Source organism: Benincasa hispida, chromosome 6 (assembly GCF_009727055.1).
Source record: "Benincasa hispida cultivar B227 chromosome 6, ASM972705v1, whole genome shotgun sequence".
Taxonomy (NCBI): Eukaryota; Viridiplantae; Streptophyta; class Magnoliopsida; order Cucurbitales; family Cucurbitaceae; genus Benincasa; species Benincasa hispida.
In genome coordinates, this window is record NC_052354.1 from 32,516,509 (window position 1) to 32,588,597 (window position 72,089).

Consider the following 72,089-nt stretch of genomic DNA (forward strand, 5'->3'; position numbering starts at 1 on the left):
CTATCAGACTAGTTATGCAATATACAACAAATTACCAGCATGCTTTTAACAATTAAACTACAAGAGAACGAATACATACCAGTTGAAGAACTCTTCTTCACCAAAATCTCGCTATCGTCCATGGAAGCCTATCTCGCTCGCGCTGAGAACGTCCAAGCAATCGTCTATCAAAAACCCATTCGTTTACCCATGAACAGACTCCTCACGAACACGACAGTAGGGAGGACACCCCCACTTAGAACCCTCAATATTCTCGGTGTGAGAATTCAAGAGGTGTGGGCTCTGTTGGATTTGGTAGAGGGAAGGAGGAAGAGAAGATCGTACACCACGACCAAGCAAGTGGGAGAAGGCAGGTATCTATCGTATAGATGATGCTTGATCGTTTAGGTAGAGGTAAATGATCGTTTAGTAAAAGAGTCGCGATCGTATAGACAATTGTTTAGTAAACGCTCGAGAGCGTGATTTAGGAAAAAAAACTAGACGATCGTTTAGCAAATCCTATGCGATCGTTTAGAAGAACGCACACGTGTATACGATCATTTAGAAACTTTAAGCTATTATGTAGGCTCTTGGTTTACTATGCGATAGGCAGTATACACCAAAACATGAGTGAATTTCTGATCTCTTGCAAACATGAAAATGATTTTTATTTTATTCTTCAGTTACGAAAACTGAATGCAACCTCCCACTATCACACGGTTACGGAGAAAATGTCAACACAATTATCCTATAATTGTCCAAAAATAAATAATATATATAATTATATTATATTCATTAACCTATGCTTTAATATCACATCAAATGCAACATATGAACCATAGTCTTTTCTTCTCCCTTAGATATAAATCACATTTATATCATTTTCCTCCAAATGTATCTCATACATAATGTCAATCATATCATATATAATTAACCAGTTTAATCATATCATATATAATCAAACCCTCTCTTGTCAATTTGAACACTTCACACTGACTCAAAAACTGATTCTCGACTTGAATCCATTGAGTTACCAAGGAGACCTTATAGACCTATGGCTCGAAGCTTCAACAGTACGTGAATAGTTGACTAAACTATTTAGCCACGAGATCCACCATCCGTTAACTGCCAGGCATTTCACTAAAGATCAACAGCTGCAATCTTCTCACCACAGATATATTTCTGTGTCCATCGAATATAACCAATCAATAGTACGATAACCCTTCACAGATGCTCGTAAGTACAACTGGGTCAATTTATCGTTTTGCCCTTGTAGTTACATCTAACTCTTTAAGTATCATCGATCCTTCTAATGAACAATACAACATAGTCCTACTATGTGTGGACACCTCTTAGGCCATGAGAATGTGTGTAGCGCCACGTCGTTCAAGCCCCGGAATCAGTCCTTAAGGGAGCAATCTATCTACTTACCCCTGTTTCGGGGAATGTGTGAACTTCATCTTATGTAGCTGAGTTCCTAGCTCCCAAATTAGACGAATCCCCAATGTGGTAGGTTTGAGTCGGTGATCTGGCCACTCACATCCATGCAAATCAAAGGACCACTCTTAAAGGTAGGAGTTTCCAACTTACTCAGGATTGAGGTCATGTTACCTATGGTCATCCTAGTGAAGTGAAGTCTCTGTCATGAACGACGTTATATAATGAGACTATAACACTTCATGGTTCAATCTTATACAAACTCCTTTGTATAGGACGCCTCCACTCGCATGTCTCCACATGAATGATCAGGATCAGACCATCTATAGCAAGTCACAACACTTGTAACTATTCTACAAAGCAGGTCACATCCGTAGCATTACCAGGATAAGGTTTCCCTCCTATATCCATATACTACAGACTATTTTGGTTATCACTTAAGACATTATCCACTTGTATGTCTCCATATACATGCTTAAGTTATAAACGACAATAAGGGATCTTAGTTTATGGTTTGTGGTAAAGAAAATAAAACATCCAATGTCCATAGACAAAAATGAAGAAAATATCATATATTACACATCACAAATGTTTTTTCAAAACTGTACGAGAGTTTAGGGCATCATCCCCAACAGTGACAATAACCACGAATGGAACGAATCGAAATGGATGGGATCAAAAACGGATTTGAAATAGTGGTTAGATCTAGAGATCAATCCTCACGAACTGAGACACGTACACACGAAATGGAGAATGGAGAAGGATGACGTTCGAACGAAGAAGATTTAACGCTCAAACGAATGGAAGGATCGATGCTCAAACGGACGAAAAGTTGATTGGATGCCCGAACGGAGGACATATGCTATTGATGGATCAGATGCCCAGACAGAGAACAGTCACTACTAGTAGATCGGACGCTCAGACGGAGAACCGACGAACTACGATGGCTACTAGCAGTACATGAACCATGATGTCAGACCCTAATTTTGGGCTTTGATACCAAGTTGAAATAATACTGTATTCTATATTTCTATTTGTGTACATAAGAGGTAAAATACAAAGGTGTTTACATATAGAGGAATACCCAAAGATAGATATAAGAAATCTTCAACAACCCATAAAATCAGGCGTACAAAACGTTGTTGGATTGTATGTCCTAAAACTCGCTGTTTGTAATGTTAAACATTTTTTATTATCGATAAAGATGCTATTGACTTTTGTTCAATAAAACTGTTGTTGAATATGTAAATTACACTTGTAAAGATGAAATCTAATAAACTAAAGATCCATGGCTATTATATAAATACTTGAACTTTATATGACGACATAAATATGGGTCAAGTTCAAGTAAATAGCCAAAATGATTTATAGTATATGAATAAGGTTGGGTGTCTTATTCGGGTAACACTATCGGATGTGGCCCAATCTATAGTTTTTACAATTTGTTATAAAGTGCTACAAACGAAGTGATCGTGATTTGATCATGTAGTGATATGAGGAGCGGGGACATCCTATGCAATGAGTTTGCATAAGATCGAACCATGAAATAAGTCACTCTTACATTATAACGTTGTTTACTGTTTAAGACTGACTGTTTTAAATTGATGACATAGGTGACTCGACCTTAATTGTGAGCTAACTATGAACTTCTATTTATTCGAGATTATCCTTAGATTTTCATAGGTAAGGGTTGACTCAATAGCATCGCTCAATAAGCTTCCCATTTCAAGTGTAAGACCGGGTAAATAGCTGGGGACATAGGGTGCAAGATGGAATTCAAATCTACCCAATTTAGGGATAGTGGAGAGATTGTTCTTTTAAGTAATGAATCCAGGTCTTGAACAAAGGGCCCCACCCTCTTATTGGCCCGATAAGGACTCAATTTAGTGATTGAATCACAAATCAATTGTTCTTTAGAGGATCAGTGGGACTTAAGTAGCAAGATGTAATTTCGGGGGTAAAACAATAGTTGACCTAGCCATTATTACAAACATCCTGTGAAGGATCGACTTACTGGTTATGGTTAAATCAAGTGGACAGAAATATATCTACAATGAGCAGAGTGCAACTACTAATACAGTTTAAAGAGTTTAGCTGATTAATCTCAAATCGTTGGAGCTCATGATCTGTAGGTCCGTAAGGTCCCTCTACTAGCTCATAAATCTTGGATTAGTATATTGAGTGAATTTGAAGCGTTCAAATTAAATTTGGGAATTAAATTTGAAGTGTTCAAATTTTAAATTAAGATTTGAATTTGAATTGTTCAGTTTCAAATTAGGGTTTGGATAGTTATATTCGATATAAATAACATTTAATTTATCGAAATTAAATGTAATTGGAGAGTTTAATAATATTTAAACGATGATTTAAATATTAATTACATGAATAGAATTCATGTATGAATTAGGTGTTCGATTAATTAATATTTGATATTAAAGTTATTATTTAATTAATTAAATTTATTTAATTAATTAAAATCAAATTACTTTTCAATTTTAAATTCAATATTTAGAAATTGAATTTTGTATTTGATTAATTTGTGAAATTAAATCAATTAAAATATTGAAAATCAATTTTGGTGTGGAAATTTCTAACATTTTTTAATCTTGGTGGATTTAACACAAATTAGACACACCTAGACCATTCCTTAATGTTGTTTGATGTGTCGATGAGTTAATCTCCTAGTGCTTGCATATATTTGATACATAAAAGCTTCAATTTTGGGATTAATGCCGAGGTTGCATGCTGAACTTAAAGGAGATTCTGCAGAAATTAGTTTCTGTTTTGACTACTCTTTATACACTCATTTTTCCTTACTCAATTCCCATCAATTTTGAGTTTCACCACTCAAATCCAAGTTGGAAAATAGTAGAGAAGACTCTCTTGGTGGTTCACTGTTGATTTGAAAGTAAAATTCGTGAAGAACAACTTGGATTCGGAAGAATTCTTCAAAGGTATATGTTCTGAAACCTTATTCCTTCAACATTTGTTTTTGCATGCTTTTAGAACTCAAATTAAATGTAATTAGAGTGCTTATTGATTTTGATTACTTCTGTTGTATGTTTGTACTTTCCATTAAACGTAACAACCCATAAATATTAACAATTGTGTAGATTAAATTCATTATTAGGAATTTTCAAATTGGATTGAAACTTCATATTAAGATGATGTTTCATATACAAAATTGACATGTATGAAGTTAACTTTGTAATTTTTTCAATTTGAATGAGTTATATTGATTTTGATCACGTAACAACTCAGTTAAGTTAAATCTGACAAATGTTTCAATTTGTATTTATTTGATTTTATTTTGTATTTTGAAGAGTTGGTAAGTTGCTAACCTATAAATATTAACTTGGTTCTTCATTTGTAGTATCCCATTTAAAATTAAAGAGTTCTCTCTCTCTTTCTTTTTTAATCTTTAGTTGACTTGAGAGCAAGTATCTAAGAGTTCTGTCAGATTTGAATAGTTCGAGGTTGCAGTTTTACCCGAGTTAATAGTTGTATCCTGCTAATACGATCGTGCTTGCAACCCAAAGCGAATAATTGCCTTTAGGACAACGTTTATTAGAAGTGTGCTTCGACTACCTATTGGTTTCTCCACATCATCTTGGGATTTTTAGTTATTTTCAATTCGTAAGTCTTGTTATATTATTTAGCTTACTTTTTTGTTTGAATATTATTATTGTATAACAATGTGTGTGCGGATTCTAGTTGAAGTGTAATCAGTTTGTTAGTATATTCATATATATCATTTCCTCCAACAATGTGTTCAACGTTCTTCTCTTGAGTGATGTGGCAAAAATTAATAATAATCTCTTTTCAAGGACGCTCTTTGATTTAGAAAGATGTTTTTAAGATAATGTTATTTTCCTTCTTAATTAAGGTTGTTGAGTGTGGATGAAAAACAAAGTGTTCACCGTTCATATAATTTGACTTGCAATATAGTATATGGATTTATTCTTGTTTTCCCCCTTGGAATGTGTGAATGTTCCATATACCTTCATTTTATTGTTTTGATTTTGTATAAGGAAAATTTGATGCATAGATGTGATTATAAAAATATGCCAAAAAAGTCAACTTTGTAAATATTTACTTGATTTCATAACCATTTGTATTAATTTCATGAATAATTATAATTGGTAGCATTTTTAGAAATAATAACTAAGTGTATAACATCATTTAAAAAAATTGTAAATATAGACAAATCTATCAGCGATAGACTTCTATCATCGATAGACTCTTCCTAGACTCCTACCAATAATATGGTCTATCACGGATAGATTATTTAAATTTGGTCATATTTGCAATTTTTTTTACATTATGTTATATCTGCTAATACTTTGGGTCTAATGGTTATATTTGCAACTGTCCCTTCATTTAGCAATAAAATATACAGAATTTCTAAACATAAATTAAAAATGTTACGAGTCTAGCTTAATTAACATAAAATTTGTATGAACAATTTCGAGGTATAAGATTCAATCATCTATCCCGCATATTGTAAAAAAAAAAAAAAAAAAAGAAAGAAGAAAGAAGAAAGATATAACTATCTAATAGTACTATTTAAAATTAAAAATTAACAATACAAGAACCAACATTTACATTACAAATCCTTGAACTTTTTAAGCTTATGTTAGTGTCTTATGTCTCTAACTTTTAATCTCGTGTCTAATAAGTCAAAAGTATTCAAAATCTTTGAACCTTCCATTTTTTTTTAATGGGTCATTGATTATCTATTCGACAATTGTGTAAAATTCATGTATCTATTATATATAAAATTTAAAGTCTGACGTTAGAAACTTTATGAATCCTTTTAGGAATAGTTTGAGTCCCATTTTTTAGGTTTTTTGGGTTTGAAAATTATAAGTAAAATCTCGATTTTATAGGTTTGTTTAATATTCAGGTTGGTTAAGTTTGCATTTGTTGAACCTAGGTTTGGATGGTATTAAATTTGAGTTTCTTAAGTATCTATTTGAATTATAATTTATTAGATATATGGTTTATTGAGAGTGTATTTGGTTGGTAGATTTGAAATCTATTATAATTAATAGGTATTTTATGTTAGATTTTATTTAAATTTAATCTTATCATTAATGTAGCCATCGTTTTGACCTATTGTTTTTTACAAGAAAACATTGTTTAGTCAATTGTCAAACACTACACTATATAAACATATCTATTTCTCTTCTGGACTCTTTTAGTTGCTAATTTTTCTCATTGTAGCCCATTGGGTCTTTCCAATTATTAATTTAATCATTTTATTTGAAACAAACAAGAAACAGGAAAAAAAGAAAAAAAGAAAAAAAAGACAAACTTAAGCACAATAGCAATTGAAGTAGAAAATTTGCTTGATTATTTTTGTCTTCTAATATATATAGCAAAATATATTATAATCTATAACATATATTCAATGAGTTATTTGTAAAGAGAGTAAATTGCCTGCCCATGAAGCCAAACAAGCTAATATTTATTCAATAGACACATAAAGTCATTATTTTGTCTGTGATTTTTGATGACAATGACTATGCATAATCACATTGCAAAGTATAAGAACAATACAATGAAAAATGTTAAAAGCTTGTTAAATAGACAAGATCTAACTGTTCATACGAGGCTCTCGAAATAACGTATTTCGTGGAGTTAAACTTGTATTTATGTTGATTTGTGTGAATGTGGTCCGACCTCTAATATTTGATCATCTTATTCTCTCTATGAAATCCATATGCTTGATTTGAGAAAGCAGAATGCGTTGATGTTTTTGAAGTTGAAGTCTCTAAAGAATATTTGTATCTTCAAATGATTTTAGTCTTCAAGTGAGAGTCATTCTTAGTCTTCTGTAGTTAGCTTGAGAGTGTTGGTCTTCCCGTTTTTTCAATCCGCCTGAAAATGAAGGATAGGGTTCTTATTTATAGCATTTCTATGGACTTGGATTTGGTTGGTCTATTTACCTCACTATGCTCTTTTGGGATTGGTTGACCTATGGGCCAAATTAAACATATTTTTAGGCTCAATTGAATATGAGCTCAAATATTAATACTTAATTGGATCAAATTAATTCATTCGATCCAACAGTCAAGGTAAAAACACATGACAGCATCGGGATTCGTCAACAATAATTGTAATTTCGTCTTTAATTATAAAATGACATAACAATTTATAATTGGTTCAAAATTTCTTATTAAAACTAACCATTACAAAATAAATGACTTAATTTGTTGGAAAATTATTTCAAATGATAAAACTATTGAAAATATTTATAAGATATAACAGAATTTTAGAACTATCAATGATAGACACTGATAGACTATCAGTGTTTATCAATATCGCTGATTATTAGCTTCTATCATTGATAGTTCTTAAATTTTGCTATATTTTGTAAATATTTTAGTTTATTTTTCTATATTTAAAAACAACCCTAATTTTTCTTCAATCTAAGAAATACGTAAATATAATTAAATATAAAAAATAGTTAATAAAACACAATACAAACAAAATTGAATATCAAATTTGAAAACCAAAATGAGAATCTCAATTTAAAGTGAGTAAACAGAATAACATAACTCAACTTGTTTGATCCCAATTCTTATATTACTTATGATTTCAATTTTCCTTTCTACATTGATAACATTATTATTTTTTAAATAAAATAAATTTTAGTTTAACAAGGAAAGAAAAAAAATCTCCCTCCAACTCTAAATTGTGGTTCATAAGGAAAGACAAAAACACAAGGAAATGAGATTTGCAAATTTGGAGCTCCTCTTGTCTCTATAAAAAAAAGGAAAAAAAAAAAAAATCTAAAGAACTCAACCAATCGCCTCTCTATTTCATCCCGGTTCTTGATAAACGGTTCAATCGGACCGCCGACTCTATCCCAATAGGCCAAAATCTTCCTCGTCTCACTTTCTTTGCTTCTTTCTCGAGCTGCTGTGTTCAGTTTTATCTGTTCTTTGCAAGCCCTGTTCCTTCCAGTTTTCTTGGATTTTTGCCTGCAATGGCCGTTGCAACTTCTTCTACTGTTTCAAATTTGACGCAGCGGCGGCCGTTGTTGAGTCTAAAAGACCCAAGTACTCCCAATAGGCGGGTGAACTCGGTGCAGCTCCCTTCCCGCTCTATTTGCGCCCATCTCCCTCGATTCGATGTCGAGCCTCGATTTTTCGTCCCTTTGACGAGGTGAATTTTAGTCTTTTCCACGAAGAGTTGTGTTTTCGATAGCTAGCAGTGTTGTATGTTATGTTGTTAACCTCCCATGGGGAAATTATTTATCTGGGTTTGATGTGGGTGTTTTGAGCTGTACTTTGATTGCTTTCTTCAACCTCTGGGCTGTCCATGTTTCACCTACGGAAGAATCTAATTGTTGGAATTCTGTTATTGGAAAAAATGAATAAATATTTAGAGGTTCTATTTTGACTTTGCAGCTAAGTGATGTAATCTTTGGTGGTCCTTCCCTTTCTATTGTGAGGTGGAGTTTAAAAAGTTTTTCTTTGTGGTAATTTTTTTTTTTCTCAATGCAAAGCTAAAGTTCTTTGGATAAATCTTAAATGAGCCCTTCAGGTTTCCTTCTTTACTTTGGATGAGTTAAGAGTTGGATTCTCTTTCTTCCTCTTGTTGCACTTTGTGCAATGAGATATGTAATTATGGCGTTATTTTGATTTATGCCGTGAGAGCTGTTTCTGTAAGTCCCTTCGGGTTTGAAGTGTTGAAGTGCCCCAGCAGGCTTAAAGGGATACCACTCCTCTGCATTCGTACCATTCAAGTTCCCCTGGCATTGTGGTAACCAGCCATGATGATCTCTAATCCATTGACCAACAATCTTGAATGTTTAATGCTCTCTAATCAAAGAGTGAAGGGGATGGAAAGAGAGAAAATGGGAAATTTTGTGCCTTGAATCTCTTCCAACTTGATGAAGTATTGCTTCATTGTGACATGGAGGAGGAGCCAGAAAATTTTGTAGTATTGAAGGTTGGGAAGAGCTGGGTGAGTTCTCAATGTGGTTAAAATATGGGGTGATGAGAAATGTGGTAGAATCCCTTGATGTGGAGAATGGTTTATTGTAAGAAATCTACCACTATCGTGTTGGTAAGAAATGAATCTCAGTTAGATTAGAGATTTGAATGGGAGCTTTATCATTGCATAAAGGATATTACTTAATATAGATAATTGTGTGAAGGATATGTGTGCAAGACAATTATCGTGACTTTCTTCCTTCAAAGGTGTGTTGAAGTTGGAATGAAATGCCTCTTAACAGTTTGGAATAGCTCCTTCCTATGACAGTTTGGCTATCTTAAGAAACCAAAAGATTTGCAATTGTTTCTTGGTTAGGCAGCATTGAGGTTGTATGATTAGTCCATTGCTCTAGGATCAATGGACGTTAAAAGGGATCTTTGATAGCAAGATTTTGATAAAATTAATCTAAGTTTTCAATAGTATTACATGCTATTTTAGAGCTAAATGAATGTTCAAAGGTTCACGAATTCAAGAGACATTCTTAGAACTCAAGGACACAATAGAGAAATAATAAATGAAAATTGTAGAAAATAAGAGCTAGGAAATTGAAACTCAATTGCATACCCCAATTGAGAAGTCAAAGTACAAAACTAAAAGTATAGAATTGGACCAAAGTCTTAAATATCATTTTTAGAAGGTGGCAAGCTTGATTTGCACGTTTGACAAGATCCGACATCACGAATTCCACTTAGTGCACACTTGACAACATTTCCTTCACAATTTCTGCACAGTTTTTTTTTGGTCCTCCATGCCATCTTCCAAACAAACTATATAACTTCTCCCATGCCATTTTTACTCCATTCTCTTCTAGACTCATTGCACTAACATTATACATAAATCTCGTTAAAAAGTCTTTCTCTTCTTGCGCATTAGCTAGTCTTTGAAGATGTAATGTGAAAGCCTCTTGAATCTTCTTTCCCTCGCTTCATGTGATAGCTCATACGGGTACATGCAATGGATCAATAGTTGGATTCACATCAAGAGCCATTTCTTTTTGGGATCTTTCACCGAAAAGTTTCAACATAAGCTTGACAAATGGAAGTTTTTTCCCATTTCAAAGGGGTTTTGCTTGACTTTTGTCCAATCTGTTTTGAACAGTACTGGTGTATTATTTCTCCTTGGTGAAATCTCCTTTGGGGGTTATTAAAAAGATGAAAAAGCTGGTGTGTGATTTCTTTGGGCAAAGGAGATGGCCATGGGTGCAGTAACTTGGTGAATTGGGGTAAGACTTCCCTCCCGTTGAAATATGGAGGTCTCGGCTTGGGGATTTATATCCAAAGGAATGACACCTTGTTAGTTGTTACTCAAATGGTTGTGGAGATTCACTAGAGAAGATAAGGATCTTTAAAGGCAAGTCATTGATTAGCATTCATAGCTTAGATTAGAATGGTTGGTACATCCTTCTCCCTCAGGGTAAAGCCAAAGGGAGACCCTGGTTTGATATTGGTTTCTTGTATGCTTGTCATAGGGACACTCGCATTATGATTGAAGAGTTTCTCCTCAATCTGTTTCATTGGAAGAAAGGGTTGCTTTTTATGGTTGTTGGGGTGTGTACGACCTTTTGGGTTTTGGAGAATAGTAGGATATTTAGATGGGTGGAAAAGGACCTTAGTGAGGTTCGGTCCCTCATTTTCTTTCATGTTTCTCTGTAGGCTTCTCAAAAACCTTTTGTAATTATTCTTTAGGCATTATTTTGCAAAGCTGGAGTCCCTTTTTGTAGAAAGAGTTCCATTTTTTGTGGCTTAGTTTCTTGTATGCCCTTGTATTCCTTCATTTTTTTCTCAATGAAAGTTATAGTTTCCATAAAAAAAAATTGATGTTATCTAGTTGGGCAAGGGGAAAGATGAGACTGAGTATGGGCTGTTCACTTCAAATTGGCATTTCCGAAGTTCGGTGATAGATTTCCAGACCTAAAAGCTCCTTTGATTGGTTTTATCTGGAAGAATTGTGCTTCTAAAAAGGGGGGAGTCTTTTTTTGGTCCTTAGCTCACAGAAGCTTGCAAACTTCAGAGAGAGTGTAAGAATTGGGTTATCTCCCCTTCAGCATCTTCTCTGTGTTACTTGGCTGCTGAGTCCTGTAATCACTTTTTCATTCATTTCCCTTTAGCCATGTTAGCTTGGCAATAGTTGTTAAGGGAATTCAATCTCTCCTTTTGTGTTCCAAACAGTGATCACTGGTTGGTTGAGATTCTTGGAAGCTGGAACTTCAGGAACATAGGCAAGGTTTTATGGTCCATGGCAGTCATGGTTCTTATTTGGAATCTTTTGCTTGAAAGGAATGGTTGTATTTTTGAGGATAAGTGCTCTTCTTTCAGTATTTCTTGTAACAACATTCAATTCCTTGCTTCTAAAAACAGGATTTGGAAAGCTCTCTTATGGGTATCTTTGTTGGAGGGGGTTTTCTCTTCCCCCTCATCTCTAGCTGCTTTGTTTTGGGCCTTTTTGTGCATAACATACGTCCTGATCTAACAGAAAAAAATTCAAGAAATCAAGTTTCATCGAGGAAAATGAGAGAATACAAAAGATGCAATAATAAAGGGTCTATAAAACAACAACCCAAAAAGGGAGCTTATGTTGTCAAAAAATTTGCTTTCGATGGTGTTTTAGTTCGTTCTTGTTAAGGGAGGATGATTGGTAATATCTTAAATTTATTCATTTATATTGTAATGTAACTTCTTATTATAACTATAGTTTTCTTTTGTTAATTCACCTACGGGGGCTGGTTCATCCCTTTCTTTGGTACATTTCATTTATGAATGAAATTATTCGTTTCTTCTTCATAAAGAATGTAACTTTTAAAAAAATGTTTCCTCTTAAAAAGAAAACTAACACATTGTATTTTTTATTTTTGTTTTTCTTATATTCTCTTGGTTGAAAGATTTTTTTATTTGTTTTTTTTCCTTCCTTCTCCCCCTAACAAAGTTAGTATAATTAAGTGAATACTATACTTTTGTTCTCCTCCCTATTTACCTTTTCCTTGATCTGAGCTAAGGTTTTATTCAGTGCTTATATTTATATCAGTGCATAGCTTTGTTGATTCTTTCCTCTTTGACTTGGAAGGTACTCTCGTGATGATGGTATTGGTAGATACAAGATTAGAAGAAATAAGGATAATACTCGAAGGCCATGTGCTTATAAAATGGGGGAACGTGGGAATGAAACTTTGGGGACTACTAATTGCATCTCTTGCTTTCTTAACCAAAAAAGAAGATGTCCCAGTATTAAAAGACCCACTCCTAGATTCATTCTTGACAAGTCTGCTTTTCAGTTATCCAAGAATGAGCGTGATGATAGAGTTGTAAGTGCTTACTTGTTTTGCAGATCTGCCTTTTATGTATTTCCGAAAATTTCCCTCCTCATCATTATGCTTATTTCTTTTATTTTTTTAATGAAATTCTTCTGTAAATCTACGTCTTTGTTATCTTTTCACCTTAATCGTACAATCTCATTATCCTGTTAATAGGCATTTTTAGTTAAAAAAATCATTTTTAGAGATAGTATGGAAGGGAAAGATTAGAAATACTCCCATGCAACCTTAGGAGCTTATGGAGAACACGCTGGTAGGTTAGTCACAAGATATTTGAGAGAAAGACTCAATAATATTGTTCTTCCACTAGAGTTATATATGTGGGTGGACAAGGCAATCCTAAATTGAAAAATGCGAAATTACAACAAAGGGCAAATGACTGATGAATTTGATTAACTAGGCTGTTTACAAACAACACGATGCACTAATGTATATGTGTTAATAGACCTTAAGAGTTGGAGCATGTATTTTAATGGACAAATAACTAATGAACTTTTTTTTGGGAAGATCAGTGTGGGATGGTAAGGATACGTATTTTTGGGAAGATCAGAGGGAGACAGTTCCCTCTGCTTCATGTTTCCTCATCTTTATCATTTGTCTTCCTTTAAAAATCGTCTGGTCTCTGATTTTTTGGTTTGGTAGGGGAGCTCTGTGTCATTTTCTTTCGATTTTCGTTGCCATTTATTCAATAGGGAGACAATGGAGGTTGCCTCTCTTTTTTCTTTGTTGGAAGAGTGCAATTTTAAGGAGGGGAGAAGGGATGTTCGTGTTTGGAGGCCTAATCCTATGGAGGGTTTTTCTTGTGAATCTTTCTTTAGGTTACTTGGATCCCTCTCCTGCTAGTGAGTCGGTCTTTGATATGGTTTGGAGGAGTAAGATACCAAATAAAATCAAGCTCTTTACCTAGCAGATTTTGCTAGGTCGAGTGAACACTTTGGATAGGCTTACTAGGAAGATGGCCTCGTTAATGGGTCCTTTTTACTGTATTCTCTGTCGAAAGGTAGAGGAAAACCTGGATCACCTTCTTTATGGCTGTCAGTTTACAAGGTCTGTGTGGATTTGCTTCTTGCAGGCACTTAACATTCAAACTTCAAATAGGTGACTAGAGGGATATTCGCGCGATGATGATCGAGGAGTTCCTCCTTCATCTTCCGTTCAGAGAGAAAGTGATGCACACAAGTGAAGAAATACAAATACCTCAAAATTTGATTAGTCTTGCTTTCAAATACAAGGACTGCCTCTTATTTATAAGAGAAGATGTGGGCTTGGGCTTTAGTGACCGATTTAGAAGGTTATTTTGGTGCGAGACCTAAATAACTCGTTAGTTTAAAACAAGAATTACAAGATTATAAGGCGGTTGCATAACTAACCAAAGAATGATGCAAAAATACAAAAGATTTAAAGAAATAACAAAACATCCTAAAATGATTTAAAAGGTCAAGATTTACAAGAACTTTCAAGATTTCCTACATCAAAAAAACCATTTGTTGTGGTTTCTTGGGGTGTGCGTTGTGTTGTGGGACATTTGGGTGGAGAGAAACTATAGGGTGTTCTGAGGTTTGGATAAGGACCCGAGTGAGGTTTGGTCCTTAGTAAGGTTTCATGTTTCACTCTAGGCTTCGGTTTCGAAGCTTTTTTGTGATTATTCTCTAGATAACATCTTACTTAATCGGAAACCCTTTCTCTAAAGGGGTTGCTTTTGTGGTTTTTTGTGTGTGTGTGTGTGTGCGCTCCCTTGTATTCTTTCATTTTTTCTCAATGAAAGTTGTTGATTCTATCCCCCCCAAAAAAAAGAACTTGAATAACTAGACTCGGTTGTTTACAGACTTTGTGATGCACTGATGTATATGTGATAATACTCCACCTCAAGAATTAGAATATATATTAGTTACGTCTAGCTTGTTATAAAGATAGTTTATGCATGCTTCATTTAATGCTTTCTTGGAGATGTCTCCAAATTACTTTGTAGTCTTAACATCACACATGGACAACAAACTTTCTCGTACTTTTCAATGAATAAAATGATAGTAGATTTCACTTCAATATGTTTAGTTCGTTCCTAAAATATTGGGTTAGAAGCAAATACAGTGCTTCTTTTGTTGATCACCCACACTCTGTTTAGGATTGTAATACCAAAGCTTAACTCAATTGGGACTTGCCAAATGCATATTTTTTCACATGGGGACTATGCCATTGCTCAATATTATATGATTCAACACTTGAACATGCGATCATCTTTTTTGTTTCTTATTCTTCCCTGAAACTAAATTATCCCCAACAAGAATATATTTCCTTTTGCATAATAGGTACTGTGACTAGTATTGTAGTTGGTTTGATCGAGATCTTTTTTATGGTTCTTATGCTAGATTAGATGTTGGTCTTCTTTCTACCTTAAATCCATTTTCAGTCCACATCTAAAAAATTCAATTTTAGGAGAAACTTTCAAATAACACAAATCTGTTCCACAGTGGGCCATTTATCAACGGTAGGTGAAGACATGTTCAGACTCACGATTTGGATAAAAGCTACATTGGCTGAATCACTACAAGACACTAGCTTACTGATTAATCTCTTGTACTTCTTTTGTTTCTCTAAAAAAAAAATTTCCTCCTGCTATTAACATGTTTAAGGAAAAAAAATACCCATTTGGTTCCTAAGTTTTGGGTATAGTTTCCATTTGATCCTTAGGTTTCAAAATGTTACTTTCTTATCCTTGAATTTTGAGTTTAGTTTCCATTTGGTCCTTAGGTTTGAATATGTTGCACTTTTATCTTTGAATTTTGAGTCTAATTTCCATTTAATCCCTATGTTTTAAGATTCTATACTTCTACCTTCACTAAAGCTTCTTTTGGTTATTAGTACTAGTTTTCTATTAATTAATTTAAAAGAATTAAATTAGTTTTCACTAATATTTTGTCATTTTTAAAATTAATTAAAAAATTCCACATGATAATTATTACAAAGTAGGGGTAAAAGTATAAAATCTTAATACATAGGGACCAAATAGAAACTAAATTCAAAACTTGAGATAAATGTACAACATTTAGTCCACCTAGAGATAGAGACCAAATGGAAACTAAACTCAAGATTCATGGGTAAAAATATAACATTTTGAAACTATGGACCAAATGGTGACTATACTCAAACACGAACCAAAAGAGTATATATATATATATATATAGTTTTTTTTTTTGAAACGGAAACAAAGACTATTCATTGATATAATGAAAGAGTCTAATGCTCAAAGTACATGAGAGGACACAAAATGAAAACTTCAAACTTGCCAATACAAGACTAGAACCAAATTACATCATAAAGACTAAAACTCCGAAGAAAAATTTAAAACAATCCAATTGAACACAGTTCTCAAGATGAACACCTATTCCAGATGACTCTAACTCGATCAAGCCTTAAACAAATAGAAGGAAAGCTTCCACCGCAACGTCTCACAAAAATGGAACTTGAAATAATGAAGAGCCAACTAAATATGGGTGATGGAATTCCAAACCCAGTGAAGAAATCAGCTGTTTCCAACAAACCGATTGATAGCACCTTCCAAAGAAAATAAGGAGACATGCTGAGAATTTCAAAAATCCAACCCCACTCAGCCACTGAAGCTAAAAACTGATATTTTAAACTCGGAAACCAAGATCCTCATACTGATATATATATAGTTTTAAAACTTGAAAATTAAACCCATTGTTAAAAAGAAATTTAGTTTATCTTTTGTTAAAGTGCTAATATAATTGATTTACCATAACCCATTAGCTTAAGCTTTTGGGTCAATCGGTGTTTTGACATGGTATTAGAGCAGGAAGTTTTGTGTTCGAACTCCTGTAATATTATTACCTCCCAAATTAATATTGATTTCCACTTGTTGGGTCTTTTCAAGCCCACAAGTGAGAGGGAATATTAAATTGTTGATATAATTAAATTTACCATAACCCATCAACTTAAGTTTTTTGTTCAATCGGTGATTTAACATCTTCTAATACAACTAGCGTAAGATTTTTAGAAAGGAATAAAAATGGCATTCTACAGTATTTATTATTTACTTGATAGTCCGTATATTCTTATATTTCCTGTCTCTGTACTGTTATGCAACATCCAGGTGAAGCATACCCGTATTGTTTGTGGAACTGTAGGTCCAGATGAGCCTCATGCAGCAACTACAGCCTGGCCTGATGGTATTCTGGAGAAACAAGATTTGGATACTTCATATCCTGAGTTTGGAAGGGCGGAGTTAGAGGCATTTCTTAGTTCTGAACTCCCGTCTCATCCCAAGTTGTATAGAGGGCAGTTGAAAAATGGATTGAAATATCTAATTTTACCGAATAAAGTTCCCCCCAACAGGTATTGACCATGTGGTTCTTGGAGAAATAGTTTAACTAGTGAATGTGTTTCAATTTAACCTGTGAATACAGGTTGACATTCATGGAGATTTTTAAGTATTAATGAATTAAAGCTTTATGTATATATCTTATTTTCAGAGTTTAATATCATGATGACTACTAGACAGGGAAAACCAGCATAGATTGGTACTTTTTGAATTGTTCCAAAGATAAACCGATTAAACTTTTGATTCAATTTTCACAAAAAAAGAAGGAAAAAAAAAAAAAAAAGAAAAAAAAAAGAACTTTTGACGTCCAGGATCCAAAAGATAGTGGGATGCATGTGGACTATTCCAGTGAGATAAGTTTTGTGGGAATGTTTGGTTGAAAAGAAACAGTGCAACTTCCATGAGTTAGCTGAAAATTATCTTGCTTCTTATAAAATATATATGAAATCTATTTTCAATATTTCACGGAATAGAGGATAAAATGGATGTTGTGTTCTACATGGTAGGCAGTTTGCATGTGGAGGAAATAATTGATTGATAAATGTTAAATCTTTGTCAAGCACTTTTTCTTATTACCCTATCCATTTTGGTAATTCAAGTTATGGGACCTTAGTGCAAGGACGGGGATAAAATTTAAAATTTATCTTGTTAGGTAGGTTTTGTGGGTTCTTTTCCTCTTCTTCTTACTCTCGATAAGGATTATCTCTGTGTGTGTGTATTAAAAAATTTGGACCATTCTTCTGCAATCTCATTGAACAAATGAAGCTTTATTGATGGAGATTAGGAAGGACTCTACAATGACAACTTTTTGAATTTAGGTTTGAAGCACACATGGAAGTCCATGTGGGGTCAATTGATGAAGAAGATGACGAGCAAGGAATTGCACACATGATTGAGCATGTAGCCTTCCTTGGAAGTAAGAAACGTGAAAAGCTTTTGGGTACAGGCGCACGATCCAATGCCTACACTGATTTCCATCATACTGTGTTTCATATACATTCACCAACTAGCACAAAGGTTGTTCTTGTTGGTTTTTCTATTTTTACAGGCATGCACTGAATATCACAGTTCAATCTTTTGTCTTTCGTGTTTCTTTCGGGACTGGGTTAAACATTTTATCTCTCAGAGAACTGGTTTTGTTTCCAGCATTATTTTCTTTCTTGCCGATCTTAAGTAATATGTAACTTTTCCACCCATGTACAAACCCCAACTTTCTTTAATCAGTATATATTTCTTTTATGTAATTCAGTTTCTTATAATATCTTCACCTGACCTTTTTGTTCTCAGCATTACATAGCCACTAATTTTTTTTCTTTTTAATTTTCAAATTCAAAAATGCCTGCTCAAAAGTTTCAGCAACTTTATTTTTATCTAGCTAATGCACTGAGAAATTCGCTTAATGTTTAGAAGCACAAATTTTTCTAGTGCTCAGGAATCACCACTGAGGCATTTTCAAATTATAATCCCCTTGTGCTAGTTTCTCTATGTATTTTCTTGCATTCTTCTGAGATGCTTTTGGCTGAAAATAATTCTGAATCCAGATCTATTAATGCACACATGGTGATCAATCAAAGATCATGGTTGGTGGATCATTTGGAGTTCACCCATATAATAGATGGGAGAAGAATAGCACCATACTAACACTGCTCTTTGCATGACTTTTGTGTCTAGGTTTGTTATTAGCAATTTGTTTGAATATTGACCATATTACCTTTGGCTGTAGGATTCTGATGGAGATCTACTTCCATCCGTTCTTGATGCCTTAAATGAGGTATGAACAATAGATGGATTTATTTATATCAAAGTGGACACTATTGTGGCTTTGGTTTCTGATGTGATTTTGTTGCGTGATGTACTGTTTTTGTTTTTAGAAAATGAATTGTCTGACTTCAGTATATGTTTTTGATGAGAAAACAAGTTCAAATAAAAACGCTGGGTACTCTTATTACCTTATGGTTTATGCATCCTTTGTTTGTGCTTGTCTATAGATAGCTTTCCACCCAAAGTTCCTTGCTTCACGAGTTGAAAAAGAGAGGCGTGCCATTCTTTCTGAACTTCAGATGATGAATACAATAGAATATCGTGTTGATTGTCAGGTATGCATTGCAGTTGCTTTTGTTCATAAAAAATAATTGCACATTGGCGGTGTTTCATAAGGTTTATATATTGGCTGATCCGTGCCCTTTTCTATAATTCCATTTATTTGGAAACATTTCTTGCTGTACAGCTGTTACAACATCTGCATTCTGAAAACAAGCTTAGCAAAAGGTTCCCAATCGGATTGGAAGAACAGATTAAGAAGTGGGATGCCGATAAAATAAGGAAGTTCCATGAACGATGGTACTTCCCTGCAAATGCAACCTTATACATTGTTGGAGATATTGATAACATCTCAAAGGCCGTTAACCAAATTGAGGTTTGAACATGGTTTTTTTTTTGTTCAAATAATTCTTTTTTTCTTGAGATTAGAGACTATAAAGTTTATTTAAGGACTCAGCTCATCAGTACACTGATATTATCTCTTCCAGGCTGTCTTTGGTGAAACTGGCCTCGAAAATGAGGCTGTTTCTACGCCTAATCCCAGTGCATTTGGTGCAATGGCTAGTTTTCTTGTTCCCAAGATCTCAGTAGGATTAGGTGGCAGTTTATCAAACGAGAGATCAAATTCAGTAGATCAATCCAAGATCATTAAGAAAGAAAGGCATGCAATTCGTCCTCCTGTGAAGCACAATTGGTCGCTTCCTGGGAGCAATGTAGATGCAAATCCCCCACAGATATTTCAACATGAGTTACTTCAAAATTTCTCAATTAATATGTTTTGCAAGGTATGCAGTATTAAATATATTTTTTTTCTAATATTTTCCCTCTTGAGCTTAGCTTGCACGAGTTCTTTTTTTAGAGCTCCCATGATCATTAATATATGAGCAGCACGGTTGAGAGATTTCAGAGAATATTTTAGAGTTATTGTCTATCATGCTATATTAGTTTAAAATTAGCTCGCCTAAGTTCTTCATTTGGGTGTTCTCTCTCAAAGTTGTTTTTATTCGGCGGTTTTTCCAGTCAAGACTTCACTGCAGCTGGGGAGTTATTTTTTTTAATTATTTTTTTGAAATGGAAACGAGCCTCTTCATTGATAAAGTGAAATGAGGCTAATACTCAAAGTACAAGAGGGATGTACAAAGAGCAAGAGAACATCATCTTGGATACCGAAGATTAAGAGGAAAGACATCAACCCACGGGTCAATCCAAAAAGCAATTCTAGCAGCATTGCCAAATTTGAAAGGAGCCAAAACATCCACTTTCAACCGAATTCTTGAAATGCTAATCCAAGAGCTTCTCAAATTATTACCATTTTTCCCGGCCGTGTGCCAATTAAAGGAATCTTTTCCATGAATGCTTCTAACAACCTGTCTCCATAATGAATTTTCTTCCTCCATGTGCTACCAACCCCATTTAGCTAGTAAAGCCATATTTTTATTTTTGAGACCACCCAATCCGAGACCTCCATCTAATGAGGAACGTGTAACAAGGTCCCATTTCACTAAATGGTTTATTTTGCTTCCCTTATGTCCTTCCCAGAAGAAATTTTGCATAATTCTTTCTAATGAAAGAATCACTTTATCAGGCATTGCAAATAAGGACATATAATAAGTTGGAAGGTCGGAAAGAATAGAATTGCACAAGGTAGCTCTCCCTCCTCTAGACAAATTAAATCTTCTCCATTTATCTAGTTTTTTTATGAACTTTATCAATCACTGGCCGCCAAAATGAAGCTTGCTTCGGGTACCCACCTAAAGGCAGACCAAGGTAAAGAAAAGGCATAAATTCTGCCTTACAATTTAGAAATCCAACCATTTACAGCAGCTCATTTTCATCTACATTGATTCCACATAAGGCTGATTTTTCCCAGTTTACTTTCTGTCCTGAACACCATTCAAACAACTCAATGGTTTCTTTCAATTTTACTAGCATATGGTTATCATATTTGCAAAATAGAAGAGTGTCATCTACAAATTGGTGGGGAATATGAATCTTCTCCATTCCTACCACGAAACCTTCATACGAACCATTCCCATAGAGCTTATCTAGAAGAGCACCCGACACTTCACTAACAAGGAAAAGGAATGGTGATAATGGATCACCATGCCTAATTCCCCTAGAGGCAAGAATACGTCCTCATGGCTTTCCATTAATAAAAATAGAGAATTTGGGATTTTTTATACACCCCATAATCCAAGAAATCCAACGTGGATTAGGGGAGTTATTTTTTTTTCCCTTCAGTTTTCTGAATTGTGTTAGTTTTATTTTGATTGCTAGTTTGGCCTTTCTTTGTTTACTTGCTGATTTCTTGCTTTTTCTCTCCTTTTGGAGTTTGTATCTTTTAGCAATAGTGTCTTTTCATTTTCTTAATAAGAAGTTTCGTATCTTGTTAAAAAAAAAGTAACACAAAGAATTAACCTTTTTAGGGATGTAATTTTGAGTATATGAAAAGGATATTCCAACTAACACTCAGATTCTTTGGCTTTGTCTAATAATTTTGTCTAATAGCACTTTTGGGGTTGTTAAATTTTTTATTGTAATAAAGTTAGTTGATACTTTGTAATCATCTTTTGTCTATATTGCTTGCTTGTATATCGGTTGTTTTTGGAGATGATGAGGGTGCTATGGGGGTGTCAACCTAGTTGAGATTCCTGGGTGCGTCTTCTGATCCTTTGGGTACTTTTATTTGTATCTCTTTCTTGTGAAAGCATTAGTCCGATTTCATTATTTCAATGAAGAGGCTTGTTTCCATTTAAAAAAAAAAGATTCTTTGGATATACTTCGTTAGGATGTTTTTCTGGCTCACTTGGCAAGAATGAATCAGAGGATCGCTAAAGATAGCGAGCTGTTCCCTTTGATCCTTTTTTGATGTTGTAATTTTTCTTTTTTTTTTTTTTTAATTTGGAATTGTATATATATACACACAAAGAAATAGAGCCAGCTAGATAGTTTGCTTAAGAAGTTTCTGAAACATGTAGTACTCAAGCATTGGTTAGGATCATTGTGTTAAACACCGAACACCAACTACCAACATTTCACTCTCATTGTAATTTCCTGATCAATACTCCGGACTCCTGTGGTTTTCATAAATCTCTTTTGTTTTTCAATGCTCAGAAATATGAGTTCTCTTCTCTTTTCTCTCTCTCACCCTTTCACTCATACTCATCCTCTTATTCTTCAAGCATATTCTCTTTTTGAAGTCTTGTTTTGGTTTAGGGATTGACCAAATACCTGCTATTGAATTTCATTGCAGATTCCAGTAAACAAGGTTCGAACATTCAGTGACCTGAGAAATGTTCTTATGAAGAGGATATTTCTCTCTGCCTTGCATTTTCGTATAAATACAAGATACAAGGTGCGTTTGAAACTATATCCTCTCAATTCTGATGAATATTTAAGATCTCAAGTTTTGAATGTCATCTTTTTGTCTGAATTTGTCAAAATTGTTTTTTCATTGGTCTTCTAACATAAATTAATATTTTTATTTGAATACACAGTATTTCTTTCATGTGACTGGGCATCCTAATTTGGTTTTAGTGATGTATTAATTATTTATTGCCTATTTTAGTCATTCTATAGTATAAAACTTTTTATCGTTCCAAAATTTTCTAATTTAGTGCAATTTTCAGAGCTCAAATCCACCATTCACTTCCATTGAGTTGGACCATAGTGATTCTGGAAGGGAAGGGTGCACTGTCACCACACTAACAGTAACAGCTGAACCCAAGAATTGGCAAAGTGCGATTAAAGTTGCTGTTCAGGAGGTTTGTGTCTCTTATTTTATCCGTAACGTCCGAAAAGTAAACATTAAAATAAATTTTCTGGAAAGATTTTCCACCCTTTTACCTGTTTACGTGTTAACTTTGAAATTATTGTTTTTCATCAATTTGAATACTAAATTGAAAAAATTGTTAAACTAGATCCCTGTTATTGGTTTGTTGATCCTGGTAATGACTTGATTAATTAGTTTTCATTGTTCTTTTAATGAGCTCGGTATTCTTTAAAACAATGAAAAAAGGGATTAATTTCAAGGATTTTTATATTGTTTTATTATTATTATTTTAAAATTAAGTAGGTCAATTATTTTAACTCAAGAAAAGATCAAAGTTAAAACAAAAAAGAGAGGAAACTTTGAATCGAACCATTTAATTTGGTTTGGATTAATTTCACTTTCACCTATTGATCCCTACATTTGAATACAAATACATATAATCATGCTTTGGTAGCATTGCTGGTGCTCAGGTCATTGAGATAGGGAAAGAGAGGAATTCAGGCTAATAAAATGCCAAGAAATAAAGGATTTACACCTGTTATTTGTAAAAGAGAGAAGGATACCGGGTGATGCAATAACAAAGTAATAAAAAATGAATGTTTTTGCTTTAGGGAGAATAAGAAAAAAACATTTATTATTATTTTAGAAAATAAATGCTTGGTTGGCTTGTTGGAACAAAATAGAGGATTATATATACATATATATATATATGTGTGTGTGTATATATATACATATATACATATATACATATATACATACATATGTACATATGTATCTATGTATCTATGTATGTATATATGTATCTATGTATGTATATATGTATCTATGTATATATATATATATATATATATATATTTTTGAAGGTCTGGCTATCCTATGCACACCTAATCTTAGGGATGCCAACGAACTGGGATAAAACTTTCTTATTTTCCTGTTATTTTGTTATCATAGTTACTATTCTCAAATTATGTGAGACACGGATCCTCCCCCTCTCCCCCCCCCCCCCCCCCCCCCCCCCCCCTTCCCTTTTTTTTTTGAGAAGATGAGATACAGACCCACAGATCAATTAATGTGATTAGAATGTTCTGAGATTGTTTCATTTTCTTTTTTGCTTTTCATGTTTGACATCTGGAAACAGAAGCTCCGCCAGCAGTTTGACTGCTGGACATATAATATAATCTGTAGTGTATTCCATGTGGTGCAGGTACGGAGGCTTAAGGAGTTCGGTGTCACTAAGGGTGAACTGACCCGCTATATGGATGCACTTCTAAAAGACAGTGAACACCTAGCAGCAATGATTGATAATGTGTCATCAGTTGATAATTTGGATTTTATCATGGAAAGTGATGCACTGGGGCATACAGTTATGGACCAAAGACAAGGTCATGAAAGTTTGGTTGCTGTTGCTGGAACAGTTACTCTTGAAGAGGTAAGGTACCTTTTTTTTTTTTTTTTTCTCTTAATTATATTCTGAATGAAATTTCAGAGTAGTTTGTTATAGAAGAGTAGTCGTCTTTGAGAACAAAAGGTGACATATATGGGAGGCGGATTGTGCTTGTCTCTGATATAGGCCTCCTTTTCGATTATTAACACTGATTATTTCTTGTATTATGGCTGTATTTTCTCTAAATTGTTTCTTTCAAGAAATAAGTTAGGGTATTTGGAAAATTCAATAAATAATTTACTAGATGATACTTTCTGTAAGAATAAGTTGGTAGTTGGAAAATTCTCTTCCCCTTTTATTGTTTTTTTTTTCTCTTAATTTCTTCTTCTCAAAACTTAAAAGAACATGAAAATTGTACTGATGCTAAAATGGTGCAAGAGAGGAATTTGATTATTTTTAAAGACCAAAAGAGATGACAAAAAAGGCTTGCAATTTGTATTCAAATAAAGGAAGTTATTCTATGATTTATCCTCCTATCCTGTGCAAATTTTAGTATATATTTTATTTTACTATTGATATACATTATAGTGCCAGGAATTGGATATTTTATATCTATTTTATCAATCAATGAAATGGTTTCCGATTCCTTAAAAAAAAAAATAAAAAAAAAATATACAAGTGTATTGTTACTGATTAGAAACATTGATGGGTGAAGCAAATAACAATGCGAATGTACATGCCCAGTTATATTTCTGAAAGTTTGAGAATTAGCTATATGAGTGAATTTAAAAATTATGGAGGGTAGGGGTTGACTAGAGTCCTATAACATTGTCTATTTAGGCTATACTCTTATTAGCAGTTTCTTATAAACTGTATGATGTATTTATTTGTTTTCAAATTTTTTACCTTAGGTGAATTCCATTGGTGCTGAAGTGTTAGAGTTCATCTCTGATTATGGAAAGCCTACTGCACCCCTTCCTGCAGCTATTGTTGCATGCGTTCCAAAGAAAGCACATATTGACGGGTTGGGGGAAACAGAGTTTAAAATAACTGCCAGTGAGATAACTACTGCTATTGAGGCAGGATTGGGGGAGCCTATTGAAGCTGAGCCTGAAGTATCTTGTTCTCTAATGCTCTCTCTTTCTTTCAGTATAAATATATCTGCATATTTGTTTTATGATTTCCTTTTTGTTGGAATTAAATTTCTATATACTTCTGCAGCTTGAGGTACCAAAAGAGTTGATATCATCATCACAGATATCTGAATTAAGGATGCAACACCAGCCATCATTTGTTCCTTTAAACCCAGAGACTAACGTCACCAAATTTCATGATAACGAAACAGGAATCACTCAATGCCGTCTGTCAAATGGAATTCCTGTGAATTACAAGGTATAACTTTATAAGATAAACACAACTAACATGTACATAACTCAACGGTAATTGATATGTATTCCTTCCTTGAGGTTGGAGGTTCAAATACCCATGCCCCACATTTGTGGTACTAAGAAAACTTACGAGATAAATTACATACTGGAGGGGGAGTATTTCTGTAGATTTCTGGTTTCATTAATATTTTATAGGTCCATTCTATCTTTTTATTTCTTATACGAAGAAAACAAAATGTTTAAACTGAACGTGACTCTAAATACCTTAAAATACGTCAGGTTTCAGCCTTTGCCTACTCAAATTCAAGAAAGATGTTGTGTGGGTTCATTTGACAAATGTGTTAAAAAACGAATTCTATTATTTTTTTCATTGCTAGATTGGAAAATGTATTGTGCTTTGTAGATTTCCATCTTCCCATTTCCTGGTTGTCTGGTAGTACAGTTTTTATTAGTTCTTTTTACTAGTTTATATGCTCAAAAGATATTTGAATATTACTGCCATGAGTATTTGTGAGAAGTATAATTTAAGTGGTCATCTGACAATAAAGATGCTGTAGTTATATTTCATAGTAGTTAAACTCCAGGGTGAAGAGTACTGGTTATTCAAGTGATGATTTCTCAAACAAGCGTGGGTAGCTCTGAAAAAATGTATGCCTGGGTGGTTGTTATTTGTCAACTTATTTAACCATTGATACCATTCTGCATGTAGATTTCAAAAAGTGAAAATAAGGCAGGCGTGATGCGACTTATAGTTGGTGGGGGACGAGCAGCTGAAAGCCCTGATGCACAAGGAGCTGTTGTGGTCGGTGTTCGAACTCTCAGTGAGGGAGGTCGTGTAGGAAGCTTTTCACGGGAGCAGGTATTGCATTAGAATCCTCACACTCACACTCCCACTCACAACCAATTAATTCTTTAAACTTCAAACTCAGTAAAAGTTAAATGAAGCGATGAACATGAACTTCCTTTTGAAACAATAAAAAATTCTTCAGGTGGTTTATAGATACTCTTGGCAGCAATCTATTCATTTGAAGTAATTCTAATTTAGTGTAAAGTGTATTTGTCAATTTTGTATTGAATGATATTAGGTTAAATTGCAAATTTGGTCCTTGTGGTTTTGAGAAAGTATTTTGTTGCAAACTTGGTCCCTATTTTGTCTCTATATATTTTGAGCATTAGTCTTTTTTCATTTTTTTCAATGAAAAGATTCGTAGCCTTTTTTAAAAAAAGAAGGTTACAATCTCTATGGTTTATAACTAGAATTTAGTCCATATGGTTTGATAAAATCCTAGGGATTATTCATGAAAATTTGATTAAACCATAGGTACTATTTATGAGGTTTTGTCAAACTATAAGGACTAAAAACTAAATTCTTACTTACCAAATTTGTAATTTAACCATGATAATACCTTAGTAACTGGCATTTTAAGTTAACAGTAATATTGTGCTTAAGGAAATTGCTATTGCTATTATTCCTGTTAGCTGTTATTCCAAGAACTTGCTTTGGCATCTAAGTCCTATCGCTGAATGACATGTATGCAATTTACATGTAGAACCTATATGTGTGTATAAATGGCTTAATGAACCGTTCATTGCCCATATAACTCTTTATTCAAGTTGATCGATGCTGTATGTGTAATGTTTTGTAGGTGGAACTTTTTTGCGTTAATCACTTAATAAATTGTTCTCTGGAGTCAACCGAAGAGTTCATTGCTATGGAATTTCGTTTCACCTTGAGAGATAATGGCATGCGTGCAGCTTTCCAACTACTTCACATGGTTCTTGAGGTACGTGCAAATGGCTGGTTTTGTTAAAAAAAAAATTACTTTTCCGTACAAAGAATAGTTGCCCATATGAGATATGGACCTATGGGCTATGGCCATGATATATATAAACACAACTCTGCTTTCTTAAGAGTTAGTGCTTGGAGATTGCTAGAACACAGAATGAATTGAATATTTTCTAGAGCAAACTGCTCTATAACTTTTAATTCTTACCAAATTTTTTTATTTTTTTATTTTTTTATTTTTAATTTTTTATTCTAAGCGTTTTATCTCAACCTTAAAGGGTAGACAAGAAGTCGTCTGTAAATTAACCTTCTTTCTGAAGTCCTCTATATTTCAATAAATTAACTAACAAGGATGAAGGATCATCTCGAGGAATTTTACCCATAATTCTTAAAGACTCGACATTTCCCTACAATTATTCAGGGTTTAATTCAAATTTTTCCTTTGAATAAATGTTTGTGCATTTTACTGTTTGAAGTCGTGGCGATTACTTATTATTTGCAGCATAGCGTCTGGCTGGAGGATGCATTTGATAGAGCAAAGCAGTTATATATGTCATACTACCGGTCTATTCCTAAAAGCCTGGAACGATCTACTGCTCACAAACTCATGTTAGCTATGCTGAATGGAGATGAGCGGTTTGTTGAGCCTTCCCCAAAATCACTGCAGAATTTAACATTGCAAACAGTGAAGGATGCAGTGATGAATCAATTTGTAGGCAATAACATGGAGGTATGTTTTTTTTTATTGAAAATAAAAATAACAATAAGAAGTATCATCTCCAGAGAAAGAGAAGGAGATATCTTAATGAAATAAAGGGAAATTAAAAGAAATATAACCATTCAGCGTACGAAGAAGAAAGAATAGAAAAATATGTAGACCAACAAAAAGGCAATCTGTTATTTTTTGAGAAGGCACATGCTTGAACAATAATTCCTGATGTGTCTGTCATGGAATCTTCCCATTTTCTAGGTAAGTCTTGTTGGGGATTTTTCAGAGGAAGAAATTGAATCTTGTATTCTAGATTACCTTGGTACAGTCACAGCAACTACAACTTCTGAGACAGCACCTGCTTCTGTTCCCATTGTGTTTCGACCATCTCCATCTGAGTTACAATTTCAGCAGGTGAGGGTGATTGACTTTTAAACCGTTCAGTTTACTTTTTGAAGATAAAACCTCACCCTATACCGAATAATTTTTAAGCTCGCCCTATACCAACTAATATTCTTAGCAAAATTTATCATATAGGGAAAAATTAATCCACTCCTTAAAAGATACTGGGAAAGATCTCCTTGATTTTTCATTTAGTTTTTGCAGTTGCATACTTTCTGAAATAAAAAAAGATAGTGTGTTCAGATCATTATGATCTATGTTATGTTTTTTATGTGAACTTATTCGTTATCATATTTAAACAGGTGTTTTTAAAGGATACAGATGAAAGAGCTTGCGCTTATATTTCAGGTCCAGCACCCAACCGCTGGGGTGTTACATTTGAGGGTTTAGAGTTGTTAGAATCAGTTAGCCAGATTTCAAGAACAGATGGTGAGTTTCTCTATTGACTTATGTACCGTTCCCTGATTTTCTAATATAGCTTATGATGGGTTTGTTTGTTTCTTTTTTTCTTTTTTTAAACACCAGAAAGTGACAAATCTGATAATGATATTAAGAAGGGTTTGCAGAGAAAACTTCGTAGTCATCCACTCTTTTTTGGGATCACGATGGGGCTTTTGGCTGAGATTATAAATTCTAGGCAAGTCTTCTCTCCCAACTGCATTGTGTAATCTTCCCTTTCTTTTCTCCTTGGTGCATGTTAGAGTGTGATTCACATTTTTTTTTTACTTCCATTCTTGTTAATATGTTAGGGTTTCTTCTTTTTGGTTCTTTGTTATCTAAGGCCTACTCTACCTCCACACCCATATCCAATCATCGGTGTTACCATTACCATCACATTGACTGTATCCACCTAGCCACAGCCTCTCACGATCGCACCCCACGTATGCCCAATTGTTTGTTGGCTCCTCCTAATGTGGTTTGAAGACACGCCAAATCTCATCATACAAGAGATATTTGTATCATAAAGTACCTGAACATTGAAGTTATACACTAGAGTCAGCAACAAAAAGCTCTAGAAGTTGTTTGAATTCCAATTGACCTAACGAGAACAAAACATAGAATTCTTCCTTCCCAGTTTTATTTCTCTCCATCCCTCCAAAAGCTTTGTCCTTCCATTTCAGTTAACAGTTAACACTAAAGCAAGAAAATACCCAAACCCTTGCTTAGGAATCGATCTTCAAGAAAAGTTCTGTTCTTTTTTCATTAGCATTACCCCAAATTGGCCCAGTCGCCTGCCAAATTGAACCAACTAAACCTTCCCGTTGCTATTTGGTTTGGCATAGTTTTTTTTTAGCAAATATAGTTTGTCGTGTTTTTTCTTTCAGAAGAATTTGGTTCGTTTTTGGTTCAGCTCCAAAATTAAGCCAAACAAAATGGTGAACACCCCAAGTCGAATAAATTTGCACGAGGACATGGCAAAATTAAGCCACCAATAACAAAGAACTTGATCGATATTTTCTTCACAATAATGAATTCAGGGTTTATGAAGTGAAGCCTTTCCGTAGCATTTGAAGCACGATCATCCATGGCGTTATCGTTAAAGAATCTGATTTGTGTGCAAATGTCCGCTAACAATTAATGTAAAGCAAGTTGTCTGATAATGAGTATCAGTTTCAACCTTCTCTTAATTCTTAAGTTGAAGGCTGGAAGCCATTTTTTGATCCAGTTGTTTTTAGTGTTGCCCCAAGTCTTCTCACGGAAATTCTTCATTACTCTTCATTTGCCAACAAAGTAACTAAAAGTTAATCTAGCCCCTGAGAAGAATAACCCCTTTGTATCCTCATCTTATTCTTTTTATGGGTTTCCATTTCTGAGATTTAAAATATTTTAGATACCAACCTCCCAACCCCAGGAAATAGTATGTAGACCAATCAATTCGCTTAATTTGTATCAACGTCGATAACCACTGATGAGAATTTATTCTCTTAAAAAATTGATCCAAATAAAATTGCCAAACAAACCATACTGCTTGACTTTGAGGAAGAAAATTGTTTTCTCGGTCATACAATGAGACCCCCAGCATATTCAAGCTTGCTGTTATTGGATTATTTCTCGTTCATTCCAGAATATTGAAGTAGGTAAGCAGCGTTTATGCTTTCATTGACAACCAACCAATGGGAATATGAATTGTCTGGATACTTTTTCAATTTGTTCTAGTTAGAATCTGCTGCGGCCACCTGATCATTTCAAATAACAAAAGTAGAGCACAATTTATTATATCTCTTTATTCGCTGCATAAAAATTAAAGGTTATAAATCTTTATATGATCTTTAGTTATCTTAAAATAATATTCATGTGATTGTTCCAGGCTTTTCACAAGTGTGCGGGATTCTCTTGGATTGACATATGATGTATCCTTTGAATTGAGCCTGTTCGATAGGCTTAAGCTTGGATGGTATGTTATATCCGTGACATCAACTCCAGCCAAGGTTTGGACTCAATTTTCATAAAGATCCTTGTTAAGTTAATTTATTTCTTTTTTTTTTCCCCCCTTTCACTGATAGGACTCCTCTTTTCAGGTGTACAAAGCTGTTGATGCATGCAAAAGCGTTCTGAGAGGATTACATAGCAACAAAATTGCCCAAAGAGAGCTGGACAGGGTAAAGTGTCAAAGTGACCAACTGAGCTAGTACTGCTAATAAAAACTTAGCTCCAATTTGATGTTTTTTCATAAAAAGGGTGGCAAGCCGCTACAAGGCGTTTAGTGATTTTCATTTGAAACTGAAAATAGTTTGTTGCTCTCGACCCCTCTTTCTTTTTACATATCTTACTAGGGCATACGGTGGTACAGATTCTTTCTCGTGTGGTTCTGTACCTGGAGTTTGTAGATGATTCATTCTTAGCCAAGGTTTTAAATAATGTTTTCCAACTGCAGGCAAAACGTACTCTTCTTATGAGACATGAAGCTGAAATAAAATCCAATGCTTATTGGCTTGGTCTATTGGCTCATCTTCAAGCGTCTTCTGTTCCACGGAAGGTAGAACTAATCTGCTTGTGCTTCTCTTCACTCCTCCTATGCTCTTGCCTTTGAAACAGAGCGAAGATTACATACAATGATTTTACAATGTGTTGCAACTGTCTTCATCTTTGGATGTCTCACCTGTCTTTTCTTTTCTGACTGTGGGGCAGGACCTATCGTGCATCAAAGATCTGACGTCATTGTATGAAGCTGCCACCATTGACGACGTATACATTGCCTATGATCAGTTGAAAGTAGATGCAGATTCTTTGTATACATGCATAGGGATAGCTGGAGCTCAAGCTGGGGAAGAAAGTATTGGTGAGAAGTTTCGTATTTCATTTCGTGTTGACTATTAATTGATAGGTCATTATTTGTGTAGATTACAAATTGTTTCTTTAGTTTCATATCTACTTCTGTAGAGGGGTTTGAATTTTACTTAAGGTTAAACTGGGCTGTCCTCCAGTGGTACCAACCTTAGATTTGCCTAAGTGGATTCTCTTTTCTCAGTGTATAAATTAAGATACAGGTCATAAATATGGGTTTTGAAATTTTTATTCAAGTGTTATTTCATGTTATTGCAGTTTCATTCGAAGAGGAAGGATCAGATCAAGATTTTCAAGGTGTTGTTTCATCTGGACGCGGTTTATCTACAATGACCAGACCCACGACATGATCCTCCCTTGATAAATTTTTTTAAATTATCGAAAGGGATCAACCAATGAAAGGTTCGTTTTGTTTCTAACTTCATTTTACGAAAAATCTTGATTCATCTTCTCTCCAGTCCGGTCTTGTTGGCTATAAATTGGTATTGTGATTGAAAATATATTCGTAATTGTACATACTAATAACATACCTGTTTGTTATTGGACAAAGGGAAAAAAGCTAACGGAGGTATTATGTTCTTCGTTGTGAAGTTATAATAGCAAGAATCTTAGAAACAAAACTTAAACATAGCTCAACCAGTTATAACACTTTTTTGGGTTAATCATGTAGATATGCAAGTAAATAATAAATAAGGTTTCCTTGGTCAGTGTAATGCCTATTCTATAAGTTTATAGAAGTGAATTGAATCCTTTGGTTTCAAACATACCTGATCCTCTTGATTGGTCATTGTATAGGATGGATATTCACTTCAAAGTACAGCCGATTATCTAACCAAAGCATACGAAGCTGAAGTGCCGATCTCCCTCGGTGTAGAGAAGTCAGATCGTCGTAAGCCGATTGGCATACACGTGGTTTAATTGGCATGCTTTTGTGCTTGATTTTCTTTCTTGCCATCAGGCATTATTATGCTTGAATATACAACGATGCCGATTCATTTTTCATAATGCATCATTTAGATAGCATCCACAGAGCTTGATTGTCATTATCGCAAAATCAGAGTAAGATATACAATACATTTTATGGTTCCATTTCTACTTATATTTTGTAAAGTATTATGGTCTCTCTTGTGGTATGCCAAGGACAGGCATTTAAACTCATACTCAATAATATGAATATCTTATGAGCATCTTCAATCTTTTGGTGTGAAACTCAAGTTTTTATGGTGTTTCTAGTGGTAATATTAACTATATGCTTCTGGGGTACGAATTTGAACATTACAAGAATTTTGTAAAAGTATATTGAATTTTACTCGAATAATATTTTAACGCATTAAAGACCATATCAAATAAATTTGATGATACCGTAAAAATTTACTAGAAAATTTCTAGTTCTACTTGGTGAGCCTTCATTCACAAAGACTTTTTTTCCCCTCTAAAAGGAAAATGACCTAAAAATTTTGTTAAGCCTTTTAAAATTCAAGTAAAAAATTAAAAGTCGAAAGACTTATTAATAAATTGAAAGAATAAATTTCATAATCTATAATTTTAGAAATGGAGGCACTTGTGGCAATGACCATACTAAAGCTATAATAACTACCTTTTTGTTACCGTATATGCTGTTTTATAATTCTTGATTAGCTACCATCAACACTATTTCAAGTTCTCTATTTGCTACAGTATTTGCTATTTATTACCATTTATATTATTCAGCATTCATCATTATTCTTTACCATATTGTTTATTATTTTCTTCTCGAACTAAAATAATTGGCACCTTAAACACATATTATTATAACTCAAATTAAAATAATCTACACTTCAAACATAAATTATTATAACCTAACTATAATAACCAACTCCTTGTCCCAAACGTCCCTAAGAAACTATTTGATAATCATTATATTTTTAAAAGTTGAATTTATTTAATACTTAATCTCATAACCTATATTTCAAAATGTTTTAAAAATTTTAACCAAAATTTAGAAATTGTTTTAAAAATTTTAACCAAAATTTAGAAATTGAAGTTAATATTCAAGACTTCGGCTTTGTTAAACTTGATTAACCTTCGAACAGTGAAAGGAAAAAATTGTTCTTAAACAAACCAAATTTCTAGAAACCTGATTTTTTTTTCTTCATCAAACATATCTGATTGACCTCACTAAGCAAGATGATTAAAAAGAAAAAATGAATTAGAAAATCTGTATGAAGTGAAAAAGAAAGTAATCAAATCTCAATTGAACAGATCCTCCCCATAGTATACAATTAATTCTCACTCGCTGAATAAATTAATTCTCTCTCAATAATCAAAACTACAGAAATTTGGAGCTAAAAAAAGTATCAAAAAGAAAAAGAATCAAACTATAGAGAACTAAAGTTACCTCTCTGACCCTATATTTGCCTTCTCCTAAATAATCTTTTTGGCATCTTAGAAAAATTGGTCATTCAGTAAAATCTATGAACCAATTAAGGGGGCAATTGATTCTCAACATGAAAATCTATTGAAAAGAGTTCTTAATGAAGCAATCTATTGATTATAAGGAGGCCATTTCAGAGTTGTAGAGGGTTACATCTTCCATAAGATCACGAGACATTGCAGACGGTATTCGGTGGTGATTCAGAATCCTTGAAGTTGCAATTTTAGCCATCTCATAGTTCAACACAATAACCCTTTCATCATCCAAATCAAACCTTACACTATCTTCACTTTTGTCCACAAGTTGGCACAAGTGTTTCAGGTTTTCAACTTCAACTCCATTTACTTTCATAACCTGCTCAAGCGAAAGAATGAACATTCAGCAGATTGAAACTTTGAATAAGCTTTGAATACACTGTAATTTTAGTCAACAGCTAGTAAAGATCCAATTGTAGAAGAAAAAACATAAAGCAAAGAATGTACTGAACACTTGACTGATTTCCCCAAAGTTCATTATCATAAACCAAAGACGAGCCCTGAATTTCTATTTCATATTTGTTTGTAAACGCATTCAGTTTAACAATTCATAAGAGCATTGCAAAGCAAATTTAAGTAGGGTGATACGTGGATCAGAAAGAGATCTAAACCATTTATTCACATTGAACTTAAATCTTTTGTAATTTCTTTGGTTTGGGCTTCTTGTCCTTTTATAAATTTTATACGAGGAAATTTGTTTCTTATTAAAAAAAGACATTGAACTGAACTCTACCAAGTTCTCACTTCATTCAAAACAGATTTTCTCTGAGCAATAAAATTTACACATTAAAAGCAATGGCAATGGGGTTATGAGAATATTGGTCAACGTCAACTCATGATTTAACAAGGTATTAAAATAGGTCCAACTTAGGAGGTTCAATAGATTCTTGTAATGTTAAGGACGAGTGTTCAAAGAATATGTTTTTGAGAAGGGGGGGGGGGGGGGGGGGGGGCGGTTACGTTAAGACAAATTTCCAAGATTTCGAAAATATGGAATCATGGCATTCCACCATAACAAAATAGATAAAACCCCCTATATCTTTATTATAACCCTTAAACCTCATTAAAAGTTAAAAGACAATGGCATACACACACACATGTATACTTATGAGCATGCATCTTACCTGCAACTCTGCAAGACGCTCATACCCTGCATTAATATCATCCATCAACACCTGTGAAAATAAGCAGCAGTTACCAAATTGAATCTGAAATATTAACTTTAGTTACTAATAACCCAGATGACAAGAGTTTCCATACTTCTTTTTTTCCCCTTTTCTTTTTTAAATAGGAAATGAGGCATGATTTCAAAGTTTTCATTGCCAAGCGATATCTTATTTTCATGTAAAATCAATGAAAACTCGGCACACAAATTACTTATTATGCATGCCTCAGAATAATGAAAGCAAACCTGTGAAAGAATGACAAGTTCTTCGCCAGGCTTTTTTGGTAATTCCCTTAGTGCCCTCTCGCACAAGCGACGAGGCGAAGTATTATACCAATCTTCTCCATACTCATGAAGGTAAGGCTGGATAAGTGGAATGAAGACAAGACCGGCAAAAATGTAGTAGCTAGGAAGCTTATCAAACTGATGAACTGGTACCAAGGGTCGCAACTGCAGAGTATTGAACTTATTTATATAATTATTTATCATACATGCCTCAGAACAATATGTTGGATTGCAAATCAGTTTGGATTGATTTTCATTGAGACTTCAGGAATACTCTTTATCTTCCCTTTACCTCTAATATATAAAAATATATGACTGGAATGACTATTTTAGAACTTTATATCATGGGATTGCTTGAGTCGTTAGGAAGAGATTATGAGAAAATGGTACTAGTTACAGAATACATGAAACTCATTAGAATGAATATGAGAGCTACAGAAAGCATACAGGTCGGAGGGTGATACTGAGCTCATGCACTTCACCGTCCCTTAGAATTTTGAGAACAGATTTTTCATTGGGTTTCTTCATAGAGACCAAATGGTCAAATGTGATCCGCTCCCTGTTTCGGAAAGAAACTGCATAGTATGAAAATTACAATGGGAATAATTATTGGAAATAAGAGTCGAGAATTTTAGCAAAATGAGACGATCACAACTTACTTTTACAACTATTATAAGAATTGCAGACAATAGCTTCATCAAAATGAAATGTCACTTTATTTCTTTTATTTTTTTAACATCTTGAGTTAAAAAATGTGTGGGGTGAGATTCAAACCCCAAACCATTTGGTTGATGAAACAAAGCCTTGACCAGCTTTGCTCTGGCTTCTTCTTCTTTTCTTCTTTTCTTCTTCTTCTTTTTTTTTTTTTTTTTTTTTTTTTTGACGTACTGAAATCTTCACTTTGAATTCATCATTATTCCAAGCACATCAATAGGTTGAGAGAAAAAAAAAAGTTAATTAAAAGACAAAGTAAAATTTGGTGGAAGTAGACTTATATGCAACAACGATAATTTGATTTATGGTCTCTTCCCTTTCTTATTAGCTATTCCTTGGTCCTTCCATTGGAGTGTCTAGACTTTGCCCATAGGTTGCCCCTGCCATTGATCCACTTCCATGAGTCTAAATCTGCTTTCTCTTGGTGTTTTATGACTACACATAGGTTGTGGAGCAAGTTCTCACTGCTCTAAGATTTTTGTCAGCTAGTTTGGGGCTGTGTGGTACTTCTTGATGCTTTGTGTTTCTTATATAATGGGGAAAATTTTTTAAATATACTCAAATCTCTTCACTTGTTTTTGGGTTTAATAATGATTAGCATTGAAGTAAGAGATCATGAATTCAAGCTCCCACAATATTATTTCCTCCAGGTTGATATCAATACTTTAGGTTTTTAATTTGGTGAGTCAAATTAATATTTGAATCTATACATGGATAGGAGTATCAAGGATACATTAAACTAGATAAAATATATCTTTAACCTATTAATGCAAGCTTTTGGGTCTAGTGATAATTTAAGTAAATAGAAGATAAGAAGACTGAAGAAAAGAAGTAAGATAAACCCACCCCATACCATCCCCATACTTTCTTGTCGGTGACAAATTGGGCAAGATGTGAATCCCATGTTATCTAGTATATCATATACAACAATTTCTTCCTTGTGAAAATAGAAATATAGCATGGTAATTTTAAAGAGAAAATAGAAAAAGTACTAAATTAGGGAAAAGAAAATAAGAATAATAATAGCAACGGTAATGTATTACAGAATGGACATAGGATATAATAGCAATGATAATGTATTTAAGAATGGACATAGGATACCTGTTCCATCATTGGCAATAGGCTCACCGTCAAATGCAAGGATGATATCATCTTTTTTCAGGATATCATAAGCATCTGAAAGGGGATTAATTTTGTTCACAAGTACTCCAGTCATTCCAGGGCCCATCTTGAAGTGGTTTCGAAGTTGAACATTTTCAGTAATCTGGCAGGACAAACCAAGTGAACAGAATCCAACATATTTTCCACTCTCTTCCACACCAGCTATAAAATGCCTTATCACAGGGACAGGAATTATGTACCTGTGGAATCCATTTACAAGGGGAAGAACTAAGAACGAAAAATTGTTTAAGGTCGGGAGTTATTGAAGTGTGTACAAGTGAAGCATAATTATTTAAGAAAAGATAAAGTTTGCAACCTGCAATCATGTTCCACAATGGAAGATACTAAGTTTGTTACTCCCAGTAAAATTTTCAACTCATCACTCACCCAATATTTTCTGCACCAGAAAGGTTTTGGAAAGCTACTCCAGCCACTTTATTGCCCATGATTGCTGGCCCACCACTATTTCCTGGATTTATAGCAGCGTCAATTTGAATAGCCATCAACTGGGATGCACCATGTACATATTGTGTAAGTTCAATCCTAGAAACAACACCTTTAGTTACAGAGATGTTATCCCCACCTGCGATAAAACCAAAATTGGATGTCAAGTGCACCATTATAATGTCGACATGTGGAAATGAATAGCAGAAGGGATGCATGTGATTAGAAGTGGTTTGGCCTTAATTTCCTTGAATTGTGTCATAATTACAAGTAAACAGAGATACAGATTATTAAGAATTGATAATCATAATTCCTACTTTCAAAAGATACCTTATGACCCATGTAATAATAGGAAACCTAGTCCCTTCGACTACCAGCAAAAAGCCAAAAACAAATAAAAAAAAACTATAAGAAGATCCTAAAATAATAAAGCCAGAAAATTATCAAATACACAGTTGTTCTACTTAATAAAATCTTTAGACCAAACAAAACTAACATTCGACATGCAGAAAGAAACGTGCATAAATTAGAGAAGAAGCATTTTCAAAAGATGGAGATGTTAATTTATAAAACTGATTACCATTTTACCACATTTAATTTATCGAGACAATGGTAGAAGTCTATACCCTGAGGATAACCAACAACGGCCACAGTTTCTTGCAAGATAGGAATATCTCCCAACTCCAAACAATTGGTGTCTTCCCAAAATTCTTCACTATTAACGACCAGAATAGCCAGGTCACATTCGTGACCAACAGCTTGAACTTCTGCCCTATACTTTGTTGGTGACCCATGCTTTCTTACAAGGACGAAGGTATGATAAGCGACAACATGAGCATTTGTAAGAATCTTTTTTCCAGATATGATGAATCCTACATTTTTTTTTTTCAAAATAGACACAAGAAATATGCACATAAGTAAGAACTCTTACAAAACATGACAACAGATTTCATTGGGGTCAACTTCAAAGCATAAATGAGAATGAAAATATACTTAGTAGCTCAGTAACTTCCGATATGAACGTTATTTAAACTACTTAACATGTGCATATGTATAAAAATCCATTCTGATTTCTAGGGACCATATGAAATCCATTCAAGTAAAGGAGTTTAAAGAGCTGGAGAATGAAAATAAAATGAAGAAAAACTCCCAAATCGGTTTTAATAAATAAAGTTCGAATCGTCCCATTTGGCTGTAACTGTTTATGTATTTCCCCAGTAAATGAAATCCAAGAACAATTCAATGGTCATGGTCACAACAATCAAATGCAATAGGTAGAACTGATTAATTGTGAACTCGTTACTAGATGTCCCTCATAAAATCAAAGTCTACATACGGGAATGCCAGCAAAACACAGTTTACAACAATGTAATCTCCAGTTTTAACAAGTAAAACAATAGCAGCCTGAAGAGAATAGTAAGACGATCAATTAAGTTTCAAATTTCAAGAGGCAGTAAAGTAAAAAACAGAGTTCAATCAATCATACTAACTACAAATTAAGTACATTAAGCCACAAACCGGAACCCATAGTTTCTCGCTGGGACTTGTTCTGCCATGGAAGAAGGTAGTTGGGGCTGCAGGAAACAGTGAAAACCTTGACAACGGAATCCAGTGCCAGCTCAATAGCAGAGAATGTATCAGTGGTAATCCTCTTGCGCTCAATCCTATTCAAATGAGGCTGTAAAGAACGAAGGCCCCGCCTCCTCGAGGTGGTACGAGTTCTCAGCAATGGCTTATGAGAAGAACAAGGCACAGGGTCATTCCCATTACTGGGGTTTTCTTCGTTCCGATGACTCTCGCCATTGTTGCAACAATGATCGAGTGTGGGGGATTTTAAGGAGGAATGAGATGCAGAAAGTGAAGAGTACGGAACAGCATTAGCTCTGATATTGATTGCAGCGGCAAGAGAGGAGGCCGGTGGGAAATAACAATCGTTGAGGAATTTAAATGAAGAGGAAGAGGAGAACCTGCGAGCTGTGCGGAGAATTTGAGCGAGCATGGCCATGGCTTCTTCTTCTTCCTCCTCCTTATTCTCTCTCACACGAGAGACCGAGGCTGTCTCGGGTTTCTGTCTCTGAACCAAACGGCAGGGAGAGGAAAATTGCGATTCTGTATAGACGGCAAGAAAGGGAAATTTTTTGAAAAATTTCACAAAATGACTTGAAATCCAAAAGCTTTCTCTTCCTAAAAAATTTTCTACTACTGAGTTTCTATGCGAAATTCTAAAATTACTCCAATCTTTAAAAAGTCTTCAGGGATGAATGCGTGTCTCTACGAATATTTTATAACGATGGGGTCTCCCTCCATTTCGTTCATTTTCTAATCGTTGGGAGAATACTAACCGATCAGATAGAGAATACTAATCGAGCGTTTAGATATTACTAAGCAATCGTATAGAGAATACTAAGCGATCGTTTAGCTGACTGTTACGCGATTGTTTAGTGCAATTATTTAGCTACCTATTATGCGATCGTTTAGATATTCGTTATGTGATCGTTTGGTTAACTATTATGCAATCGTTTAGATATCTGAAACGATCGTTTAGTTTTTGTTACACGATCGTTTGGCTAACTGTTATGCGATCACTTAGTTTTTGTTATGCGATCGTTTAGATTTTGTTATACGATCGTTTGGCTAATTGTTACGCAATCATTTAGATATTTGTTTATGCGATCATTTAGTTTTTATTATGCGATCATTTAGTTTTTATTATGCGATAATTTAGTTTTTGTTATGCGATCGTTTAGATATCTATTATGCGATCATTTAGTTTTTGTTATATGATCGTTTAAGTTTTGTTATGCGATCGTTTAGGTTTTGTTATGCGATATCGTTTAGATTTTGTTATGCGATCGTTTCGTTTTTGTTGTGCAATCGTTTAGATAAATTTATGCTAAATTTGTAGAATACAATTGGTGTTGTGCATTTAACTAAACAAATAAATAACTAAGCGATCGTTTAGATAAATTTGTACTAAATTTGTAGAGTATAATTGATGTTGTACATTTAACTAAGCAAATAAATAGCTAAGCGATCGTACAGAAAAAACTAAGCGATTGCCTAAGAAAATTACATATTGTTGAGTCTAGATGGGCCAGTGTCAGGTGTGTTTGTCTGTACGTTTTCTTGTTATGTTCTCTCTGACCATATTGTGTACACCTATGTATTTTTCGTGGCTCCTCTCTAATTAAAGGTATCCTGACGATTTGACGTTGACCTATACTTGCTACCTTTTGCGGTGGTAGAATTGGTTCAAAATCTCCAACATATGGCCTTCAAATCCATTCTTGTCTGTGTTTGACTAGGAAGATTGGTATGGCATAAGCAGCAAGCACACACTCAGCTGTAAATCATTTTGCACATAATGTTTGAACATTAATGTTTCTCAGGATCACTGCAGATATTACATGGTAGCACAGGATCTCGAGGCAATTAAACTCCATGCACGTACATGTTCGTGAACGAAGATCAACCACTCCATACACGTACATTGTCCACATTGGACCCTCCACTTGCATTCATCCACTAAACACCGGATAGTTAGCAAGCTCTTTGTTGACTTTTTTTACATGGTAGTCAAAGTTCTTTCTTATTGCAAGCATCGATAATTTAACTGACAAATCATATTTCAAAAAGAAAATTTGACCGACCTTTATATCCTCGTTATTCAGACAATCATGAGGTATTGTGATGAGGTCGTCATACGATGGGCCCTCTAATGGTCTGGGTATATCAACAAATGGTTTGATTGGAACAGTGGAATGCATTAGAACCGAAGGCATCACAATTGGTGGAACGGGAGAAGGTGGGGTTGGAACATGGATGTTAGGTGTTCGAGAAGTTTGTAGTCCTGAAGATTGTCCATATCCATGTTTAGTATCGAATTGTGAAGTACATCTGGGTTCACTATTCTGACCAAACCAAGTTTCACTTTGGTCATCCCCAAGTTACATGGCTCAGTATCATCATCAAATGAAGACATAGTATGAATATTGCATGTCGGAATGGTTGCACACCCACAATTTTGACTGGTTGAAATGGGTTGATCGGTTGGATTGCAATGCTGGTACATATTGTCAGTGTATATTCTATGACTTTCGCAAGATGTAACTAATACAAATAATGACATCCGAGATGCATCACTGCCTTCTAAAAATAAGCTAAGATATTCATCGTCGACTATGTTAATTGGGGGAGTCAAGACCAATAGATTGTAGCAACATTTGATATGCATATCAAACATATCCGGATCGATATTCAGTCATTAGTGCATCATACTCACTAATTCACTGACTATTATATCATATCTGACTTTCAAACCTTCTATATGACAACTAACATAATTTCTTCCGGACTCATCCTAATCCCTACTAAATCGTACAAAGATTTGAAGTAGCATTATTGATCTACAATGGGATAAACAAATCATTGATAAGTGAACGATCGTTTATACATTACTATACGATCGTTTATAAATATTTACACATTACTATGTGATCGTGTATAAATTACTCTGCTATTGTTTATACATTACTATGCAATCGTTTATACATTAATATGATAGTTTACTATGCGATCGTGTATAAATTACTATGCGATCGTGTATAATTTACCATAAGATTGTATAGTAATTTATACACGATCATTTATAATTTACTAGATGATCGTGTAGTAATTTATATACGATCGTCTAGTAATTTATGAACGATCGTTTAATTGTAATGAACGATTATGTATATATTACTACACGGTCGTTTATAGTTTACTAAACGATCGTGTGTAAATTACTACATGATCGTTTATAATTTACTATATGATCGTATTGTAATTTATGGACGATCGCCTATATTGTAACGAACGATCATCTAGTAATTTATGAACGATCGTTTATATTATAATGAATGATTGTGTATATATTACTATATGATCGTTCATTTAATGCTAAACGACACTTATTATGAAAGCGATATGGGACAAGAAATCGTACATTGAATGAAGGGTTGAAGAAATCGTTGAAGGAAGAAGAAATGTGGATTGAATCTAACGATGAAAGTGATCAACAAAGATATTGGACTGAAACTCTGAGAGAAAGCTATGAGAGAATAATGAGAGAATTTTGTGGGGAGTACGACAGAAAGTGCATACTGAGAATGACATTCTATTCTCTTCAATGCTATTGGAAGAATATTAGTTGGGAATAAATGTTTTGGTGGAATGTTGGTATTGTATTGAATGTACATTGAATAAAGGGCCGAAGAAATCGTTGAAGGAAGAAGAAATGTGGTGCGGTCTGAAGACTTTTTAAAAACTGGGGGTAATTTTGGAATTTCGCATGGGCAAAAGGCCAGTGGTAGAAAAGTTTTTAGAAAAAGGTCATTGATAGAAAAGTTTTTGGGTTTTGGGTCATTTTATGAAAATTTCCAATTTTTTTTACAGATCACTACCAGTGCCTTATAAAGGAGGTTAGGGGCAAGGATTATCCCAAACTATATTAACCATCTCTAGCCACAGTAAATAGTATTTTGTAGTCCCTAATTAACTATCGTCAACACTATTTCAAAATTCCAATTTGCTACCGTTTTTGCTATTTTAGATTATCATTTTTTTTTATTTTTCGCTACAGTATTAACTATTTTCTTCTCCAACTAAAATAGTTTACACCTCAAACACATACTATTATAATCCAAACTAAAATAATCTATACTCCATACACAAATTATTATAACCCAATTATAATAACCTAGGACTATAATAACCAATTTTTTACCCTAAATGTCCCTTAATGTCTAATGACATGTCCTACAAATAAATGAAATCTAATCTTATACTTACTTCATAGGTTTCATCACGGTAGAGATACTCTCCGAACCTAAGGTTATTGTATCCCTGACCCAATGAAGTAGACACTGCAATGAAACTTTTTCTCACGTTTTTTAATTCAACTTCACGTTAGAAATGTTCCTCCAAATTCGATGATTTTTGCATAATCGTGTGGCAATTCAAAAGACAACTCAATGAAATAAATTAAACAGAATAAAAAACACATATAAGTTCTTCATCAAGGTAAGCATAAATTGAACATTGACATGTTCATTACCTCTATCTTTGTTATGTTATTTTTTATTTTTTAATTATTATTATCATTAACATGTTCATTAACAGGTTAGGCCATACTATTCCGATACTAAGATCATCCTTTTACCTCTTATTATTTTATTTATCATTTATTATTATTATTTTAGGCCACCTGAAATGTATACATTTTTCACATATGGATATCCTTATTATTTCCCTTTTATGATGAAACTGAATCTAAAGATACTTTTGCATTGGATTTTGGATCACACTATTGTAGGAAAAAAGGGGCTCCGGTATCACGAGGTTGGCCCCATCTTCGGAATTTCGAGGCCAAGCCATACCACTCAGGTGTAGGTCTCTCCTTACACTCTACTTTAAATTTTGTTTTTTTAGCCTTCAAACTATTATAGGACAAAAAGGGATATGGTACCACGAGGTCGACTTCGACTTCGGAATATCGAGGTCGAGCCATACACTTACGTGTGGGTCTATCCTTACACTCTGCTTTAACTTTTTACCTTCAAATTATTGTAGGAAAAAAAGACTTCAGTACCACAAGATTGGCCCCGACTTCAAAATTTCGAGGCCAAGCCATACCACTCGGGTGTGGCCCTCTCTTTACACTCAACTTTAATTTTTCTAAAGCTGTCAAATTATTGTAGGAAAAAAAGGGTTTTGGTACCCCGAGGTTGGTCCTAACCTTGAAATTTTGAGGCCGAGCCATACCACTCGGATGTGTGTTGGGATTTATGTCCTAAATCTCATACTCTTTAAATTATAAACAAATTATTGAATAAATAAATTATTTATCTTCTAATAAATAAAGTGATATTTATTTTAATGCATACTTAAATCCAATAAATTAAGATCCAAAGTTATTTAATGTAACTTGAATAGTTTGTAGTTGACATACAAATGGATCATGTTCAAAGAATAACCTAAAAGATCTATAGTATATGGATAAGGTTGGGTGTCTTATCCTAGTAACACTATGGATGCCCCACACTTGATTAGTGTTACGAACAATTTGATCCAAATCATTCATGTGGAGACATGTAAGTGGAAGATATCCTATACAGTGAGTCTGTATAAAACCAAACCACATAATATATAATCTCTCTTTGTAACACTGTTGACTGAAGAGATTAATATTTCAAATGATAACCATGTAACTCAATCTAAATCCTAAGTGAGTTTTGAACTCCTACTCATGATGGTTGTTTTTTGATTTGTATGGGTGAGAGTGACCTTAGTTGCCAACTCAATATGCCTACCATTTTGGAGATGATACCGAGTGAAGACTTGAGAACATATATAGCTTCACATGATGAAATTCACTCATTCCCAAACTTTAGGGTAAGTAGAAAGGTTGTTCCTTTAAGTGTTGACTTTGGGACTGAGGCCTCACTGTCTCATATCCCGAGAGGGACTTTGTTTATGATAGGACCATAAACAGATTTTTCACTAGAGGATCAGTAATATTTAAGGAGCAAGAGATAATTATAGGGGTAAAATGGGAATTTAACCCAACTGTAATTACGAACAATGATCGAACCAAAGAAATGAGTGTTGTAAGCCTCTCCCCGACAATAATGATATTTATAATTTCACTGAACCAACTACTTATACTACTAGGTAACACAAGCGTAAGTCTGGGATCGAACCACAGAAAGCCTAAGATAAAATCTCTTCTAAGCTAAATTAGTCTTTGAAAAGTAGTAAAAACGGGGGGTGGGGGGACGGGAGTGTTATGTTTGGTTTATCAAGAAAAATTAAATGCAGAAAACTAAGATAGATTGAGAAAGAGTAAGGACGAGCACAAGATTACCTTCATCAATTTAGAGATCGTTGGGCTATCTATGAATTTATTCATCGATTAATCATGTAAATATTCAAGGATTAACTATTTCTCAAGCCTAACCGAATGTAGGGAAAGCCCGACAAACTTCCTAAAGAAAATTAATATGTTGTTGATTCCTAAATTAACTAAATGTTGGCACGCAAGCCCTTTCATTTAGTCCTCGTTTGACGATCATTTTGTTTTTTGTTTTTTGTTTTTGAAAATTAAGCCTATAGACACTACTTCCACCTCCAAATTTATTTCTTTGTTATCTACTTATCACCAATGGTTTAAAAAACCAAGCCAAGTTTTGAGAACTAAGAAAAGTAGCTTTCAAAAAGTTGTTTTTTTTTTTTTTTTTTTTTGGAATTTGGCTAAGAATTCAATCATTGTACTAAAGAAAGATGCAAATCATTGTAAAATGTGGATGAAATAGGCTTAATTTTAAAAAATAAAAACATGAAAAACCAAATGGTTACCAAACAGGGCCTTAGTTAATCATATTAAGCTCTTGAATTGATTAGGACATTAAGCTAAATTAGTCAAATCTAACTTAATGCATTTTCAATCTTTAGGTTTTGTTATCTTTTAGGTAACTCTAGAAGTCTACAATCAAGCTATATTTCTAACTAAAACCTATTGCTACTCAAATTAAGCATGCTTCAATACAATTATGGACACCAAGAACATACATAGCAAGGGCGGACGAACATACGAGTATATGCTATTAAGTTGTCAATTAAATCTACCTATATGATCATTCTTGAAACTAAAACAAAGAGAGGAAATCAATAAGAAACAGAAAGATCCAAGAAGAATTCATCAAAATCTCATAAAATTCAAAGAAAATGCCCAACAAACCTCCAAACGACGATTAGCCTTCAAACATTCATGAATCTGAATCACGATGAAAAATTATACAATTAAATCTTAAAATTCAAAGTAATCTCATGAGTTTTGGCCTAAAATGGCCAAAATTGAGCTAAGAGCTCTCAAAATCGGCCTAAAACTCCTTCGCTCTTTACCTAATTCGAGAAGAAATCTATTTATACGAGCAATACAATGTTGCAACGCTGACTTTTTAGTTGTCACAGCATAAGGATGTAGCATAGCAACACTGTCTGCTACGTTGCTCAACTCGCCAAATGCGTACATTCCCTCTACTTCTATCAATATTCGTAGTGCTACAACACTACGTTGAATACAGATTACTGCCTTCAAGCATAAGACTTCGGCATAAGGTGGGCATTGTGATGCTCTTTCGAATGTTGATACTTATGTCTTCTAATGTAGCTCTACGCGCTGCAGATGGTTGCTATGCTCGGTTAGGGGCATTTTTTGTAGAGTAAAGAACATGAAAGCAGAAGCAATTTGGATTTAACGCACTAGAATTACATCAAATTTATGGATTAAGTATGCTTGTTAAAAACTGAAAAATAAAGTTTGAAAAACAAACCTTGATGTAGCTCAAAATTGAAGCAAATCCTCTGGTTATTTTTTTTTTTATCACGAACACTTCATGGATCACCGTTAACTACCAGGACACTCCACTATAGCCTAGTAGTTGCACTCTCCTCTCTGTAGATATATTTTTGTCCATTCGATATAACCATGATTAGTAAGTCGATCTTTCACAGGTTGCTCGTAATTACATTTATGTCAAAATTACCATTTTACCCTTGTAATTACATCTTGTTCCTTAAGTCCCACTGATCCTCTAATGAACAATTGGTTTGTGGTCCAACCACCAAATTGAGTCCTCCTCAGGCCAATGAAAAGGTGAGACTGGTTGGATTGGTGTCTTAATTCTCCCGGAGTCTCGTTGTTTTGTAAAGATACACATTGTTTGATGAATAAAAATGTTATTTAATTCTGGCATTTACTCATATCCAATAAACAAAACTCCTTGGTTATCTTATGTGAACTTAAGCATGTATATGTGATATACAAGTGGATCATGCCTTAAGTGATAACCGAAATAGGTATGTAGTATAAGGATTAAGGTGGGATACCTGATCCTTGTGACACTACGGATATGGCTCGCTTTGTAGAGGTATGCAAGTGTAGTAAACTACTACAGATGGTAGATCCTGACCATTTATATGGAGATGTGCGAGCGAGGGTGTCCTATACAAAGAGTTTGTATAAGACCTGGACCACGAGATGACTAGACTCTGTATATAATGTCGTTGATACTAGAGACTTGCATCTCACCTAAACGACCATAGGTGACACGACCTCAATCCTGATTGTTTTTGGAATTCCTGCCTTTGAGGGCAGTCCTTTGATTAGTATGGGTGAAAGTGGCCAGATTGCCAACTCAACATGCCTACCTTTTTGGGGACTTGTCTAATCTGGGAGCTGGGAACTCAATCCACAAGATGAAATTCACTCCTTTCCCGAAGCAGGGATAAGTAGAGAGATTGCTCCCTAAAGGGCTGATTCCAGAGCTTGAACATAGTGGTCACAGCTTCTCTTGGAAGAGAGGACTCAGTCATAGTAGGACTATGACTCATGTTCATTAGAGGGATCGGTGGTACTTAAGGAGTTAGACGTAACTATAGAGGCATAACGGTTATTGCCCAACTATACTTACGAGCGATCCGTGAAGAGTTGTTGCACTTTTGATTGGTTAAGATGGACACATAATATATCTGTGGTAAAGAGAGTTGAGCTGTTGGTCTTTAGTGGAGTGCCTGACAGTTAACAGATTGGTGGGATCCCGTGACTAAAAGAGTTTAGTCAGTTATTCACGTACCATTGGGACCTTCGTGCTACAGGTCCATAAAGGTCCCTTGGTAGCTCAATGGATTCAGTTGAGGATAAGTTCTTTGTATTGATTGAAATGTTCAAATTGACAAGAAGTATTTTGATGATATATGATATGATCGGTATGATGTATGAGATACATCTAGTGGAGGATTAATGTAAATGAGATTTACATTAAGTATCATGGAATAGAAAAAAGAACTATGGTTTATATGTTTCATGAGATGAAATATATAAAACTATAGATTATAAATATAGTATGATAAGTTGGTTATCATTTATTTTATAATAATATTAATTATTGGATAATTAAATCTTTTTCTCTAATAACCAATTGAGTAGGAGGTTATTGGTGGTTCATGGTAACCGTGAGATAAAAAGAAAATTGATTTTTTTTCCTAATTTTAGTAATGTTGAAAAATTGTTTTGAGATTTCTCTCAGAAAAAAAGAAACTCACGGAAACTTTTCAAGTAAAATATAGATTTACTGAGCGACAGCTTGAGCGAAGTAAACGATCGTGTAGTGTTTTGTAGGTGGCAGACACTGAGCTAAACAATCGCTTTAGCTTTTGCTAGACGATCACTTAGCTTTAGCTAAACGATTGGGCATCGACCTATATGATAGGTTTCTGTCTCTCCCACTTGCCAATCGTGTACACGATTATTCATTCCTCCTTCGTCTGCCTCATTCCAAGCCCACACAGAGCCTACCCTCTGAATTCTCACACCGAAAATACCAAGGTAACCTTCTTAGTGGTGTCATACTCAACTCGACGTTGTCTAGGTTCTGTGGAGGCTGTTCATGCTGCTAGAGAGTTCGTGACTAAGGTGATCGCCTGAGGACGAGCGCGAAGTGTTCGTACAGTGTTGCGGTCATATTGCTCGAGCGTTCGAAATTGCTGTATTCGAGCGTTCGTGAGCAAGAAGCGTGGAGACAAGTCGAAAAACATTCGTAGATATTCTCCTTGTTCATTAGTAGTTTCATACTATAATTTCGATATTGATTGCATAACTGTATGTTTTGTTTATGACTGTAATTGTAATGTTCATACATGATTGTAATTTGGAATGATCTATTTTCCGCTGCTCATGGAAATCTCAAATTTGATTTCCTTCAGAGACCCTTTATTCAAGATCCGGAGTCAGCATTTAAGATAACAACCTATATATTATACTTAGAATCGGGTAGGAGTGAATTCCATCTTGCAAGACTATATCCCCAGCTATCTACTCAATCTTATCCCTAAAATGGTAGGCTTATTGAGTCAGTAAACTCGGGCCGCTCTCACTCATGTAGATTAAAGGATAATTATGAATAAGCAGGAGTTCATAGTTAGCTCAGGATTAAGAACGAGTAACCTATGTCATCCTATTGAAATAGTTAGTCTTAACAATAAACGACATTATAAAGTAAAAGTGACTATTTTGCGGTCTGGTGATAACTTGTAGAAATGCAAGTTATTGTAGCCTTTTAGTTAGAATAATGAGGATAGATAGGCCGAATATGCATTGATAATACTAAGAATGTTGGGAATCTTCTAAACTCGCAGTTCGTAAATGTTGTTAACATATTCTATTTATCAATAAAGATATTGTTGAGTTTTTTTATTAAATAAATTATTATTAATATTGCATCTTTTATGAAAATCCAATAAATGGATTCCTGGCTATAACATGAATACTTTAACTTTATGTGGTGACATAAAAATGGATCAAGTTTTAGTATGTAGCAAAAATGGTCTATAAGTACATGGATGAGATTGGGTACCTCATCCTGGTGACACTATTGGATGCGGCCCATTTTGTATACTAATACAAAAGATGTGATCCAGAAATCATTCCTGTAGAGACATATGAGTGAAGGCATCCTATGCAATAAGTTTGCATAAGACCAGACCTCAAAATAGTCACTTTTCTATATAACAACCATTTACTGGTAAAACTGACTATCTCAAACTCAATGACCTAGGGTAACTCAATCTTAATCCTGAGCTAACTATGAACTCCTGTTTATTCGAGATTATCATTTGATCTACATAGGTGAGAGTAGTTCAATAGCACTGCTCAATAAGCCTCCCATTTTGGGGATAAGACTGGGTAAATAACTGGGGACATAGCTTTGCAAATGGAATTCACTCTTACCCATTTAGGGTTAGCAGATGAGTTGTTCTCTTAAGCGCTGATGCCTTATCTTGAACAATGGGCCCCGCCTTCTCATGGTAGAGAGGGTTATGATGTATAAGTTGGAATATAAATCAATTGTTCAATGGAGGATCAATGAGAGCTTAAGGAGCAAGATGTATTTACAGGGGTAAAAGGGTAATCTTTGACTCAGCTGTAAATACGAACAACCTATGAAGGATTGACTTACTGATTATGGTTAAAATGGACAGAAATATATCTACAGTGAGAAGAGTGCAACTATCAAGCTATAATGAAATATCTTGGTAGTTAACGAATAGTGATTAATTTGGTTTAAAGAGTTCAACCAATTAATTACAAATTGTTGGAGCTCATGATCTGTAGGTCCATAAAATTCATCTACTAGCTCGTAATTTGGATTAGTAAATTGAGTAATCTTGATGAGATTTGAAATTAAGGTTTAGAATTTGATGTTCAAATTCATTTAAGGTTTCTATTTATTATATTTGATACAATTGAAATGTTTAATTTTATCGAAATTAAACGAAATTGGAGAATCGATTACTGTTTAAAATATGATTTAAATATTAATTGTATAAAATTAATTTCATTATAGAGGAATTGTTTTTTTTTTAATTTAATATTAGATATTAAATTAACAAAATTAATTAAAAGGTTCAATTACTTAGTTTATTATAAATCAATTAATTGAATTAATCTTTTAAAACTAAATAAATTGTTTTATTTAAAAATTGGTTTTAGAAATCAATTTTTGAAAAACTAAATTTGAAAACAAAAACATTTTTTTGAAAAACCAAAGTGGAGATTTCCAAAGTTGGAAATCTCTACTATGGTGCAAACCACCTTATTCATCCAATTCCATTTTCTTCATGAAGTAGGAGCTGACCTTCATGCAATCTATGCATTTGCATGATAAAACTTTATAAATTAAAGTGCTGGGCTTAATAATGAGATTAAGTTTTCAAGAATTTCTCCAAGAACTCTACAGAATTCGAAACTCTCCAAACCCTCTTCGTATCTTTATCAAATTCAGCTCATTTTAGTGTTTCCACCACACAATCCTTGCAAGAGAATAGAAGAGAAGATCTTCTGGTGGTCTACTTGTAGATTGAAGCACATTTACGTGGAACTCAGCTGGTGTTGAAGAGGTTTCATCAAAGGTATTGTGTTAAGCAAACCCTCTTTTGTAATAGTTACTTTGAAGCATGTTCTAAACTCAAATTAAGTATCATTAGAGTGCTTATTGATTCTAATTTTCTCCGATGCATGTTAATATACTCTATCAATTGGTAGAGAGCATGATTTAAGCACTCAATTCTCGTTAATTTGAGTTTGGTGGGTGTTTTTCATAAACTGCATGAAAATGGTGAACTGATATGTTTTTTTCCGTGTTTTAGCATTTGAATCTTTTCAATTATGTTGTAACTCTTGTAATTTTCTCTTATTTGATGGGCCTTAATATGTGTTTAAGTGTTTGTAATTCGTTTGGAGTCATTAGAGTTACAATTAGGATGTAATTGAAGAAAGAAGTGAGGAAGGTCAAGTAGCAGGAACTGAAAATTCAAATTTCTGTGTGAAATATTTGATGTTCGATGATGCTTGATGTCATACTAAATGCACACTAGTATACTCGATGCTGGGTGGTATGCTCGATGGTATTCATTGCTTGCTGATACTCGATGAGTTTTGCTTGGTTCAAGGCGGTTCGAGCGGTTCAGAAGGTTTTTGAAGCCGATTTTGCTAATTTATGTAATAGCTAGGCCTTTGTCTGCTTGGAAATGCCAAAACCAAAACCATATCAGTTTTGTGTTTAATTATTTATGCATTTGATGTATGTTATAATTAAATAAATCTTGTTTGTGCATAAAATATGCCATGTAGAATTAAAATCCCACCATAGGAAGCATGTTACATGTATTGAAGTATTTTATAAAATTGTTATAATGTTTTGGTATGTCTATTTTTGTAAGTTGTTATAAAATTGAATTATACATTGAAATCCATAACAAAGATAAAAAGCATGCTCATTTAAATTAACAACTTGTTTTAATAGTTAAAATAGGTCGTTTTCTTAGAAAGTTTGGTTATAAACTCAATCAGTTCATAATCCTATCTAAGGCTGGGGGTATTTAAGTTGACGGTTTACGTAACAACTCCTATCTGGGGATTATGACTGAAATAACGAGAATTGATAACCAGTTTTATGAGTTTGCATTAGCGGTGTGAGGTTTTAAAATTAGTTTTAACCTAGACATCGTAGGTTTAAATCCAAATATAAACGTTATACTTGAATAATAAACACATAGTAGGTTGTTTAAAATTAACGAAATCTTTCAATTTCTTATTTGACTATGTTCAACTCTATGTATTCCTGCCATAACAAACCTAAGTTAAACAATATCCAAACATTTAGAATACTTCGATGGGAGATTAACAATATATATGATATATTGTTTTTAGCTCTCAGGTTCTCAAGAGTTCACACCGTGAGATCCATGCTCGGCTTTGTGTTGATTTTACCTCGACTGCTCCATTCGAAAAGTGTTTGCATGGGTCAATAACAAGGTGAATGAGGGAAGTAGTTCATAGTAAGTGGGTGAAGAAAATATGTCAATATATCCTACGGTCTCCTCCATTAGTTTGAATCGTGAGATTCCTATGTTGCGTCTGTTGTCATTTTTAGGCAGCACTAGCTAGTCGTTAACAGCAGCGATCCTTTCAGAGGGTTGTAACATAGGATTCAGAATAACCCAAGCTTTAGAAATGAATAGGGTCTTATAGTTCCATCTTGCACATTATCTTCCAATTTGAGGGTATGTTCATACCGTTCTATAAGATCTGAAAATTCCAGGTCACACTTATAGGATTACTAAGTGTTAGTAAGTTATTGATCAAAAAATGATAGCTAAATGACTGTCGAAATATGAGTTATTCTGGAGACAGTATTTAGTCAAGAATGTCTTTCTTTAGTGAAGGAATTTTTTACTGCCTTAGGTAGCACTTATTCTAACTCACTATAGTATCATTGCAAATAAATAAAGATATATGGGTACTTTATTAGTTTTTGCTAAAATTGGATTTAGATGCACCTTTTTAATAGAATTTGTTTAATTTTTCAGCATGTCAAACTCAATAATACAAATTCTAGCTTCTGAAAAATTTAATGGAGAGGGTTATTCAAACTGGAAGTCAAATTTAAATACAATATTAGTAGTTGATGATCTGAGGTATGTGTTAACGGAGAGTGCCTTCCTATTCTCAGTTTGACGACAAACCAAAACGTTCGGATGTTTATGATAGGTGGGTAAGGGCGAATGAAAAGGCAAGGGCCTATATCTTAGCGAGCATATCCAATGTGCTCAACAAGAAATATGAACCCATGCCCACAACCCGTGAAATTATGGTATCATTACAGGATATGTTTAGGCAACCGTCATCTTCTGTTCGACACGAGGCTATAAAGTATGTTTATAACTCGCAAATGAAAGATGGAACCAATGCCAGGGAACATGTCCTAGACATGATGGTTCATTTTAATGTCGTAGAAGCTCATGGGGCTGCCATAGATGAAACTAGTCAAGTTAGTATGATATTAGAGTCTCTTTCGAAGAGCTACCTAACCTTCTGTACTAATGCTGTAATGAATAAAATAAATTACAATTTGATTAATTTATTAAACAAACTATAGACTTATTAGTCAATGATGAAGTTGAAAGAGAGTGAAGCAAATGTTGTTTCACGACAAAAGAAATTTTTGAAGAGTTCTTTGTCAGGAATGAAACCCACTGACAAAAAGAAGTCTGTCCCTTCATCATCTAAAGACAAAATTGTACAGATGAAAAAAAAGGGAAAGGGTAATAAACAACCCACTGCAAAGAAAAACAAGGCTCCCAAAGGAAAATGTTTCCATTGTGGAGAAGACGGGTATTGGAAACGAAACTGCTCGAAGTATTTGGCTGAGAAGAAAGTGGAAAAGGCAAATCAAGGTAAATCAGATTTACTTGTAATTGAAACATGTTTAGTAGAAAATTCTCACTTGACTTGGATATTCGATTCAGAAGCCGCTAACCATGTTTGTACTTTTCTATAGGAAACTAGTTCTTGAAAACAACTCTCAGAGTACGAAATGACTTTCAAGGTGGGAATAGGGGAAGTGATTTCAGCGGAAGCAGTGGGAGATGTTAAGTTGTTTTTTGGAGATTTTTTTGTCTTGTTAAGAAATGTATATTATGTACCAAAGATGAAAAGAAACTTAATCTCCATATCATGTCTACTAGAAAATATGTATAAAGTATCTTTTGAAGTTAATGAAGTGTTCGTTTTTTCAAGAGGTGTTCATATCTGTTCTACTAGACTTGAAAATAACTTGTATGTGTTAAAACCAACTGACGCAAAAGCCATTTTAAATATAGAGATGTTTAAAATGGCAGAAACTCAAAATAAGAAATGGAAAATTTCTTCAAATGCCTATCTTTGGCATCTCAGATTTGGTCATATAAATCTCAATAGGATTGAGAGATTATTTAAAAACGGTCATCTAAATCAGTTAGAAGATAGTTCTTTACCTCCTTGTGAATCATGTCTTAAGGAAAAAATGACCAAAAGATCTTTTACTAGAAAAGGTCTTCGTGCTAAAGAACCCCTCGAACTTATACATTTAAACCTTTGTGGTCCGATGAATGTAAGAGCACGAGGTGAATATGAATATTTTTTCAGTTTTATTGATGACTATTCTAGATATGACTATATTTACTTAATAAGTTACAAGTCCAAAACCCATGAAAAGTTCAGGGAATTCAAGATCGAAACAGAAAACCTATTAGGTAAAAGAATTAAAACACTTCGATTGGATCGAGGTGGTGAGTATATGGATTTACAATTCTAGAACTATTTGGTAGATCATGGAATTCAATCCCAATTCACAGCATCCTGGAACACCACAACAAAACGATGTTGCAGAAAGGAGAAACCGAACCTTGTTAGACATGGTTCGATTAATGATGAGTTTTGCTCAGTTACCTCACTTCGTTTAGGGGTATGCAGTATAGACTACGGTATGTATTCTAAACATGGTTCCCTCAAAAAGTGTTTCTGAAACACCGTATGAGTTATGGAAAGGACGTAAAGGTAGTTTACATTACTTTCAGGTCTGAGGATGTCCGACACACGTGTTATTACAAAACCCTAAGAAATTGGAACGATGTTAAAAATTATGCCTCTTTGTTGGATACCCAAAAGAAAGAAAAGGTGGATTGTTCTATGATCCCCAAGAAGATAAAGTATTTTTTTTTACAAATGCTACATTCTTGGAAGAAGATCATATTAGAAGTCATCAACCTTGCAGTAAACTAATATTGAATGAAATGACCAAAGATACTACAGTTAAATCAACAAAAGTTGTTGATCAAGCTGGTCCATCAACAACGATTGTTTCCCCATCACATTCTTCTCAAGAGTTGAGAATGCCTCGACGTAGTAGGAGGATTGTTCATCAACCTGAACGCTACACGGGTTTTAACAGAAACTCAAAACATTATACTTGATGATGGTCTAGAGGATCTATTGACCTTTAAACAGGCAATGGAAGATGTTGATAGGGAATGATGGGTAAAATCCATGGACATAGAAATGGAGTCCATGTACTTCAATTCTGTCTGGGATCTTGTAGATTAACCACATAAGGTTAAAACTATAGGTTGTAAATGAATCAACAAGAGGGAAAGAGACCAAATTGGCAAGATGCAAACCTATAAAGTCAGACTCGTGGCAAAAATTTTTACCCAAGGGAGGGGGTTGACTATGACGAAACCTTCTCTCCTGTTGCCATGATAAAATCAATTCAAACAAAGAAGAGTCTGGTCTGAATTCTGGCTCGACTTGCCCGTCTGCTGCTAAGTCCGGGAATGGCACCAGGCAAGGGCGCCGCTATGCCTCTCAGCTCTGCTGCGACCTTCATTTGGAATACTCTTATCCATTGCCGCATATTATGACTATGAAATATGGAAAATGGATGTCAAGAAAACTTTTTTGAATGGTCATCTTGATGAAAGTATTTTTATGTCGCAACCAGATGGGTTCACTATACAGGGTCAAGAACAAAAGGTTTGTAAGCTTAAAAGATCCATTTATGGGTTGAAGCAAGCTTCTAGATCCTGGAATATAAGATTTGACACTACGAGAAAATCTTATGGCTTTGAACAGAATGTTGACGAACCTTGTGTATACAAGATGATAGTCAACAAAACTATAGCATTCTTGGTACTTTATGTTGATGATATCTTGCTCATTGGGAATGAGACAAGTTACCTTGCTGACGTAAAAAGATGATTAGCATCATAGTTCCAAATGAAAGATTTGGAAAATGCTCAATATGTTCTTGGGATTCAGATTTTTTGAAATCAAAAGAACAGAACCTTAACACTATCTTAGGCATTTTATATTGACAAAATGTTGTCAAGATATAACATGCAAAATTCCAAAACGGATATGTTACCTTTTAGACATGAAATTCATTTATCAAAGGAACAGTGTCCTAAGACACCTCAAGAAATTGAGGAAATGAAAAGAATTCTATATGCATCGGCAGTTGGGAGTCTGATGTACGCTATGTTGTATACATGTCCAGACATATGCTTTGCAGTTAGAATCGTCAGTAAGTTCCAATCTAACCCAGGACACAGTCATTGGACAACTGTAAAAACATCCTCAAATATCTTAGGAGAACGAGGAACTATACGCTTGTGTATGGACCTAAGGATTTGATCCTTACAGGATACACTGATTTTGATTTTCAGACTAACGTAGATTCTAGGAAATCTACCTCAGGATCAATTTTCACTCTTAACGGAGGAGCTATAGTATGAAGAGGCATTAAACAAAGATTTATAGCTGACTCCACGATGGAAGTAGAATATGTAGCTGCATGCGAAACAACTAAAGAAGCAGTATGGCTGCGCAAGTTCTTGACAATTGGTATTAGAGCCAGGTTGCTGATATTCCAAATTCCATTGCTATATTGAATTTCATTTACAGTCTTGGTGGGTTTTATGAATTCTGCAATGCATTTAAGTGTTAAGTGTGGTTGTGGATTGTGGTTGATGGATAATTTCAGGATAATTACCTCTGTTTAAGCTTTCTTTTAAATTTACAGAGTTAATTTGTAAGGGCCCCTATGTTTTTGGGCATAATTAACTTGCTATCGAGTCTGTATTTAAGTTTTTGTTGTTTGAGTCATTCGTGATGAAGCTTTAAACGCATAGAGATGTTGTTCGCTTCGAGGAAGAAGACCAATCGTTGGTCGCATCGTGTAGTCCAGGCTAAACGACCATTTAGATTTGGCTAAACAATCGTTAAGATTTGGCTATGCAATCGTGTTGAAAAGTTCTACTCGATCATGTAGTATTTGCTAAATAATCTTATAACTGATTCTACACGATCGAGTAAAAAGTTTACTCGATCGTGTTGCATTGGCTACTCGATCGCATAAACGCTCGGGGTAAACGATTGCTGAGTATATGATACTCGACACATGGCATGCGTGTTAAATGATCGTGTAGGCTAGCATGCTCATCGTATAGTCATTGGCTACACAATCACTCAGTATAAGATACTCGACACTTGCTCCTCGATCATTTAGACAATCATGCTTCATCGTATAGTCGTTGTCTAAACGATTTCATGACATGTATTACACAATATGTGCTGCACGATCGCATTGGTGTTCATGCTCATCGCATAGTCCAAAGGCACACGATCAATGCTACCGAACGTCTATACTCGATAAAAGTTACTCATGCGATGACTTCACTATAACATTAAGCTTGATCGCAAGGGTAACCACAGCCAGCACAAGCTATACGATTATGCTATACACAATTGACTAAAACACATGCGATGCACATGCGATAGTGCCGATAGTATTATGTCTAAGTCTCTATTCTTGCTCATGCGCTCCCACACATAAACAAGGTGACCGCATACCACCGTATCCTACTTCTAGACGCATGCGATGTGACCGCATACTNGCTCCCACACATAAACAAGGTGACCGCATACCACCGTATCCTACTTCTAGACGCATGCGATGTGACCGCATACTATCATATCCTATCTACAGAGTGAATACGCTGTGTAATAGCAAATAGAACTTATTCCTAAGCCTCTATTCTTGCTTATGTGATCCAATCTGACTCTCTCAAGCCTAGATTTGGTTTTTAGACTACTCTCTCAAGTATGCACAAATGATGAATGATGCACTCATAAGACAAGGTAATCACATAAAGCATAATTGACATAAGATTATTCCTATCCCTAGGAATACTGCTTACTTCGCTTAGTGAGTTTAACTACTTACCCTCTCGGGCAGTTAGTCGCTGCTGATTCTGCTCATAGACAAGCATTGTGACCGCTCATACACAAGCGTTGCTACAGCCTCACACTAAGCAAAGAGGATTTTTTCACAACACTCGCGCAACGCACACCTCTCGGTGGTTTGCTACATGCTTCATATGTCTATGCCGCATGATTAAGTATATGTTACTCTAGCAATCTTACTTAGTCATTGCAATGAAAGTAAAGGATAATAAAGCAGAGGTAAATGAAGATGGAATCGAAGGAAATAGAGAAATGCATTGATCACAAAATGTATTAATGTCTTAAGCCAAAATGTAATACAATACAGAGATAAAAGAGAGATGTAGGGCCAGATGTAAGCAAGGTCTTGCTTCCATCAGATGTGTGTCAAGGCTGCCGGTGGTGCCATGGATGGGTGATGGAGTAGTCTCTCTCGAGATCTATCTTCGACGAAGCTCTGGTCGTCACTCAGAATGGTTGGAGGAATGAAGAACTCTCAAAGAATGTCTTCTCACGCTTTTGTCTGTGATCACAAGGATTTGCCCTAAGGCAGAAGCTCGGATGCCTTGAAGTTGGGCTCTAAGGCTTCTATTTATAGAGCTCGATCGCCGACAACATTAATGGTTCTGCTTTGAATTTCTGCTGCTAACGGCGTGATGGACCTGCTCTGAATCTCTGCTACTAACGACTGGGTAGGTGAAATGTCAACATCACCTTTTGATACTCCTGAGGTATGCGTTCATGCTTGATTTTCGAAGTATCATCGCATTCCATCACCTTCGCGTTCATCCCTCTATTATGGTTCTTACTCTATAGTCGCAACCTCTATGCGATGGACGCATGCGGTTAATGGCCGCAACATCCATGCATCGAACGTATGCGATCGCCTCTACGATAGTGAGATTCACTGCATGTAATCGATTCCTGTGATGGCTACAAAAATAGACATTTGGACGAAAAATAACGCATAATATTGGGTTAGTCGAGATTTTCAATATCGATCGACGCAAGCTCATTTTTCTCATGAATTCTTAGTATAATCATCGCATATTCTACTTATCAGTCTTCATAATTCTAAATAAAAGTCCTATAATAACGTGCATTTTTGTCGGTTATCATCTACCTTAGCAATATGGTTGGTTTTAATTGTTTCATTCTTTATAAGAGTTATAATTAATGAAATTAGAAGTAAAATCAATAAGAAAGACATGCATGCAAACTTAGGCTTTAATCATGTTTTAAAAGAGTGTTAAAATTTGATTGAGATAGACCTAAGATCATGGTTCTAATGAGATTAGATGCCTAAGTTTAATCTTTTAATTTGGTTTAATAGGATTAAATTGACTAATAAAAGATTAAATATGTACCAAATCTATCTATAAGAGACCTTTTGTCTAAGGCGGGTTCTGGCTAGGCTAGGGTATTTAAGCTAATGAAAACGGATTACCCCTACCTGGGAACCTACTTGGAAAGGTGAATTAGGTAGATTTGCTGCATGCATGCAAATTTAATGATAATCTGTTAAAGTGTTTAATAAGACTTGAATCAAACTTGTGTAATTATCAAAAGCAAGTGTTAGTTTTAAGCAAATTAAACATCCACTTAGTTAAAATCAGTAGCCGGATTTACTAAGTTAATGAATCCCTAGGTAGAACATTCAGTGAGAGGTAATTGGAGTATATGATACTTCACTTTACTTCAACACGTTTCTCCCTAAAAGTTCACACCGTGAGATCTATCCTTGACCTCGAGGCACCCTGGGAGTGTCCCCCTATAGGATGGCATTAGGGTAGGTCAATACCAAGGTGAATGGAGAGAATGTTTATAGTAATTGGGAGAGGGACGTGTGACAACATATCCAATGGTCTCTCTCATTAGGTTGGATAAAGTTTTCGTGCACTGCCTCGAATCACCCTGTGAGTGTCCCCTTAAAAGATGGTTGTATTTGCACAACTCTTTATCTGATCTCCAGAAATGGATAGGGTTGCTTTAGTCTCTTGTCTTCATATGCTTTTTCCCTACGGTTGGCACATTAGGGTTGGACTTTAGGGCCTTAAATGAGGGGTTATACTTACACGGAATTGTTAAGGATGTTAACAAATTCTGGACCGAATAATGGTGACTGTTAGATTCAGTTACAAGGAGTTGTTTCTGTCTAATGGTTGAGATGTCTCATCCCAGTGAAGGGGCACTTAATCACCCCACTAGTGACTTTTGTCTTGCCTCACTAGGGCATCATTGCAAAATAGATGTCATTTAGGGTACAATAAAACTATTTTGCTAAAACTAAATTGGTGTTAAAAGTGGTAATGCAAGTAGACTCATTAAGTTTGTTTTCTTTTCAGCAACCTTTTAAAATGGCTACCACTACACTTGCACTTTTAGCCGTCGATAAACTGACTGGCGAGAACTACGCTATTTGGAAAAATACTATAAACACGATACTTATCATCAACGACTATAGTAGATATGTGATATCAAACTATAAGTTAAAAATATAATATGATTATATTTATTAATATTTTAGTTGGTTAATTATATGATAATTAACCCAAAAATCAATGGTTAATTATATGATAATTAACCCAAAAATCATGTTTGGATGTGGGTTAGTGGGAATGAGTCGGTTATTGTAACTGATGAAATAAAAATGAAATCGTTTCATTTTGAATCGTCGTCCAAAAGAAAAAGAGAAGCACGCGTTGGTGATATCGTAAACGATCGCTTAAAAGAATCGAGAGCCTATATAATAGTAACTCTCTGCTTAAACGATCGTCCACCTCGCGCTTAAATGATCGCACACTAGTTCCTACATGATCGCATAGCTTCTCTAAACGATCGTAATGTGTGCCAGTTTTCTAAACGATCCTATACCATTTCCTAAACGAACGTTCAGTAAAACCTACACGTTCGTGTAGCTTCTCCTAAACGATAAGCATTTTGCTATGCGATAGCGTCTTTTTCTCTCCCACTTGCTTATCGCTGACACGATCTGTCCTTCCTCTACCAAATTCACCAAAGAACATGTTTTGGGTTCTCACTCTAAGAATACCCGAGGTTCTTTTTTGGTGGTGTCGTCCCCGTAGCGTTCGTGTTCGTGCGGTTGTTCGTGTTGCTATAGTCGACGTGGCTGTTGGGCGTTGGATGATCGGATGGAGGGTTCCACTGCTTTGAGTTCCGAAGTTTGAAGACTGTCTTCAATTGGTATGGCAACTCATTCCCTTGTTATTTTCATATTCATAGCATGTCGTTAATTAAGATTTGTGTGCATAACTGTGCGTTTGAATGTATATTGTTGTATTTCGGTCACTGTGAGATCAGAGCGATCAGAACGTGCTCATGGAACTCTTAGGTAAGAGATCATTCACACACAACCTGCTGTTCCGCAGGGTAGGCGACCAACGTCCAATGACAAGGGAAAATGTTTCCATTACAACCAGGATGGGTACTGGAAGCAGAACTGTCTACGTAGGTATGTCCTCATATGCATTGATATTTGGTAAGGTGTGTCATTTGCCTTTGGAGCTGGAATACAAGGCACTATGGGCGGTAAAGAAGCTAAACTTTGACTGGAGGAAAGTAGGAGAAGCAAAAAAACTTCAACTGGTCGAGCTGGAGGAATAAAGGATCAACGCATATGAGAACGCAAAGATTTACAAGGAGCACACAAAACACTGGCACAACAAACATATATACGGTAAGAACTTCCAAGTCGGGCAGAAGGTCTTTTTATTCAACTCACAACTACGGCTCTTCCCTGGAAAATTAAAATCACATTGGTTCAGACAATTCATAGTTAGAAAGGTATTTTCACATGGCACGGTTGAATTATCAAATGATGACGGAACCAAAATATTCAAAGTTAATGGGCATCGAGTTAAAGCGTATCACGGAGAAGGTTGGCATCGCCAAGTCGAGTCCGTGGAGTTGAGAAACTTTGAATAAAGGAAGATGTAGGTGGTCCCTACGCTATCAGACGATCGAAATTCACCAGGGACGCAAGCTTTGGGAATCATGGAATCTTCAACTTTTCTCTACTACTTTGAATTTTCATTCTACTATATCTTTTCAGCTCTTTATCTATTCTTATTCAAAAAAAAAAAAAAATGGAGATTGCGGTAAAAGAATTTTATTTTGTTTAAAATTATTTGACCCTCTCACTGCTTTTCTTGCAATGATCGAGGCGCAGGATTGCGGAGGTGTTACACAAAGAAGCAACTTATCTTATTCCGTCACCACAATCCAAAGAAGATAAATCGCCACAAAGAATGATGTTGATGCGGGTGACAACACAAATTTGGGGGTTGTATTCTTCCTTAACTTTATTTCAATTTTTGCGCTATCGCATCACATTTCAATTTTAAAAGTTTTATCACCGCATCCTCTTTGACTACCGCAATCATTTAATATTGATAAATTTAGTAATTCACCGCATGAGTTCTTTGCCAATTATGAATTCAATGATGAAACACATGCTTCTATTTTTTTCTCATATATACTAGAATCAACTTAATCTTAGAAAATTCACCTCATGAAATATTTCTAGAAGTTAGAAATCTGCTAGCTTTCTTTCAAACTCTCTTTACGTAGCTTTCTAAGAACATCACATGATTTCTTTCAATCTTTTGGCAATGGGGACATTACCTCATTTTAAATTTAGGGGTGGGGTATTTATTTTCGACCTTGCCATTTTTAGCTCTTAAAAAAAAAAAAAAAAACAACTCCACTGTCAACGCAATGGGAAAACCCATGTTGATAAGAGTTAAGTTGTGAAAGGCCTGTCTCTTATACACATCTAGATGTGTATAAGAGACAGGAGTTAAGTTGTGAAGAGCACTTACCCGTAGGGGATGTCCGCATGACACACGTGGGAGAAAGCCAAAACGAAAGTAAGTTGCCAGGATCAACGCATAAATACAATGACCGCAACTCCGCTGCCAAGAAGGTATGAGTTTAGTATGAGAAAGAGCGCATTGCTCGAAGTTGGATATCTGCATGACACACGTGGGGGCAAGCCAAAACGAAGGCAAGGCACTTGGATCAGCACAAGGTCAGAAAAAAATAATAATAATTGACACCCCGGTGGAAAAGTTTTCTTTTTAAAATAAATCATGCGATGTTTCGTAAGTTAGTAAAGTTCTTTTGAAGGTTAAGTTTGCGGTCCCTTAGGTCTTAGAAATATTTTCAGAGGAGACTTGAATAAGACTTGAGGAAATTTTGGTGTATAGGATTGAAATGAAGTATCCTTGAGAAATCTAGAAAAAGAGAATTGCGGTCGACTTGCTAAAAGAAATCTTTAGCTTATGCTTGAGGACAAGCATTGTTTAAATTTGGGGGTGTGATAAAGGGCAGAAATGCACGTTATTACAGTGCTAAGTTCTTAAACAATGCTGGCTTGCGTTGATAAAATATATTAGATTGCGTCCAAAAAGCATTAAGTTTATAACACTACGGTCGTATGCGTTCATCGCATAGGAACAGTTAATTTTTATATTTTTATGCAGAATATGCGTTGACACAAGGCGAAAAGAGCAATTACAAGAGATCAACGGACGAGCGTAGCATTACCGCAAGGCTTTGCGGTGATTTATGTTCACAAATATCTGCTCAAGAAGGAATTCCGCATAGAGTCGCCGCAACTTGGTGGGTGCATATAGGTGAAAGGTATAATTAATCACGTTGGGACAAAAAGCTGATGACGGTCGAACTCGAATTAAGTTGACAGCCGCTAACGATAACAAGTACAATCAGCTTTTCGGTGACAAATATTCTGCACATCAGTCAGGGAATTAAAGCCATCCCATTTGTGCAATCATAAGAGAGAAGCCGCCCTTCACCCCGGAGCTTTATAAATACCATAGGCATCCTTCAGGAAAAGTGTTAACAAGTTTACCTGTTCACCGCTTTAGAAGCTTTAGCCGTGTTCATAGTTTTCTTTTATTTTTAAGGCGGAGCAAGGGAATAGTATAGAGGCCAAAAGATCACTCAGGACAACTCGAAAGAGAACTTGGAGGCGTAAAAGCAGAGAGTGGGCCAACTCCCGCGAGAACGAGATTATCTTTTGAACACGAGTAGAAAAGACAGTGTAAAAGCCTGGGAAGCAAGAGATTGTTATCAGGCTCTTTATTCTCTTTTTGCATTGTTATTTTGTACTTCATCTTTATATTTATACAAAGGAAGTTCTTATTCTACATCTGTTCACTCTCTTAGCATGCATGAGTAGTTAAACTTATCGAATGGGTTGAGAAGAACTAAGCTAACATGACCTAGGATGTTCATTACTTGTGATTATCTTGTGTTATGCTGTGCCAAACATCCCTTTAGACCTACTCGAGAGAGAGTCTAAAGAAAAAAACCTAAGACTTTAGAGAGCTAGGTTAGAATCTAGACTCGAGAGAGCAAGATTTGAACTGCATAAACAAGAGATAGGGACTTAGAGATAAGCTCTGTTTGCCAACCTGCATCGCACGCATCCTAGAGATAGGAATGATATTATGTGGTCACCTTATTTTTGTGTGTGTCATTTTGTCATCGCATAAATAAGAATAGAGGCTTATGTGTAGGTCCTATAGACTTATCGCATATATCGCATGCGTTCTAGTATTAGAAGTCGTAGCATTTGCATCGAGAGGTGGTTTACTATTGTATGTGTATTGCATGATCGCATAGCATGAATGCATCCTAGGAAGTGTTAGCCGAAACTCTTCTCAACCCATTCACCGCATACTTATCATATCTTCTGTTTTATCAACTCTTTTCGAACTCCGCCGCATTTGTTTATTTTCATTACCGTAACAAACAAAACCAACAACTATTTGAGTTACCGGTTACCGCAAAGTTTTCCTAAAAATTACCACCACATATTGTTTTCCCAAGTCCTTGAGTTCGACCCTGGACTTATCAGAAAACTCAGTGGGGTTTACACTTGGATTCCACTGAGAAAACTTGAGTGCTCAACCCATTTTCATCATCACATTTCATCTATAATTCCACATCATAAAATAACACATCATAGTCCTATTGAGTGTATTGATAATTTGAATGATTTCAACGAATGAATGCACGAATGAGTAGTTGATGCTTTGATTGATTGAGTGCATAATTCTCGTTTCAACTTGCTTGGGACAACCAAGTTTTAAGTTTAGGGTATTTTGATAGGTCTTGTAAAAGACTATCCTTTCTATGATTAAACCCTCATATCTATCTTGATTCTTTGCTTTAAATGTCTATTTTGTAGGGAAAATGATCCCGGGACCAATTTGGAGTCAATGCATCAAAATTGGGCAAAAGGGATGAAAAAGAAGTCATGAAGTCAACTCCATTGAAGAAAGATAACAAAATTACAAAAATTTCATCCAAGCGCGGTGTCACGACCCTACCACAGCGTTCGCAATGCTAGAAGGAAAAAGCATCACTTTCTCAGCAAGACAGGGTAGCGTCACAATGCTACCCTCAGTGTCATGACGCTTTGGAGAAGGATGAAATGTGCGTGCATACTTTGCGTAGCGAAGCGTTGAGGGCAGTGTTGCAACTTCAGCCCAATGCTTCTTGGCTTTTCATCGATTTAGCGTTGCAATGCTACCCCAGCGTCGCGACGCTACCCTGGGAACTATAAATACGTTTTCTTTCATTTTTGTGAGGAAGGAAGAAAATTCCATGGAGGCTAGGATCTCTCTGAGTTCTTTCATCCCTTTGGTAATTCTTGTTCCATTTTAGGTTAGATTTTATATTCTTGATGAATTGTAAACGATACTTTTGTAATTCTTCATAAGATTTGTTTATGAATTTGTGAATTTTGATTGAATCTTGATTCTAGTCTTCAAGGGTTCTTACAATTCTTTTGAGTTTTCTCTTTTTCCTTATAATTTGTAATATGAATTTGTGCTTTCTTGAATCTATGTGATGCGTTATTTTATGTGATGAAAATGTGAAATGAAATGTGGTGATGGAATTGCATTGAGAAACAAGTTTTCTTAGTGGAATCCAAGTATAAACCCCACTGAGTTTCCTAGTAAGTTCAGGGTCGAACTCAGGGACTTGGGAAAACAGTTTGCGGTGGTAATTTTCAAGAAGACTTTGTGGCAACCAAATAGATCAATAGTTGTTTGGGTTGTTGATTGCGGTAATAAAATAAATAAATGCGACGAATTTGAGAAAAGTTTGATTATGCGATAGATGCACCGAGTATGCGGAGGAACGGGTTGAGAAGGTCTTTAGCTAGCATTTCCTGGGAATGCGTCAAACTATTTGATGATGCTACACTCATGCAACAACAAATCATTTTCCAATTACAAATGCGGTGCTCCTAAGTCTAGGATGCATGTGTTGAATGCAACAATGTCCATAGAGCTTATTCCTAAGTCTCTACTCTTTTCCTATGCGATGATGCAAGATGCGCACAAAGACAAGGTGACTGCACACAATCATATCCTATCTCTAGGATGCATACGATACGTTAATAGCACTGTTTATTCCTAAGCTTCTATCTCTTGATTATGCATTCAAATCTGACTCTCCCGAGCCTAGATTCTAACCTGACTTTTAATCGCATAGAGTGAATATCCTCAGTTAAGCTAGCTAAGTACTTCTCAACCCATTCGACAAATTTAGCTACTCATGCGTGATAAACAGACAGTGAACAGATATAAAGAAGTAAATTCCATTTCTATAGATGAGTTTGAGTACAAAATAACAATGGAAGATAAGGTTAGAGAGCCTGATAGCAATCCCTTGCTTCCCAAGGCCTTTACACTATCAACTCTATTCGGTTCAAAAGATATTCCCGCTTCCATAGGAGCTGGTCCTCTCTCTAATCTTGAAGCTTCCGGCACTCTCCCAAGTTCACCGGAATGATCTATCGGCACAATCTCGCCTCTCTCGCTTTCGCTTTAAAATAAAATAAAATCTAAGAACAAGACTATTCTAACTATGGAGAAAATTAACTAAGTATCCAAACTTGCTAAACTAGCTGAACTAGCTGAACTCCTTTTCTGAAGGTTGCCTTCAGTATTTATAGAGCTTCGGGGTGAAAGGCGGCTTCTCTCTTATGATTGCACAGATGGGATGGCTTTAATTCTCTGACTGATGCACCGAATATTTATCACCGAAAAGCTGAGTGTACTTGTTATTGTTAGCGACTTGTCAACTTCATTCGGATTCGACCCTCATCAGCTTTCTGTCCCATCGTGATTAATTATTCCTTTCACCCAGATGCGCCCACCAAGTTGCGCCGGCTCTATGCGGTATTCCTTCTCGAGCAGATGTTTTCGAGCACAAATCACTGCAAAGCCTTGCGATGTTGCTGCGCTCGACCATTGATTTCTTGTGATCGCGCTTTCCGTCTTGCATCAACGCATATTCTGCATAAAAATACAAAAATTAACTGTTTCTATGCGATGAACGGATGTGACCGCAATGTTATGAACTTGATGCTTTTTGGACGCAATCTAACATATTTTATCAATGCAAACCTTCATTGTTTAATAACTTAGCACTGTAATAACGTGCATTTCTACCCATTATCACTATGCTTAATTCTTGATGTATGTTGAATGATATATATCTTGAACATGTATAGCCTAGATGCTTGGTTTTGTCACAATCATTGTTGAATGCATTGCTTTCAATGTGTTCGATGGAATGTATAGCCAAGATCTACAAGAGGCAATAGTAATTATATGTTTGATGGCTATTCAAAAGATGCATTAATTACTAGATTTGGAGAAAACATGGTTAATTGAGTAAGCTATCTTAACAATTAATCAACGCAACTGAATCCTAGAACCGAATGCGCATGTTTTCTATTCTATATGGCCACTATCGAACCAAATAGAAGTAGGAGCATGTAGGTTGATTAGGGTTTGGCCTATCCAACCTTAATCATTGTTTAGGACGCTCTCTTGACTAGGTTATTGCTAGTTGTTAGTCTTTGTAGAGGCTAGCTTGATCGAGTTGAGTGAGCAGTTGCGAGCATAATCCAGTTGTCAATAACTTTTAGAATTTGACGATAGGAATTGCATTGAACGTCTAACTTAAACTAGAAGCAAGATTATTCCTCATTTGTTTACATTAATCTTTTATCTTTTGATTTTTAGTATTTTTCCAATTTCATCAAACCCCCAATTTATTGCTTTAATAGTCAAAGTTAGTTAAGAAAGGATTAGAATTAAAACCCTCCAAGAGGATCGACCTCTTACTTCCCCTTTAACTACAAACTAGTTTTAGTAGATATATTAGTTTTATAAATATTGTTTGTTTCGGGGTAGGTAGAATTTGAAGGAACTCTTATCAAAAAGTACCTTTGAGTGGAAGCAAGATTGTTCCAAACTCATTTTGACAAAATTACTGCATTCACAATCAAACATACTAGTTATGCAATATACAACAAATTACAGACATGCTTGGAAACTTAAACAACAAAAGAACAAAATACGTACCGGTTGAAGAACCTTTCTTCACAAAAAACTCGTTCTCATCTAAGGATGCTCCTCTCATTCTCATTGAGAATGTCCAAGTAATCGTCCACCAAATCGTCTACCCACGAACGACCTTCTCATGAACACGGTAGCAAGGCAGACACCACCACTTGGAACCCTCGGTATTCTCGGTGTGAGAATTCAGGAGGTATGGGCTCTGTTGAATTTGGTAGAGGGAAGGAGGAAGAGATGATCATACACCATGACCAAGCAAGTGGGAGAAATCGGGTGTCTATTGTATAGACGATACTTGATCATTTAGGTAGAGGTACACAATCATTTAGTAAAAGGGCCGCGATTGTATAGACAATCATTTAGTAAACGCTCGGGCGTGCGATCGTTTAGGAAAAAGCTAGACGATCATTTAGAAAATCCTATGCGTCGTTTAGTAAACTGTGCGCGTGTATACAATCATTTAGAAACGTTGAGCTATCGTGTAGGCTATCGGTTTGCTATGCGATAGGCAGTATACACCACTCGTGAGCGAATGCCTTATCTTTTGCAAAATGAAAACAATTTTCATTTTATCCTTTAGTTACGAAAACTGAATGCAACCTCCAACTATCATTTGGTTACAGAGAAAAAGCCGGCACAATTATCTTATAATTGTCAAAATTAAATAAGAAATATAATCATATTATATTCATTAACCTATGGTTTAATATCACATCATATGCAATACATTAACTATAGTCTTTTTCTCCTCCACTAGATATAAATCATATTTATATCATTATCCTCTAAATAATGTATCTCATACATAATGTGAATCATATCATACATAATTGACTCGTTCAATCATATTATATATAATCGAACTCCCTCTTGTCAATTTGAATACTTCAAACTGACTCAAAAACTGATTCTCAACTTGAATCCATTGAGCTACAGAGGAGACCTTATGGACCTATCGCTCGAAGCTCCAACGGTACGTGAATAGCTGACTAAACTCTTTAGCCACGAGATCCACCATCCGTTAACTTCCAAGCATTCCATTAAAGACTGACAACTGCACTCTTCTCACCACAGATATATTTTTATGTCCATCAGATATAACCAATCAACAGTACGATAACCCTTAGATGCTCGTAAGTACAACTGGGCCAATTTATCGTTTTTCCCTTGTAGTTACATCTAACTCCTTAAGTACCACTGATCCCTCTAATGAACAATACAACATAGTCCTACTATGTGTGGACACCTCTCGGGCTATGAGAAGGTGTGTGGCGCCACATCATTCAAGCCCTGGAATTAGCCCTTAAGGGAGCAATCTATCTACTTACCCCTACTTCGGGGAAAGAGTGAATTCCATCTTGTGTAATTGAGTTCCCAGCTCCCAAATCAGACAAAACCTCAAAGTGGTAGGTTTGCGTCAGAGATCTGGCCACTCGCACCCATGCAAATAAAAGGACCGCCCTCAAAGACAGAAGTTCGCAACTCACTCAGGATTGAGGTCATGTACCTATGGTCATCCTAGTGAAGTGAAGTCTCTATCATGAACGGTGGTATATAATGAGATTATAACACTTCGTGGTTCGGTCTTATACAAACTTCTTTGTATAGGATGCCCTCGCTCGCATGTCTTCACATGAATGATCAGGATCAGACCATCTATAGCAATTTACAACACTTGTAACTATTCTACAAAGCGGGCCGCATCCATAGTGTTACCAGGATAAGGTTTCACTCTTATATCCATATACTACAAACTATTTTGGTTATCACTTAAGGCATGATCCACCTGTATGTCTCCATGATAACGAGCAGAAATGCACGTCATTACAATGCAAAGATATAAAACAATGTAGGATTGCGATGGTAAAAATATGTAAAATCATGTCCAAAAGCATTAAGTTGAGAACATTGCGATCGCATACGTCCATCGCATTAAAGCAGCTAAGTTACCTATTTTGTGCAGGAAAATGCATTGGCGTAAGGTAGAATTGCGATCCAAGGAATTCAGTGTCTGAGAGCATTAATAGATTGCGATCGCAAGGCTATGTGATCATATGTGTTCGCGAAGATCTGCTCGAGAAGGCAGCTGCATAGAGACGACGCATCAAGGTGGAAGCTTAATAACTCTCGATGGGATAGAAAGTTGATGACGATCGAATCCGAATTAAGTTGACAAGCCGTTAACAACACTGTAGGAAGTACACTCAACTTTTCGGTGACAATTAATCGGCGCATCAGACAAAGAATTAATGACATCCCATCAGTGCAATCATTTAAGAGAAAAGCTCTTCACCATGAAGCTCTATAAATACCAAAGGCCACCTTCTTTAAAGGGGTTCAACGGTTTAGAATTGAGAGTTCTTCTTCGCCATATACATAGATAGCCGTATTTTGTAATTTTATAT

General features: G+C 35.1%; 2 protein-coding genes across 3 annotated transcripts; one reads left to right on the top strand and one right to left on the bottom strand.

Moving 5' to 3' along the window:
• The first annotated feature begins 8,247 nt into the window (after positions 1 to 8,247).
• On the top strand, positions 8,248 to 33,029 carry LOC120079640 (stromal processing peptidase, chloroplastic). The gene is made up of 25 exons (XM_039033907.1): positions 8,248 to 8,589; positions 12,484 to 12,721; positions 16,842 to 17,083; positions 17,888 to 18,086; positions 18,793 to 18,840; positions 19,058 to 19,165; positions 19,297 to 19,485; positions 19,598 to 19,894; positions 22,363 to 22,464; positions 22,739 to 22,873; positions 24,086 to 24,310; positions 25,177 to 25,380; positions 25,487 to 25,657; positions 26,363 to 26,512; positions 27,300 to 27,437; positions 27,942 to 28,169; positions 28,410 to 28,562; positions 28,853 to 28,979; positions 29,076 to 29,187; positions 30,859 to 30,979; positions 31,070 to 31,150; positions 31,426 to 31,527; positions 31,680 to 31,830; positions 32,094 to 32,237; positions 32,631 to 33,029. The coding sequence occupies exons 1-24, from the start codon at positions 8,411 to 8,413 to the stop codon at positions 32,183 to 32,185; spliced, it is 3,792 nt and encodes a 1,263-aa protein (XP_038889835.1). The 5' UTR covers positions 8,248 to 8,410; the 3' UTR covers positions 32,186 to 32,237; positions 32,631 to 33,029.
• A 1,062-nt stretch (positions 33,030 to 34,091) lies between these two features.
• LOC120080573 (protease Do-like 10, mitochondrial) lies at positions 34,092 to 40,218 on the bottom strand. Of its 2 annotated transcripts, XM_039035283.1 has the most exons (8): positions 39,571 to 40,218; positions 38,679 to 38,924; positions 37,996 to 38,191; positions 37,549 to 37,808; positions 36,181 to 36,308; positions 35,695 to 35,898; positions 35,408 to 35,458; positions 34,092 to 34,602 (listed from the first exon to the last, which is right to left on the bottom strand). In XM_039035283.1, exons 1-8 carry the CDS (start codon positions 40,055 to 40,057, stop codon positions 34,366 to 34,368), a joined length of 1,809 nt encoding a protein of 602 aa, XP_038891211.1. In that variant the 5' UTR covers positions 40,058 to 40,218; the 3' UTR covers positions 34,092 to 34,365. The 2 variants fall into 2 exon arrangements, with proteins under 2 accessions (XP_038891211.1, XP_038891212.1); XM_039035284.1 differs by lacking the exon at positions 38,679 to 38,924.
• Positions 40,219 to 72,089: the final 31,871 nt, after the last annotated feature.

What these genes read in the sequence shown, in the direction of transcription:
- LOC120079640 (XM_039033907.1), top strand. Translation starts at nt 8,411, where the DNA reads ATGGCCGTTGCAACTTCTTCTACTGTTTCAAATTTGACGCAGCGGCGG. An exon ending in GTATAAATACAAGATACAAG is followed by an intron (nt 22,465 to 22,738) that starts GTGCGTTTGAAA and finishes TGCAATTTTCAG; the next exon opens with AGCTCAAATCCACCATTCAC. An exon ending in TTGTAGGCAATAACATGGAG is followed by an intron (nt 28,170 to 28,409) that starts GTATGTTTTTTT and finishes CCCATTTTCTAG; the next exon opens with GTAAGTCTTGTTGGGGATTT.
- LOC120080573 (XM_039035283.1), bottom strand. Translation starts at nt 40,057, where the DNA reads ATGGCCATGCTCGCTCAAATTCTCCGCACAGCTCGCAGGTTCTCCTCT. An exon ending in TCTGGTGCAGAAAATATTGG is followed by an intron (nt 37,809 to 37,995) that starts GTGAGTGATGAG and finishes TGGATTCCACAG; the next exon opens with GTACATAATTCCTGTCCCTG. An exon ending in TCAGTATCACCCTCCGACCT is followed by an intron (nt 35,899 to 36,180) that starts GTATGCTTTCTG and finishes AATACTCTGCAG; the next exon opens with TTGCGACCCTTGGTACCAGT.